Raw genomic sequence first — 71687 nt, forward strand, 5'->3', positions numbered from 1 at the left:
GCAAATTCAGAATAATTTAATCTAAGAAATGTAAATGATCATGATATAAAAATAATAGAACTATTGACATAATTTCTACTCATGAATTTATATGAAAAACATATACTTCTTATTAATAAATTCATTATTTTATAATAAAGATAGCTATACATTAATCTTTGTGCGATTTATGTATCCGTCAATACCTAAATTACATGCTTTATTGTAAATACCTAGCGAAACTGAGCTCGTCAGCCGTAGGAATTCTTTGAAATCAGTTTTGATAAATAAATATTTTTTGTGCAGACAACTATGAAAATTTTTATTAAATTATATTTTTGAAAGTATCTGCTATAAATTTATAAATACAGCCTTAATTTAAATAAAAGGGCATCTATTAAAATTTTATGTCATTATTTGGACATTCATATGCCTCTCTTTGTGAGTAGAGATGATTAAAGTCTGCGTTTCTTGTCTTTTCTCATCACTTTTATACTCTTTGATCTTCTATATTCTAAAGTGATTTTTTGAAGTTTTTTGAAGAACAAAAGATTGGATATACACCATAGCGAATGTTGATTGATCAAGCTTTCTTCGGTCCACTCCATGGTATTTGGCAACCACGCCAGACCATGTTAATATATAAGTGAAAACATTACATTCAAATCGCTACATCAGTAACTTTTCGTTAGTAAGAATATCATAATTTTTTAAGTTTTAAAATTTCACCTGTTTGAGATTATCAATTGAGGAGACCCGATTTTGATTATGAATATTTCTGTATTCTTTATGTCTAAAAATCGAAAATCTGGTCTATTGTATTTAATCTATAACTTTTATAATAAACGTGTTTACCCGTTTTGTTAGTATTTTTTTAATACTTCCTAAACAGATTGACTCTGGAGTTTCTTTGTCGGTTTCATATTGTATTCTTTGGGCAGTAACAGGCAAATGCACTTAAAGACTTCATTGTGTCTTCTAATGTAATCTGATCCTAATATTTTTTCGGATCTAGATGCCAGGCGTTCAACTGTTTTATGGGCTTCTCCACAATTTGGGCATTTCATTCCGTCTCCAAAGAACATGTTTCTATCTTGCAAATAACAGATGGAAGCTTCCCGTATTGCTAATGGTTTTGTGTAAAAGCCATATTTCCGAGTCTATATAGAACGGCTTCGTCTTGAACTTTTCATTACAACCTTTAATGTAAGGTTACTATTTTATCTTGTTGTACAGGCTTAGCTTTTGTGTTTTTTTTGAGCGTCTTCTTTAATATGTCCTCTTGTTTTAAATTATATTTGCACGTAAGGAAATATTTATAAACAAAATTTGTCACTTATCGTTTTTAGTACCTTCAAAATTGCTGCCTTTTTTCTGATTGTATTTTGCGTATTTTTAAAACTCTATATAAGGCTGTATAGCATTGCTTCGCTGCGGATTTTATTTTTTCCCATGAATCTTACCAGTTATTTCCTTGGCAGGTATTAGCATTGTTTATTTGCTGTTGTAGGTGGGTTATGTTTTGTTTTAATTGCTGCCTGGTTGTGTCATCTGATTCGCTTAGAATTTCTGATTCAAAATTAAATAACCCAATGTAGTAGTTTATAGTAAAAGTCCAAACTCTTTTATTCCTTTTTCGTGTTTTTCCGGATAGCTTTGTTCTTGCTAGCTTTACCACTCTGTTATTTTATTCCTGGTTAATTCTTTCATTCGTTTCTTTCGTGGGTTTACTATAGCTATTTTAGTTATACCAAAGTACTTGTAAGCACTTGTTTTGTCTAATTTTACCATATTAGTAGTAATTAATAATCATTTGTTGCTGATTTCTTGAGATTGATCTCTAGGTTGACTGTCCGCTATTTATAAATACACAAAAAATTTACAATGTTTTTTATACATATTGTGCTTACACGCTATAGCATTATCTTTTTAACTTTTCTAAACAGATTTAATCAACAATCATAACCAAATAATAAATATAACAATGCAGATTTGAAGATTTCGACGAAAGAATTCTTAGATGCTTTGAAAAATAATTTTTTATATTATAATAATCTGAATTTTACAAATAAAAATCAAAATAATATTTTGTACTTTCCAATTAAACATTGTCGATATATGGATACTTATGTAATGTTTTACTTTTGAACAATTGTGGGAAGTATAGTAAATAAAGACACCAAAACACACTAAAGCAGGCTAATATGCAGCAACATTGGAAAGAAATCAATCTACAATTCAAAAATCTAACAATTAAATATATCTTTCGTGAACAAAAGATATTTTAGAAAGAAAAAAAACTTGAGACATAGAATCCCTTATCAATAATTAAACAGGTCAAGTTTTAAACTGAATGATGTATTAATAAATTTGAACTATTTTTAATTTTTTTCTTTTTTAAAAAATCAAAATTCTTTTTTTTGAAAATTTAATTTCTTAATATATTATGAAAATAAAAACAGATCATTAGATTTCTAAACATGCAAATTATAACAAGTTTGTTTTATAAGAGATAGTTTATTACATTACTATCTGAAGATTGGTGAATATAGAAATTGAATAATATGCAAAAAAATCGTAAAGCAATTTATAATTGTTTGAATGATGCATCACATTAAAAACATATTAATTTATAAATAAAATTGTATTTATGCAAGTATAATGTCGTTATACAATGCATCATAATAGAGTTATGTGAAAAATATAGTAACTCAGAAATTGTTCTCTAGAAAATAGCCACCCAACGTGTTGTAGCTTTATTTCGCTCAAAAAAGTTTTTAGAATTTTTGAAATCGCCCATACATGATTTTTATTTTAGTATTTTTACATTGTACAGAATTTAATCATCATGAAAACATAGAAATAGATGCTGAAAAACATGAATCTGATAATTTTATGATTAATAATTATGAACCCGATCTCCAAGAATTATACAAATATAATGTGTTCTACAGTGAAAAAAAAAATAAAAAAATTGAGTCTTCTGATTTTGACGATGTTGAATCAATAGTTTTAAAAAATGATGTATTTTTAAGTCAAAAGATTACGTTCGACTTTACAAAACATGAAATCCCTAGATATGGTAGCAATGAAATAATAAAAAATGTTGATTTAGAATTTGAAAAGTTAGAGGAACTTTTTAATTTTGAGATAAATACAAATCAGAATCAAGAGAATGATATTTTAACAAATGTTGACACAATAACTGAAAGATCAGATTTGCTAACAATATGCAAAAACAAAATAAAAAATTTTATTGATCAAAAAAAATTAGATGTAGACGGCAAATCTAAGCTTTACATTGAGAACAAGTTGACTAAAGAAAATGAAAAAATATTTATAGAATGTCACACAAAAATTGTTTCTTTTAGTAAAAATTACATCTATAGAATAAATAATAGATATTTGCCTAAATTAAGTAAAGACATTATTGACTTAGAAGTATCTGAAAAAATTAAAAAAGTTCTTTTGGAGATCATAATTCTAGTTGAATCGTTTGTAACAGTATTTTACAAGAAAGAATCTATTAGAAATTACAGATTAATAACTATTAAAACAATGCTAAGGGTGCTTCGCTACAATATAGATATAATGTCTGTATTTGATCATATACCAATATTTAAAACTATTTATAAAATAGAAGTAGATATGATGCTAAAAGATTATAAAAATGACTCGACAAAAATGAAAGTACAAGCTTTTTTTACTTCTATCACAAGAAATTTGAGTAGTTTATATAAAAAATCAACCGAAATTATTGAGCATTATGAAGAGTGCATCAAAATAATTAATGCTTTATATTAATTCTTCAATAAAACATAGTTTGTTTATAATATAGATAGTCTTTAACAATTCATAAACAAGCTATTTATTCATTGTTTTTTTTTTTTGAAAAAATATAATAAACAATTTAAATTTATTTGAAAATATGTTGAATGATATTTGTAGATCTAAAACGATCTATGTTACTAGAACATCTTTCTATTAGCAAACTTGATCATAAGTAAAAAAACATTGTAACTTAACGAACTAAGTTTTGTCGCTAAATATTTTTAGATGATATTAATATTATCTAAATTGATTTATAACGAATTTACATCGCTATGCGTGCCCCCAGACAACCACTTATACACTCGTCTGTTTACACTGCCTTCCTGGGGGCGATTTATGTTGGAAATCTCCATTTAGTGCTTCTTATACTTTATGATAGTACAGCGATTTTTTCTAGATAAAATGCTGGTAAAAATAATTAACATAAACTTTTATCGTTAAAGTTTACGAAATATTTAGTGTTAGTAATAATTATCGAATAATGCAAAATTACTGAAATTTCTAATTCTATAATTCATATTGTATGTTTAAAACCTCGCCACTATATATAATGATTTCAACAGTAAATATTGTCCTTAAAAATTTCTTTATATATTTATGCTATAATTAAGTCTTATCCTCAAATTTCAATGTTCTTTCATCATAGTTTCAGCATGTAGTAAAGTCTAAATAAACAAAGATATAATTTAACAAATTAAAACATAGTTTTCATCGAAATTAAGACACTTGTACTTGAACAGACAAAAATAACATAAAATACATAGATGTAATGATATATTTGATCTTAAATATTCTTTAAAAAGTCTTTTTTTATTATGTAAGCCTAAACAGAATATTTTCTATATTTTTATAACAATCTCGGTGCCTATAAGCAAAGCGTCAAAAAACATTGGAACTTTTGTATATATAGCATAATCTGAACGTTTACAAAATTATTTTGATGTATAATTTGTTCTTTATTTGGTTATGTTATTTGCACCATACAAAAAAAAATTTAATCTTACTGTAAGGAGTTACACGAAAAACAACCTCAGAATTGAACAATAATCTCAAAAATTCGCTATATTTGCATCAAATGTCTCAGAACTATTGGAACACGTCGCTTCTTGAATACATGCTAAATAAAACAATTAATGGTATCAAACAATATTCTAGACAAAAAATAAGATTTTAGATGCAAGTATGGAGTTATACTTGCCCAGCATCTGCCAACAAGAAAATGGTTTTATTTTTCAGTCTCAGGATTAACTATGTTTTATAAGAATGCTCATTATTAATTAATAATTTAGAAACTAATTGGTCAGAATTCGACCTTAAAAATAAAACTTACATAAAAATAAACAAATAAAAAGCAAAATCTCCAAGAAATTTGCTTAAACCATAATCTATGTCTGCAACAAATGCACCTTTACATCGACCTAATTAAAAATGAATATCATATGATTAAAGAAACAGACTATTTATTTTGAACTTATAGATTTTTGAAATAAGACACAAAGTCTATTTAGGCGTTTAATAGTCTGATATTTATATTTACAAATATGTGATTCTTTAAAAAATTGGTTCGCCTTGTTACCAGGGCTTCAGATTTTAGTCTGTAAATTCTAAAATTTCGCATGTAAAGTATGCTATTTTTAATGTATTAGTTCAAATTTAATTCCAAAGATCTAATGAACAATATTACTTTTAAATTAAAGAGTCTTTTTCTGATCTTTATATTATTGTTTGAGCATTACTAATTTAAAAAGGTTAAAAATAAATTCAAAGAATCTGAACATACAGCATCATCATCAGATAAACTAATTTGAGCAATCCAAACATTAATAAGTATAGCGCATCTTAATAATTTATTTTAGGAAACACTGTTGTATTTCATAATATCCTCTATTTTTATTTATTTCTTTAAAAGTATTGCTAATATTCTTAATATATGAACATATTGCATTGTACTTTTTTTGTTAAAAAGAATTATAGTACGTTCTCAAATAATTTCACTTTAGTTGTATTTTTTGATAACTTGTTTAAATATTGATAATGCTTAGCTATTTCATTTTTGTTGTATATATTGCGAACACCATAAATTATCTGCTTATACTTTTGTCATTTTTAAAGAATTTTAGATACTTCTTCATTTGACAAGCGACTAATTATTTTAGCTATCGACATTTTTATACTAACCAATGTTATAAATTAAAGAAATGAATTGCCTTGTTATAAGCTTACTGTGCATTTCGTAAATTATTCTATGTGCTCCTTAGTTTAATGTAATATATCACTATTAATTTGATAGAGAAAATTGTTGCGTTCATTGGTCTTTTCTACTTGAGCCTATATGTTAAATTCTATATATGTTTCTTTTTTGAGATTCCACTATCTTTCATAGAAGTGAAATGATTGTGTTTTCAACTTTTTTTTTAAGGCTATATATTACATCGATGTTAAAATCTTTTGTACCTCAAAGGTTACTATAGCTAAAAACTAAATGTTTTCGGTAATACTTACCCAAAGATTTTTTTGTTTTTGTGTTTAGTTTCATTGTCATGATTATTAGATATATTATTTGAACATGTAAATAGAATAAAAAAATTAAAAACATAAGATAATATAATCGATTTATTTTCAATTGATTAAAAAAAAAGATTTTGTGAGAATGTTAATTGTTTTTATTAAGGTAATGTAAAATAGGACCCTACGACATTGAAATTATTAGTACTAGTGTAATTTTAGATTTTACGTATGTTATCACTCGCTTTGCTTGTAATTCTATGTCTAAAATTAGTAATTATATTTTATAATAAGGTATTTAAATTTTTTTTCATATGTAAAAATTCATACTTCCCAAACCTTTATGATGCTGGTTATGTAAGTCTTCGCTCACTGAGATTTTTTCCTTTCTATATGTGTTCTGTCTTCTTTAGTTTATAATTTTACGGCATATTACTATTATAATTCACAAAATTACAATTTCAAACTCATAACTTAACTCTAGTTGAATCCTTTGGTTCTTCTATGAAAGATTCTAACTCTTTAGATCATATTAGATTAGGTGATCTTGGAAAGTTGTGCATAATTAATGCATCCAGTACTTAAGGCACTATTTATAAATATTATGTGTATAAACTACATTTTATTCTTTCAGTCGCGGCTTGTATCCATGCTTATTCTGTGTGTATCGCATAAATTAAAAAATATCTAATTTGTGCATTAACAGTGCTGATATATCATATTTATACGAGTATTCCCTTGGTAAATAAAGTTTCTACTCTTACAAAAGACATAAAAGGTGACACTGTAAAGAAGCTAAAAAGGCGTGGTACTATAAAAAGTCCTTCTAAAATGTTATATGTGTATATTGGGCCTACTATATTCCCTCTTCAAATCGATGAGGTCATGTCGCTTTATTATTTAAAACATGATGACTTTCTAATATACTTATCAATACAAGCTTTTCACAGCTGAGCAGTTTTACTTGAATACTTATTATTAGTATGCCTTCTTATAATTTTAAACAAGTTTCAGATTTTAATTTACACATAAAAACTTATTATACGGCTGTGTGTTTATTATGTTTTGGAATTGTATCAGTAATCGTTGAATTTTTATTTAAATAGTAGTGTTTGTGTGTCTCCAATGGAATATCAATACTATCAGGCCTCACATTACTGTATTACATGTCCGATTAAATTTTTTTAAAGTTGTTAAATAACTGAATTTTTTATGGATCGTATAAAACAATCAAATATCATTCTTAAAAGAATATAGACAGTGGATAACCAGGCAATGTAAAAATCGTTTTAGTATTATTATTTGGTAAACCTTTTGGACACTAAAATAGCAAGTTGTCTTGGTCAGATATAATCTCTACATATATTCAAAATTACCTCAATTGCTTATAAACGCCAAATAACAGGTGTAAACGTTTTAATTTATTGTTTACGTATCACTTTTACACTAAAATTTGATTCATTTTATATAATTCTATTTATAAATGTACTTAAACTATTTTTTTTAATTAAAATTAGCACAAACTAAAAAAATACCATTCGATGCTACTATTTTATTATCGCTTAATTGAAACACTATGTATCATTTCGAATGCACATATCTCACTTGAAGATCTTCATTAGTGCATTTCATACATTCACACAATAAAATCCTTTTCTTAATTAAATAAATACTATGAAAAAGGAGAAAAATGTAATTTTTAACAAATCTGCTATGTTTTTTTATAATATTATTTTACAGTGATCTAAAATCAAACACAATGGCATTCATAACTCGTGAACGCTGAAGCGTAATTCAACAAATAATATTATAAAATTTTTTAAAACCCTCTAAAATGTTTTTTATTTTGGAATTTTTATGTTGTTCACAATTAAATTTCAGCGAATATACGAGAAATAATGAAAAAAAAAGAATATGATGAATTGATAACTGAAATTCCAGCAATTGAACGCCTATATAAATCTTTAATTTGTGAAGATCAAATTAAAAAATATTCTATCAAAAATATTGAGCCTTCTAGCTTCAATGATAATTGTGATAGTTCAATTTTTTTAACAAATGATATTGATATATTCATGGGACATACAAAAAAAGTTGTGTTTAAGAACAAGGATCTAAATACATGTGATTTTGGCGACTGGGGAAAAAGTTTTAATCTAGATTCGTTAAAAAAAGAAAAAAATGATCATTTTGATATGATGATAGATCAATCACAAGAGATTAATATTTTAACTAATAAGAATAGCATGATTGATAAGTGGAAATTATTAAGAATATGTAACAATAAATTAAAAACTTATATCGAACGAAGAAAATCAAAATTGAATACAGATTTTGAATACTTTAGCAAAAATACTTACGATAACGTCCAAGATAAGCTTATTAAGAATTATAATATGATACTTTTTTATTTTAGAGATGGGGTTTTTAATCGCTTGAATAAATTTGAATTGACCAGATTAAGTAATTTGATAATGAGCATGGATGTATCTACAAATTTGAAAAGGATAATTATAGAGATTATACATATATTGAAATATTTTATGATAATATACGATGAAAGAGAATCGAAAAGACATTTTAAAATTAGAAATGCTATAAACATAGTAAAAGTGATTCATTATAATATCGAAATAATGTATATATTTAATTATATGCCTATCATTGAAACTTTAAATATAATTGAGGCGGATTTGATGCTAGAAGAATTCGTAAACGACACAATTAGAAACAAAGTAAGAAAAAATTTTGAATCTATCATTACTGATATACAAAAAATTTTATTTGCATCAAACAAAATTATAAAAATTTATATTAAAAATATTGAGATATTTAAGAAAAAATAATATTATAAAAATAAAAAATTATTAAACTATTCTATTCTTTTCTATTTTTTATATCATCTTAATATTTGATATTTAATGTTTGATATCGTTATCAATCAAATTTTTTTTAAGACATATACGGAAATAAAATACTTTGGGAATGTTAATAACATTAAATATATAAGTTTCTGCTATTGAAATAAATCTTACCACATAAAATCATTTGTAAATTTTGATAAACAATATTGTATTTTATAAAATAAACAGCTCTATTAAAAAAATAAAGGTAACACCAAAATGCTTTCATATCCATTTTTTAGGCAAGATTAGTGCCGATTTATATCATTCAATTCTTTAAAAAAATAAATAAAATTGACTTCAATCAAATTACAGGAAAATTAATAATTTAGACACAAAAAAAGAAGTTGAAATTCTGGTTGAATTACATGAAAGGTTCAATGATAAGCAGAAATTTTTCAAATATGCAATATTTTTAATATTAAATACAAATAAAAACACAAAAATATATATATACCTGTAAAATATAAATATTAAGGTAGGATACCTATTTTTTTACATATTTTTACCCAAAATGTTTTTTATTATCTTTTATGCGTTATACTCAATTATATAGTAAATACAAGCAAGATACTAGTAATAGAATCAATATATTAGCAAGAATGATATTTTAACGAATAAATACTTCGATAACTTCACATGCAATTTGTGTCATTATGAAAATTCATCAAATAAAAGTACATGTTACAACAATTTCACCGATGACTTGTATAATTCAATTATCTTAAATAATGATGTATTTTTGGGCAAAAAAATGAATTTGATTCTACAATCAAAAATCAAATAAAAAATGATGACGATTTAGTTCGAAGTATTTATATAGGAACAAATAAATTAGAAGAGCTTTTCTGTTTTGAGATGGATGACGACAAACTGTTGATAAGTTTTATTACAACCAATGAAGGTAATGTTTCACACAGCATACTATTAAACGAGTTTAAAAAACAGATAAAAGCTTTTTTTAAACGGAGAAAACCAATATTTGACAACGACTCAGGTCTCTACGAATTAAATACGTTGCATTGGAAAACAGACAAAACTATAAAGATTGTAATTATTTGTTCTATCTTTTTAAAAATGATTTTATTCGTAATCTTAAGAAAAAACAATTATGTAAAATATATACTTAGATAGATAATATAAAAATATCTATTAATATTGAGGATTTAAAGTTAAGAAAAGTAGAAGCATTTAAACTATTAATTGTTATTTTGCAATATAAAAGATCACTAAATACAAGTTTTTTCTATCAAAGATGATATTAAATTATTCCAGGTTGATATAGTAGAAATGTCTGCAATTAAATATGTCCCAATAGTTGATAAACTTAATAAATTTAAACTAATTTGATGATAAAAAAATATAGATTTGAGTCAAAAAAGAATGTGTAATATTAGTACTGGAATTGATAGATGCCAATTTACATCAATTATATAAAAATCTAATGAGATTATAGATTCTTGTAGTAAATTTATCGATCTACTTACACATTATTAAATCAAGTGTAGAAAGATTCAATTTTAATTGACTATGTGAAAAATAATAAATTTAATCAAAATGTACCAAAGTCAAAACAATAAACTCTTCAAATAAAAATCTAATTTAAGCTTACACACACTATCCGACTTTTAAGTGACTTCGCAAAGTCGTAGTTCATAAACAATGAATTAGCATTGATAGATAAACTATGTAAAACAGAAAAAAAAAATTTTGACTTATGAACAGAAACGGGCAGAGTGGGAACAAATTTATAGAAAAAATTGGCCCAGATGTTTATACAAAATGATTATTTAAATGTATAATTTATAAAAAACAAAATTAAATTTGTTTGACTATAATAGTTAATGACTCTTTGACAATTAATAAATGAGAATGAAAAATATTTTACCTAGTTTATATGAAATTAATATTCAACACATCGAAAGAATTTTAATAAAAATTTGTATTTTCATTAATTTCTGGACTATTTATCTCTATTTAAAATATTTTAGTTTGAAATGCAGTCTCAAATTTTACCCAATATGTAAAATCACACAGTATGCCCTCTCAGAACTATGGTTTACATAATGACACTTACATGAGTTGCTTTCTAACTGATCTTTTCGGGTCGTCATTATACTTGTAATAAAAAATATGTAGCATAGAGCGTAATTTTTACAACACAAGCAAAATGGCTAGTCGTTTTTCATCATGTTTTTTTTTATAAATTAATTTACTAAACAGCCTAAATCTTTATCGTGTATATACTAAATTCTCCATTTTAAAATATTTCAGATATAATTTTCGGCCAAATTTATCCCGACTGACTTATATATGACATTTTAGGTTAATATTTCTTTGATGGCTACTCTTGTTTCGATTTCGTCCGCGTATCTTTTGTAAAGTCTTACATTAAAATCCATTTAGCACTATGATTTATAACACTGAAATTAGTACTATAATTTCCATGTTGTTATTTGGTTTGATTGAAATAAAAATGTCTTGTCATAGTTATAAGAAGTTATCTTAGATGCTAAAAAATCTTCAGAAGTTAAATTTTAATATTCATTATGCATGCTTCAGAAAATTTATCAATTAAAAATATTTTTTTTTTAGAATATTAAAAAGGGGCTATAAAATTTTTTTATTTCATTTTTTTTTAGTTACCCCATGGTAAAAGATGTAAATACAAAATCTTTACTAGAAATAGAAAAAGAACTCATAAAGAAAAAAGACTGGAAATATCTTGGCGAAGTTGATAAAAAGAAAAGACCTTTAAATTCTCTACTAACAAAAAATGATTTTTCTTACGATGTCACAGAACAAATCGAATCAATTTCCCAGAAACAAAATGTTGAAATTATGAAAATGGCTCTTTTAAGAGTCAGAGAAGGAACTTTTGACAATTATGATTTTACAGTTGTAGAAAAACAAGAAGAAGAAATTGAGTATAACGAGGAAGAGAATAAAGATGTAGTAGAATTGTATAATGAAATAGAAAGTGAGTTATTAAAAATTAGTGATTTTGGTAGTTTTGGGTTTATGCCGGATGTAGAAATTAAAAATTATGTTAAAAATGAGATTAAAGATAAAAGAAGAAAGAATGTCAAATCTCTTGGAAATATCAAAAATGTTACAGTTTTAAAATGAATAAATTTTATTTTTTTAAATTTTTATCAAGTTTTTTAAATAGTTCTGAGGCTGGCCTGTCTTTAAGTTCGTCGATGTCTTCTAAAGAGTCTGAGTCTGAGAATGTGTCTTCATCTTCTTCTGAGTCATTTTCGCTTATGTCTTCGTTTTCCAAATCTTTTTTAAGTTTTTCGAATTCTTCTGAGTCGTCGTCATAATGTACTTCTGAATTTTCATTCAAAACTTCTTTTTCTGTATTATCTTCTTCTGAGTCGTCGTCATAATGTACTTCTTCTGTATTATCTTCTTTTATGTCTTCATCATTGACATCTTCATTATAAATGTTTTCTTCATCATTTTTGACATCTTCTTTGTTGTTTGTTTGACTTTCTTTCAATTTTGTTTTTTTTAATATTTTCTCTTGATTTTCTTTTATTACTTTCTTACAGAGTTCTTCAATTTGATAATAGATTTGTTCATCTGTAAATCCTTCTATAAAAATTTCTCTACATTTATATTTCTGATTTAGTGTCTTATAAATTTCTTCTATTTTTTCTTTTTCCATTTAATTTTTTTTAAGCCCCTTTTTAATGGGTAAAGTTACTAGAAAAATCAGAGAAGAGACTAAGAAACTTAGAAATCCAAGGAAACTTAGTTCTCCTAAGTATCCTAATTTCCCAGAGACTACCCAGGGGACTGTGGTGGATTTAGTCCATGAGAGGGGAAGAGGCGTGCCTCTTGCCCATGTCAAGTTTAATGACGAGATTTATTCTCTTATTGCCACTGAAGGGCTTTACACTGGCCAGACTATTTTTATAGGAGATAATGCGCCCATTTCTATAGGAAATATTACTAAGCTTAAGAATGTGCCTGGAGGTATGGCAGTCCACTCTATTGAGTATGATTATGAAGATGGCGGCTGCGTGGGGATGACAGGAGGAGCTTATTCTACTGTAGTAACCCACAGGGAAGAGACCAATGAGACAGTCTTGGGCCTACCAAGCGGGCAGAAGAAGATCTTCAGTAGTGAAGTCAGGTGTATTGTGGGAGTCCCTTCTGCGGGTGGTATCAAAGAGAAGCCTTTTCTTAAGGCTTCTGTGGCTCATTACTTCAATAAAGCCCACTGTAAGAAATGGCCTAGAGTTCGGTGTGTGGCTATGAACCCAGTAGAACATAAATTTGGAGGAGGTAATCATCAACATGTAGGAAGACCGACTACTATTTCTAAGAGAAGACCACATGCTCAACTTATGGGATTAATAGGAGCAAGAAGAACTGGTAGAGTAAAAGGAAGTAAGAAATAAATTATTAACATTTTTATACAAAAATATCTAAAAAACAAATATTATATAATTTTAAAATATTATTTAAGATATACTATAAAATTATTTAAGATATACTATATTAATTAAGATAATTTTCTATAATTAAATCTGTAAATTCATAACAAGCAAATATATAATGTTATATTCAATTGTATAGATTATATTGTATAGATTATATTGTATAGATTCAATTGTATATATTATATTGTAAATGTTTTTAAGTTATTATTTTAATTTTTTATATAAAATAGAGTTTGTTGTATTTAACAAACAAACTCACTGAAAAAAGTATAAATAGGAATTTTTCTGCATAATTATCAATTTTTTATTTTATGAAAACACGAATAAAATCAAAAACAGAAAAAGTATCAGCAATGTCCCACCAATGTAATACAACCATGTCTTGAAGTACTGTGGTTTGATATTCTTAATCAGTTTTACATTAGACAATATTTGATATAGTTTGTTTTCAAATCCGGGTTGTAGATTTTGTAGATCTTTGTTTTGGGTTCTTAGTACATCTGAGATTTCTAGTGCTACGTGTTTTAGAGAATTTACACGTGATCTGAGGACTAAGCCTTCGTCCTCTGATTCTTGATCTTCATACATAAAAGGGGGTGTTAATAAAGGATTTCTTTATTTGAGAATGGATAGATAATGAGTGTAGATTTGTAATATCGAAGAAAACATGTAGCAGCCCGCCTGAGTCTTATTTATAGAAATTGACAATTTAGGCAATTTCTATCACAGAGCATAATATTTGCATGAATCGCAGTACATAAATTTCTTAAGCTATAACAAATGAAGATCGACTGTTTTATATGTCGCTGTTCTACATAAATCATCTCTAGATCTGTAAATTGAATAAGATAAATCTATAAGAAAATATCTTAATTTATCCCATATTATGGTATTCTGTATATTCTGTGGTAGATCTTACAAGACTAAGAAGGCGTACAAGTCCCACTCTGAAAGTCAGTCACATAAAGAAAAAGAGACAGATTTAAAAAGAGACATGAAGAAGTTCAGGAAATTATTCTTAACAAATCTGTGTTCTTTTATACACAGATATGATGATTATAAAGATCTAGAAGAGTGTTATAAGTCGTATATTAAGAATAATACAGTAAGTTTTAGAGACGTGGGATACAATAGTGTCATATCCATGGTCAAAGATCTTAGAGATTTAGTGGATATTAAAGAGACAGATAGTAAATATTTTGTAAAGGCCTATGATAGATTTGTACAGAAGAAAGAAGTAAAGAAAATCAATGATAGTGACAGTGAAGAGATGAGTGTAGAAGATATTAGTGAATATGAGACATATTCTGGAGATCAAGAAGGCTTATTAGACTGTATAAGAAACAAGACAAATTTGTAGATCTACATAACTTTATTTATTAGATTTACAAAAGATTACAACTCGACTTTATTTTAAATTTGAGTCAAATTTCAAATGTCAAATATTTTAGTGTTTTAAATTTGAAATAAGTATGCAACTCGACTTATCTAATTTTCTTGACCCCTGTATGAATGATGATGAATTACTTAAGAAGTTGAAAACCGAGTCTAAATCCCATATTTCTTTTTGGAGTGACTCCAATAAAGACACCTTCGAAGTAGAAATCCCCATTGCGGACAGCGAATTCTCATTCACCTCTGCCGAAATATCCGACCAATCAAATATGAAGACTTCTAATAATAATAAGATTTCTAATATAAAGTTCATTATTCGAGATATTATCAAGACACAAGATACTACTAAATTATACGGGGATGATGTGATTTGTAATATCAGAGGAGAATGGCGTACTATAAATTTCGAGATTAATACAAAGTTGACAGTCATGACTTGCTTATGCTGCGACAAAGATTTATCTAAAGAGTATAAAGACGGGTTTATTATAGTAGAGGTAGATGATGAGACTAATTATCTCTTTATTGAGGATGATCTGATGACTATCACTAATTTCGTCTCTAGTATTAGATGTATAAATAATCCTTATTTAAGTAGTAAAGTGGCAGATATAAATTTCAATTTCTCGGATAAATGTTTAGTAAATGGGATTATCCTCCATGAGATCATGGAAGAGTGTATTATAAATGATAATTATAAATTATCATTTATAATTAATAAGATGAATGAGAGTATAAAAGAGAATATAGTGAATATTTATATTTGTGACTCAGATGAGAAGACTGTAAGGAATGACTGTATGATGATCACTAAGAATATTATTTCATTTACAAGTACTAATGATTATAAATTTGAGGAATCTGAAAAACAAGTCTCTTCTTTACTAATGAATCTTAAAGGGAATTGTGACGCAGTAGGTCAGAATGTTGTACTAGAAATTAAGTCTGGTAAATATTTAGATGTCTCCCATAAGGCCCAAGTCTTGTTATACAGTCTACTTCTCAGAGAGAAGTATAAGAAGACATTCTTCCCTTGTCTCTTTTATATTTCTGGTAATAACTTCTTGAATTTGACTCTCAGACACAGTGAAATTAAGAGTCTCATGATTTTGAGGAATAAGTTGACTCTTATAAATGAGATAGAAGATTGTTCATGTAGTGAATTCGAGTCCTGTAGAATATTACAGAAGATTTCTAAGTTTAGAGACACACACTGGTTAAAAAAGATGTATCTCAGTATAAATCAAGAAGAGAAATACAGACAGAAAGAGACATGGCACTTAGTCAAGTTTAAGAAGCAAGAAGACATGACAGTAGTCTTTATAAATAATGATATCCCAGTAGAAGATGTATTTATAAATATTTACACAGTAGATCTAGTGAAGATATGTAAAGGGATAATTAGTAAAGTGGATTTATATTTGTATGTATCTCTAAGTGAGAATATAAATTTAGAGAAGGATAGGGATTATTATATAAGCTTCGGGAATAATGACATATTCTTCAAGTATATGAGATGGTCACTAATTAATATAGCATATTTCAAGTATATAAATAAATCAGAGACATCTCATGGATTCCAATTACCAGATGAAGATATTGAGAATGAAGGATTATTAGATTTTAGTATTGACGACATAGAGGTCACTGAAATAAAAGGCAACAACACAAAAATAAATTTAAAAGATGACATAAATATTAAAGACAGTCTAGATGATGCAATACATTCATCCTTAGATAGACAAATATCTCAGACAATAAAATCAAATACTACTAGTACTGGAAGTACAGAAAATATGCCATCCTCTGCTTTATCAGACACTTCTTCATTCGTGTACTTCACTCCTCTACCAGAAATACCCCGCTTTAAATATAAAATCCCTGAGATTTACTTGTCTCAATTCTTAAGTCTCAATAATGACCAGAAATCCGCCCTATACTCCGCTCTACACTGCGAGAATTATAAAATAGTCCATGGGATGCCCGGCACAGGGAAGAGTAGTGTGATAGTCTTACTGATCAAGATACTAGTGTATCTTAATAAGAAGGTCTTACTAGTCTGTTATACAAATCTGGCCCTTACTAATATCCTGGATAAACTTAAGACTATTAGAAGTTACAGAGCCAAGAAAGAGTCCTGTAATTTCTCTAGTGTCTCAGATCTCAAGAGATATTTCAAGAATATAGATCTAGTGGCGAGTACATGCTTCGGATTTAGAGACCCCATATTTCTAAATAGATCTTTTGATTTCTGCATTATAGACGAGGGGTCTCAGCAGCATCTCCTCCTGACTCTTATCCCCATTTCTCTATGTACTAGATTTATAATATTCGGGGATCATTTACAGCTCAAGCCCCTTAGTAAGTCCAATTCTCTCCTGAGTCTAAGTCTATTTGAGTACTTACTTGACAGTGATCACTCAGAGTTGACTATACAGTACAGAATGGGACCAAATATAATGAGATTAAGTAATGAATTATTCTATAATAATAAACTGAAACTTAGTACAGAGAAGATGAAGACTGAGGACACTGTATCATTTGTAGATTCAAATACTATAAATTATAATAAGTTTATTACTAGAGTAAAGGACTCTACAATCCTCTGCTATTTTAATTCACAAGTCAAAAAGACCAGGGACTTGACGAAGTGTCAAGTGGAGACAGTGGACAGATTCCAGGGATCAGAGGCGGATAATATAATAGTGGTATTTGACCCTATAGTCAAGTGTGGGGTACTTGAGTCAAGGGAGAGACTCAATGTGGCACTTACACGGGCGAGGAAGAATTTGATATTAGTGGGGGATATAAACAAAATGAAGGATATACAAATACTCCAAGATCTCCTAGCAATCATGAACATAGACTAGATTAGATATATTAGAGTCTATATAGATTAGATATATCAGCTTAGATATATTAGAATTTATATAGATTAGATATATTAGATTAGACATATTAGATTAGACATATTAGATTAGATATATTAGAATTTATATATAGATTATATAAATTATAAATGTGTTTTTTTTGTGGGTGAAACATTGTTTCATATTTTATTTATAAAAAAAGGCCTCAATAAAAAGACATGGCAAAGATCGAAGAAGAAAAGTCAAAGATTGAAGAAGAAGTAAAATTTAGTGATAACAGGGATTTTCCTGAAGAAATAAAGAAGAAGATAATCTCAGAATTAAAAGGGAAGACTCGGAATTTAGAGCCCACCAAAGTGGGCTCGTGTCTCAAGATGATGCTAGACAGGAATTTTGGGTCAGGGTGGTGTGTCATAATAGGGGGTCATTTCTCAGGGGCCTTTACATATGTGGGGTCACTGTACATAGAAATAACAGTCAGAGAGATAGTGATAGTAATATTCAAGACATATAAACCCGACAAGAACTGAAAAGTAAAGATCATATTTCATATATTTGTTTAGTACTATATTAATTTATATTTGTACTATATTAATTTATAATTAAATATAACATATTTTAAATTTATAAATAGTACTATATTAAAGTTTATACATTTTTTAGGTGCACATTTTTATTTGACTCGTCTTATTTCTAATTCATAGTTTATTATTGAATAAGTCTTATTATTCCCATACACTTCTGCAAGGGATCTCTTCTCATCTACCACTTTCTCATTAAAAAGTCTCAAATCATCTGTCAAAATATTCAAAGGGACATTCTTAATTTCTCTTATTTCTCCACCACTACACTCAAGAATAGAAAGAAGACACTCATTCTTATTCACAGGATTATACGAGACAAGTACATCATCCTCATATCTATCCTTAATATTCACAGTACTAAGAGAAGGGGACTTGTAAATAGACACTTTAATGTCATTTTTACATGAGTGACATTTCATCTCCCAGTTACATTTGTAGACATTGGGCTCTTTAATGGTACTCTCACTGGTTAAGATGACTACCTTGGGATGGACGAAGGAACAAGCAGTGCATGATAAAATGGCGGGGTAAGTTTGGTCACAAGAAAGGCCTTTGATATTGTCGAAATCAGCTTTGGCAATTAACTCGTATTTCATATTTAAGGGCTAAAGAAACAAGTACATAAATAAAAAAACATTAAAAATTAGAAATGAAACTTAATATTGAAAGAATGTAGTATTAGAAAAGCAAATAGTGCCTGAATAAAAGAGCATTATTATTCATATGTGAAGAAGACACACTCAATAAAAATAGGACTCAAGTAAAGAATACTTATAAATTAAACACAAACATAACATAATAAATATAATATAATATTATATATTATATAACATAACAAATATATAATATATAATGTAATATATTATATATTATGGTTTATTAGTTTAATTTGCCATTCTCATTAATATATATACTCAATATCTCTGAAGATGATATCTTCTTAATTTCTAGACTACTACTCTTAACACACTTCCGCATTTTCTTAAACCAAATATCAACTGACTCAAACGACATGCCCAACAAATACCCAAGATCCTTTTTATTCTTAACAGATGGGAAAAAAGATACTGTAAAAACAGAATATAAAACATTCTTCTGTAACAAAGACAACTTAGAATGTCTAGTGTACATGTGACGAGATGTGTGTCTGTGTATCTTGACGAGACCGATGATGGCATCGGCCTCGTCTTCGAGGCGGGAGAAATGAGGCATGAGATGAAATAAAATGATTATGCGGGAAAAAAAACGAGTATTTATAGTTTTAGAAATGAGTTTGTTTGTCAAATAAACAAAATCATAAAAAGAAATATGCATGAATAAAGAAAAATATAATTTTATAAAAATTTACATTTATTGAGTCATCACATTCATCTTATTAATTTGATCAGTCTTCATATCTTTTTATGTCTCTATTTCATTCATATTCATCTCTTTATGAGTAATATTTTGACTCTTTGTTTCTAATCATCACTTTCGAGATCTTCTTAAGATACTTTCAAGAGTCTTCTTGGATATACGCCTCGACGAATGTTGGTATAAAGAGCTTTTTTTGTGGATTTCATGGTATCGTACACTTTTTAAAATATAGTGTTAATTTTATTAAATTAAAAAAAAATGTTCATCTTTTTATGTCAGTATATTTGTATTAGTTTATTTTCTTAATTATTGCTATAAAATTTTTAAGAAACATTATAAGATCAGTATAGTTGTATAGTACTTTAGAGATCTATTAAATAATTTGATTTAGTAGAAATTATAATCTTTATACTATTGAAATATATAAATAAATATCATTATATGTGCGAAACATTATTTTATATAAAACACTTAATAACTTTTTTTGAATTTAATGTATTAAAAAAATATAAAACTAATTTGGTACATAAACAGTATAAATAACAAAAATCCATCATATTATTAAAGATTTAAGATTAAAATCGATTATCTTATTCTTCTCTAATGACAGAGTAAGAAAATAAAACTAAATTAGAAATATTATTCCATATTATAAAATAATATTTATTAAAGCAAATATAATTAAATTTACATATAGCATATTATGTAACCTTGGTTTTTTAAAAAATGAAAGCAAGAAGTTTGAACTTTTTAAATGTTGTTAAAAAATGCCTGAACCTGGAGTTGTAACTAAAAAATACATTCGACCGCGAATACTATGCGTTAAAACCTTTATTTTTATATGAAAATGATAATAAAAAATGCCAAAGCAAGAAAACCTACTAAATATACATGTGGACTGCATATTACAATGCGTTTTAGAACCTTTATTTTTTTTTATGTTGTTAAAAAATGCCAGAACCTGGAAATATATCTAAATATAATTCGACTGCAAATACTATGCGTTTTAAACCTTAATTTTTTTTATGTTGTTAAAAAATGCCAAAGCAAGAAAATCTTACTAAATTTACATATTTAAAAAATTGCCACGGCAAGAAGTTATACCTAAAATTTTTATGTGGACTATGAATACAATGCAATCTCGTGCGGCTTTATTATTTTTAAAACGTTGTTTAAAAATGCCAAAGCAAGAAAACCTACTAAATTTACATGTGGACTGCATATTACAATGCGTTTTAGAACCTTTATTTTTTTTAAAAAGTTGTTTAAAAATGCCAAAGCAAGAAAACCTATTAAATATACAAAGAACTATGAATACAATGCAATCTTGTAAATAAATATAATTTATTTGGGTATAATATTCGGCTTATTGATTACTTTTCACAAGATACGCTTACAGTCTCATCTGGCAGTTCCAGGACTTCCTTCTGAGATTCACTCATTGGGCTCTCGAAGACCCCTTCCTGATCTGTATCAAGCCCATGTCTGGCTGACATAGTTAGGCATTCTAAAGTCATTTTAAGGACTCTTGACTGTATATATGCTTCCGTTCTGGGTTCTAAGCTGAGCACTTTGATATGCGTACGGTGAAAATTAGTTACTATTCCATCCCACGTCATCACATAAGGAATAATTTTCGGCTTGTATTTGTAGAGAGAAGCCACATGATTTGCGAGCAAGTCGTATTTATGTTTCTTTTCTGTTTCTACTGCAGTGAGTTGTTAAAACTTGTGATTCCAACTTCTACAACGATCACTTCTTTCCTCAACTTGTCTACAATTAGTATATCAGGCTTGTTATACTTTATTTTAATACTTGAATGTATCCTACTGTCGACTCGTACAATGCAATCTTGTAAAGCTTTATTTTTTTTTTTGAAAAGTTGTTTAAAAGTGCCAAGGCAAGAAGTTTAAACTAAATGTACATTCGACTGCAAATACTATGCGTTTTATTACCTTTATTTTTATATAATTAAGCTTGAGTAAAAAAGAAATTGAACGTACTACAGAAATATACTTTTTAATAAACAGAAGTATATAGATGCTCTATTGTGTTTATATATGTTTTACAAAAAAACATTAATTATATATATTAAAAAATGTCATATTTTAAAAAAAAGAAATCTATTTTTTTTAGGACAAAACAAGCTGGAATATTTGATTTATATTGGTTTTCGTACTAAACATTTATAAAAAAAATTATAGTTCCATTTAAATTATTTTTTTTAAATCTTAGAAATAATTAAAAAAATATGAATAACTATAAATTTAGGAATATTGGTTTTCGTATTAATATGTTTTTTAAAAAATCTTACATTATAAGAAAATCTTTTATATCTTATAAATATAATACGGAAATCTCAAAAACTATTTGTAATATTATATTTTTAAAAAAATATTAATTATATTTATTGACTAATGCCATGTCTCAAAACAATAAGCTATTTTTATTTTAGATGAAACAAACAAATTTTAACCTAATTTATTGTCAAAAAATCGTTTTTTATATTAAAATATTAATCATCTATATTAAAAAATGCCATGCTATTCTAGACATAAATTTTATACTTAAATAAACATAACAAATAAATCTATTACTTCATATTTTTTAAAATTGTTCTTTTTGATATTAAAATACTAATTAATTTTATTAACTAGTGCCAGGTTAATATATAAAAAAAAATATTTTATAAATACTCATTATGGACTACACTTTCCAGGAATCTGAAGCAATATGTGACTTATTATTTTTTAAATACGCTAACAAAAAAAAAATAATAAAAAAAGACAAATTCCACAATATCAAATCTCAGGCACAGATAAATCTATTGAATTCTGTGTTTGATAAAGATCCGTATCCTAATAAGAATGTTAAGATATTGATATCTGACTTGTTCGAATATGAAAAATATGATCCAATACAGAACTGGTTTCAGAATAAAAGGCAGATGAGTAAAGTGAAAGGGAAAAGGTATATGAGACGAGGAATAAGTAATAAGAGATTGGTGGAGATATGTGTGGAATATTTAAGAGAAGTGAATAAAACAAGAAGGTATTAAGAATAAAAAAAATTTTAAAGAATTTAAAAATTTATAAAGAAATTTATATTTATAAAGAATTTTATATTCATAATTTAAAAATTTATAAAGAATTTTTTATTCAAAATTTATAAAGAATTTTATATTGTTAATTTAAAAATTTATAAAGAATTTTTTATTCAAAATTTATTAAGAATTTTATATTCATAATTTAAAAATTTCTTCTATTATATACAAATTTGATATATTAAAGAAAAATCATATATAGAAACTATTTTTTAAAAATAGTTTCCAAATTTCTAACAAATCAATACATATAAAATATTTTACATACCAATATAAAATATTTAGTAAATATTTAACAAATTAGATATCTGTTTTGACGTCTTTGATTTGTAGACCAATGAATATTCATATTGGTTCCTGAATTTCATTTGTCAATTAAATATATAAAAAAAACAATATACAACTTCTTAATGGACAAAAATTCAGATAATTTGCTCAAACTTGGTGCAAATGCCAAACGCATTCTTGAAAATTATAAAGGCATTCTCGCCGTAGACGAATCTCCAAATTCGATAGGCGAAAAATTCAAAAAATTTAATATTGAAAATACAGAAGAAAATAGAAAAAACTTCAGAGAACTTCTTTTCACTTCAGATCATCTTGAAAAATACATTGGTGGCGTCATTCTCAATGAAGAAACTTTTTCTCAAAAAACTAATAAAGACGAGTCATTGGTAGATATTTTATTAAATAAGAATATTGATGTCGGTATCAAATTAGATAAAGGATTACAAGATTTTGAAGATAATGAAAAGATTTCTGTTGGTTTAGAAGATTTAGAGAATAGGATACAGAATCCTTTATTTGAAAAAGCTACTTTTGCTAAATGGAGGTCGCTATTTTTAGCCAGTAAAGATTTACCAACTATTAGTTGTATAGATGAGAATTGTCAAACATTAGCCAAATACGCTAGTATTTGTCAGAAATATGGGAAAGTACCAATAGTAGAACCAGAATTATATTTTAATGGGAATTATCATATTGATGACGCCAAGAGACATACTAAGAGTATTTTAAGTCATTTATTGAGATATTTAAATGATGCAGATGTTTATATACCTGGAATTTTAATCAAGATGGGATATGTTACACAAGGAACAGATTCAGAAGTTAAAAATTCTTATAATGAAATAGGTATGGCTACGTTAGAAGGGATGATAAGTACGATTCCTTGTGGAGTGCCAGGGATAGTCTTTTTATCTGGAGGACATACAGAAGAAGATGCTATTGGATATTTGAGATCAGTAAACAGTCTGCGGGCGTTTAAGACGTGGGATATTAGTTTTAGTTATGGGCGTACTTTGACAGATAGGCCTATGGAGATATGGAATGGTAAAGAGACTAATAAGATGAAAGCGCAGAGTACATTTATTGAGATAGCAGAGAAGTGTTATTTGGCCAATCAAGGGAAATAAAATGAAACAAATCACAAATCTAATTGTATAATAACTTTTTTATTATTTTTTTAAAAAAATCAATAAGTCAAAATATTATACAAATCTAATCTGTATAATATTTATTGTATTTAAAAAACATAGTTAAACCAATATTTAAAAGACAATCATATACATAGAATATATTACAAATAAAATAATATTATATAGATTATATAAGTCAATAAAATATTAACATTTTATCTATATAAAGATAAAAATTTACTAAAATTTAATATTTTAACAAATAATTTTTGTAAGGTAAATAAAATATCAAGTTTACATTTTGTTTATAAATCTACAAAATTACAATACAAAATTATTTCATAAAATAATAAAATAAATGTATTATAATATTTATTTGTACTGTTTATAATATTAAATATCTCAGATATCTTCTTGCCCTTTTTCTATGAGTGACAATAAACAAAAAGACAAAGAAATAATTGATTTCTTGACTGCCTCGGGATATGATGAAGATATCATCAAGAAAGCTTTATCCTTGACAGAATCAAGAGATCTAGACGACATAGTTGATGTCATCATGGATATTGAGAATAATAAATCCACCTGTAAAGTAGAACAAGTCACAAAAGAGATGCCTAAAATACAGAACGAAGATTTTACAAAAGTACTAGAGCAGAACAAGAAGGCTATTCTGGTTGATAGAATGTACAGGGAAGAATTAATAAGAAGATATCAAGAAGAAAAAAAGAGACGAGAAGAAGAAGAACAAATTCCAGAAGAAAAAGTTGCGGAAATAAAAGGCGACTGCGTTTTTAATGTTCGATTTCCAGACTCAAAATCTATAAAACTGTGTTTTATGAAGGGCGACACACACAATGACTTGTTTAATAAAATCGCAGAAATTTACGGGAGCTCGAATTTTTCACTTTACAAAATGCGAGATAGCGAAGCTATTAAGAAATCTAGTGAGAAATTAGAAAATAATAAGAAAATATACCCCAAAGCAGCTTTATACATTGAATAAACTATTTCTATAAAATCAAATTTGTAAATTCCCAAAATATCTCTTGTTTTCTTCATGACTCATAAAACTGTTTCATTTGTGCAAAATATAAATTTGAATTTTTTTTTTTCTAAAATTTGCTAACTAAACAAATTTCTATATTTTGATTTCTTTGTTTTTCTTTACCCTTGAAATGACGCAGGTTTCAAAAGACAGAGAATTTTTAAGAAAATTTTCATACACAGAAAAAGAAATGAAAAAAAATTTAAATGATAAATTTTCATACATAGAAACTTTTATAAAACATAAACCAAAAATCCAAGAATCAAGATTAAAAAGGAAAATTAGAAATTTATCAACTATCAACATTTTATATTCAGTTTATTTATCTTTTAAAAAAATTGATAAAGATTTTATAAACAAAATTGAAAAAATTAAAACAGAATTAGAAAAAAGAGAAGATTTATTTCCTTCTGTCTTAGATTTCTTAGACAACAATGAAATAATTTATGACGATTTATATTTTTGGCATCCTGGTTTGAAATTTACAGACATTTTTGCTTTAATAATTCATTTATTGCCTAATATTGTAAATGATTATAAAAAATATTTAATAAGACAATTAATCTTGGGATTGGAACCTAAAACAGGAATCTTAAACATTTTTAAAAAAAGATTAAGTAAAAATATGGGAGATTTTGAAGTTATAAAAAAAGATTTATTAATTTTTAAAATTTATCAAGATTCCTCATTTTGCGCAGAATATGAAGAAATTAATTCTGTGGGAATTAAAAGAAAAGAAATTAGTAAAAATTCTAAAAAAAAAATTTTTAAAAAAGAAAAAATTTTTAAAATTGTAACTTCGGCTTATTGGAAAGATGAAGAAAAAGAAGAAGAAAATTGTGAAGAAATTATAAATATGATAGGAGGGGTAGAAATAAATAAGAATTATAGTAAAGATATAGAATTAGTATTGTGTCCGTCTTTGAGTTTTGTAGATGTGGAAATACAAGGGAAGAATATTGTGGTAGAAATGAATGTTTTGAATGATTTGATAACTAAAAATGAAAGGTCTAAGGAATATTGGATTAGTGAAGGGATAATAAATGAAAAATGGGAATTTATATAAAAAAAGAAAAAATAAAATCTCATAATTAATAAAAAAGCGCACAAAAATTAAGGTAAATATGTTTAAAGTTTTGCATAGAAAATGTAGCGAAATAAATGTAAACCATACTGAATTCCTATAGAACTTTTGTAAAATTTTAGGTCCATATAAAAAAAATTAAGCGAAGATTTGGCGCACCGAAATTCTGAATAGCCAAAGTAAAATTCAAGATCCAAATATATAAAAATATGCAAATTTAAATTCAAGGTTAAAAACATAAAATTATGAGCAATATAAGGTTCGGCGAAAAACATAACCAATAGAAAAAATATATTAAAATATCATTCTGCAGAGCATGTAAAACACGCATTCAAATTTTAACTATATAAAATATTAATCGACATTCTTTTTTGCCACATTTACGTAGTTTATTTTGACAATTCAACATATAAATATTTTATATAAAATTAGACATTTGATGATTTTTTTTATTTCAATATTTTTTCATCTCTCAAAATTTGACATTTAATTTAACTCAACGAATTTGTAGATTAAAAACGGTCATTTTATAGAAATACACAATTTTTTGTAAAAATCGTCATGATTTTAATATAATGAGAATCGTTGACATGTTTTTTTATTAAATTTTCATTCAAAAATTTTGACAAACAAACAAATTTATAACTAATTTTTTCTTTTCTCAAAACTTTTGACATTTTCATTGACAAAAATTTAATTTCAATTTTTTGAATATAAAAAATAAAAATTCTTAACCCCACTTATGAATAATAATAACGAAGAAAGATTCTATAAAGCAGTTACTTGCTTGTTACTTGGTATTGATTATTTACCTAATCTTAAAAATTTACGACATGTGCCGATAAAAAATCATAAGAGACATACGTACAGGGAAAGAGTTAATTTTATGGGAGATCGAGTTATAAGTCTGTATCATAAAGATTTAGAACCAAAAAGACCACATAAAATGTCATTGAAATATTCCAACGTGAATATGACATTCATGAATAATTTACGAAAAAATCAACAAAAATGAATAATAAAACGTTTTTTATTTATTTTTAATTTGTTATTATTTATTGCTGATTTCAATTTAATGCTCATTTTTAAATTAAAATATGTATATCGTCTCATAAACAAATACAATTATGCGAAGTCTTAATGATTATAAGACATTTTATCGTTTAGATTGAAGCAAGCGCGGAACTTGTTTATTTAGTATGTTGGCATATTAAAAAAAGAAATTTTTATTTTTTCATTATGAGGCGCAAAAGAGTTTGAAGATTCATTCACTGCTCGGAAAACCACATTTAAACTCTAAAAAGGATTGTTTCTTTTAGAGAAGCGAAAATTTTTGTTTTTGTATAATAAAAATAAATTTCGTATTCTTTTACAAATTATTTATTTAATAATACATTAGACAATATCTAAGAATCTACACGGTAAATTAGAACACTTATATCATTTAGTGTGACGTGTAGATTTTTTTTATAGACATTGCATAAAATCTTACTGTAAAAAATAAAATGATTTTCTGAGAACGATGACTCAGTAATAAAATGATATGTTGATAAATGACAGGCGTGCAAATAAAATATAACATAGAAGAACTCAAACTATAGAATATAAACAACAGTTAAATTTGTTTAAATGGCGGGGGTCGACATATAAAAGTTCTGCACAAGTTATGCTTACTTTGATCTTTTTATGAATCGAGTTTAATTTTTACTCAAAAAATTAGAATATGAGTCATTCATTTATTATCTAAAAAAGAAACGATCAATTTTGATCGTTAAACAATCAGGATATAGACAACGAATTTCTATATAAAACATGAAAAAAATTGGATCGAACAAGATATATATTATAACACATAAAACAATGCAGAAATAAATAGTAGTAATTTCCTATAAGCACAAAAATATGCTTTATTTTTACAACTCTATAATATCATGAAATCATTTAACATTTTTGCTCAATTGACCAGTATAAAATGAAAGTTATTAAATAGAAACTCTAATATGGCGTTGATTGGCAATGAAAGAATGTTGACGCATTAAAGCTTATTTTTGTTATATCAAAAAACAAATTATCTGCTTTTATGTATTAACCCCTAGTAAAATAAATAAGTATATAAAAAACTTGTAGTCTAAATTTTTTTGCCTTTTAGACATATACGCATCGATCATCAGGAAAACCAGTTTGCAAGTTATGCTACAAATTAAACCGAGCAGTACCATAAAAAAATTAGCATGTAGAAAAAAAATATTAAAATTTATCTGGAGATAATAATAATAATAAAAAAATTATGTGAACTCTAATTACAGAAACTAACAATTAAAACAACACTTAGAAATGTAAAAGAGAATCAAAAAAAAAATTTCTTATATAGTAAATGAAAAAATCTCAATTTTGTTGTTTTTTTTTTCATAATTTTATTGTTCATTTTATGTTTTTGCATTTAACTTAAAATTTCAGTTTTTAATTTTTAAAACTATTTGATTGCTTTTATTAACGGTTAGAAATTAATAACGGTATTAAAAAATTGAAACAATTTTTTTTTTACCCCTATGGAAGCAAAAACAAAAATCTTAAAATATCTAGAAATTATAAACCATTCTTCTATATCATTAGATTATATTTCCAAGCTTAATAAAATATCTGATGTTTACGATATAGAAACTATAAGTATATTTTATTATTCATATAGACAAATAACGGAAGATCTTAAAATTAATAATAAATCCAGTGTCAGTATAAATTATGTATTAGCAAGAAATTTCATTTTATTAGAAAAAATTAATAATAAATTTTTCGTGCAAATTTTATTGGATAATGAAGATATTATGGAATTGCCCGATAATTTAGAGTTAAGACTTGTCGAGTTAATTAATACTTCACATTTAGATGCACATTTGTTCAAATATATTAATTTGCATCGCAATAAATTGAAAATTTCAGAAAAGACTATAAAACATATTTTTAATAATCCGTCATTCTTTATGAAGTATTTAGATTCGGATGTTAAAGTTATCAGACAAATTCTATTAAAAAATCGAGATCAAAAGTACAAACAAGATCTTATAAAATATATTGAGACACAAGGGTGTATAAATAATATTATATTATATAACTGTATAGTATCAAAAGAATATAAAATTCAGTATATAAATAATATAAATGTAAATGAACTAAAAAATAATGTGTGTTATAATCATCTGATGGCATATTTAGAAAAATGTAAAATATTACAAAAATACCTAATAAGTAAAGAAGATTTAGATGTGATGCTAAAATATCCGGAATATTGTGATATAATGGATCTAATGAACATTATAAAACATGATGTTTATAAAGAAGAAATTTTATTAATTTATTTAATTAATAAAAAAAATATAAGTAGTTATGAATTAGAAAAGATTATAAACGAGTTAGGAGAAGACAACCATTATATTAAGGAATATTGTAAAGTAAACAAAAAGATAGAAAACAAAAGAAAAAAAATAAAAACTAATGACTACAACACAGGCAGTGAGACCAGTAAAAAACTAGAAGCATCGTATAGGGATCTAAATGACAAAATGACGGAGTGTATTGGAATGCAAGAAAACAAACAAACTTCCACTAACTTTTTTTGCAAAGAAACAAATTTTATAAATACAAAAAATATGACACATATAACTAATGATCAAAAAAGTAACAACATTGATCGAAATACACAAAATCTTGATCAAAATTACAAAGATCAAACTATCATCTATCCAAATAAGATTAATGATTTTAGTATTAACAAGGTAATCACTACAGATATGTCATTTAATGACATATTAGCAAATGATTCGTCTTTAAATCTTACTGAAGTCAATAGTTTTTTAGATTCTCTGTTTAATACATATGACTTTAAATATAATTACAACATAATTATCGGTATATTAAAAAAATACGAGAAACCAGTAACTAGTAAAATTCAAGAATATTTAATGAAAATCTTGGAAGAAGGATTTTTTGAGGAATGTTACTTTGATATGATAAGGAATTTATATAATAGATTACTGAAATATTGTACTAATACAAAAACACGAAAAAATAATGATATGATACTTATAGGACTTTCAAAATATTGTAAATATTTCAATAAGGAAGTGAGTTTAGGAAATGTAAAGAATAATAAAAAGAAATAAATGCATTTATAATATAGACGTCCTGTTTTGTGAAACTTTTACTAGTTGACGGGGAGCCGCGATATATTTTCCAGATAAAATATATGAAGAATTACAATAACGATCATAATTTTACCGTTGATAAATTTGTCTATATTAAATGTGTACTTTTGATTTAGTTAACATGTTTTTATGCGATACAATTGCTAGATGAGATATGATTTTACGCTTACAAATTTTTAATACACATTTAAAAATATAATAAAGTTTAATTATTATGATTTTTATAATGACTATCTGCTACATGTTTTACTAAAGTACTCTTATTTTTATATCTTCTACTACACCCACAAAAATTACAAGCATAAGGCTTATTAACATCAAGATTATCAGGCGTGTGTCCCTTCTCAACATGATACTTAAGAGAATATTTACTCATATACTTCTTAAAACATCCAGGATAATCGCAATAATAAACATTATACATCCTTCCATCCCTGTTATAATAACTCTGCCCATTGATTGTTATAACATTCTGTATTCTTTCCCTTTTAACTTTATCTACTTCATACTTCATCAAATATTTCTCATTAAATCCAAAAGGAGCTGTTTGATACAAGCCAAAGTTAAATACTGCTGGTTTATAAGAAAATCCTGGAGATTGATGAATATCATAATTCTTTTGATATTTCTTATTTAGATATTGTTCATACTCTTCTCTCATTTTTTTATAGTTCATATGGTGTCTAATAAATAGTTATTTACATTTAAACTTGATACCATCATAATTTTAATAAATTATGATATTTAGTATTAGAAAGTATAACCGACAAATAAACTCAATCCTATATCTATAATTGTGATATTTAGCATTTTAAAGTGTAACTGTCAAAAATGAATCTTGTAATTTTAATATTGATGAAAAGGTCTAATCTTGTATTTTTAATTTAAACTTAGATCTGTAAAATATAAAAAAAATTAGAACTCTCGAGATATAAAAATTAAAAGGGGGAATTGATATTTTTGACACCAAAAAAATATTGTAGAAATATTTTTTAGATTTGGGAATTTCATTAATCAATTAATATTTTCTAATTAAAATGTGTTAATTAATACATATATAAAATATTGTAAACACAAAATATTTGATATATGTCAAAATACTTGAGATTTTTGAATTAAATACATTTTCTATGTCCAGTGTAAACATTAACAAATATATTTATTCTCGTCATAAAAAAGAAAGAAAGATTGAAAGAATAAAATACAAACTTAAACCTGTAAATTAAAACCGACAGTATACTCATGACTACTGTATACATAAGACATGTAAACATTAGTCATGAAGCGAATTTTTTCGTCACAGAAAAAAGAGTTCAAACTAGATACAAAATTCAAATGATTTTGTTTTGGAAGAAAAAATAATTCACAAATACAAGTTTAAAAAAACAATTGTCAGTATATTGGCATTTTACAGAGGTCATTATATTCATTAAGGGAGGTTTTTTAGCCATCCAAGAAACATTATTACAAACAACACGCTCTAGCATAAAAATCATCTATCAATTAAAATAATTGTTTTATGACATATGACTTCAATAAACAAAAGACATTGTTGATAATACACAAAATCAAAATCAAAAAAAATAATTCTCTCTTTATATTTCGTGTTGCAAGAAGCACTAAAAACCAAATTTCTTGAAAAAAAGACAACTAAAAAGTAAACGTTATGCTACTTATTAAAACTTATTTGTTTAAATAAGAAATCCAAAAAAAAATAATACGAATTAAATTTTTTGAAATCGAACATTGTAAAAAAATTTTTTAAAATACAAAAAATAAACCAGAAACAGGCAAAGACCAGGAGACATAAAGATTTTTTTTCATGACAAAGAACTTTGTGGAATACATAATTAAACCTATCAATTGAGGGTACAATAGTAAAGAACATATGTTTAGTGATTCGTTTGAAGATTGCTTAGTTTTTATTTTTTATTAAAACTATGATCGATTATGGTTAAAAAAACTCTAATTTATAAAATAAAAATTTGTTCGAGAAATCAAGCGTGCTACGATATTACAAAAACAAAAAGAAACCTTGAACAGAAGTCATCAAACTTGCTATGCTTTTTATTTACTTATATATTTGTACTCATCTTTTATAGAATGTTTTTTTTTCTTTGCAAGTAAGAGGTAGGGAGAACCCTTACATAATTACCCAAGGGATTTGGGTGTGATCCTCATCCAACTGGTACTGTGAGATTCTATCCATCCAAAACTCCCTCCATACACTTGCCGGTGCAGCAAGCTCCTCCGTATCCATTGGACTTTAGCACCGGGAGAACACTTTTTATTTATGCCTCAATTGCGTCCAGAGTGACCTCACAGCGGATATACTTAACGGGCATGGTTATCTATAACCCGAGGAGAGACATCATCGTACTGACTCAAAGGTCCCTACAATCATCTGTATTGCACACACGGCTCCTTACACGACCACATCACCAACCGGTCATTTTTATTGGGCTGCGTTGACCACCATTTACCCACTATGTTCGGCCACCGTGTTAAAGAATTTTGTAAGATAGGGTCCACGAGATCTTCTATTGCCCTACCTCGTCTAGTCTCTTAGTTAGCTCCTAAATCCCACTCTATAGTGCACCAGCCATGGGCTTTAACTAGGTCGTACCTATTAGATACTTTTATGTATCATTAAATCACCACAAAGGGAATACTTTTTTGGCTTTGAGGTGCGTTTCTGCACTAGATGCCAATTCCCTTATGGCTGGACACACAAATTCCATTGAATCAACTTAATGATTATCGTGGACATTTTCATCATCTGAGTTGTTCCAACTGCATCATAGAAAGTAGAAACAATTTTGGTGCTCTTGGGAATCGAACCCAGTCAATGCTCAATGGAAGAATTGCCTTCTACCACTGGGCCAAGGGCACCTTTTATAGAATATTCCTGTCGTTCTAAACGCTACATGAACGCTTTAGCTCGATGTTTCTGTCTTCGTCAGCACTCTTAAAGCGGCATTTTAAGAAAAGATCCAAAATTTATGTCTTGGTCGTAATGTCTCTAAGAACATTTTTCTATGCCAATCGACCTATTGATAAATTTTTTATATAAAACCACTAAAACTATTAAGGTGCCGTTATACAAGCATGTATCATGTTTTTAAGATCTACTTATAATTAAAGAGAAAATTAATTTTTTTTTTGTTAGTTTGATCTTATTTATTTTAATTTTTTAGATTTTGCAAATAATATTATCTACTGTATCGACTTGAAAAACTACTTTTGCTATAATTACAATATAAAAGTGCTTAACGAGTTTTTTGTACTCCGTTATCCAGACTTATTTGTTTCGCCCAATTTCAACTAACAGAGATAAAAAATTTAAATTATTTTTTTATCAAATTGGCTTCACCGAAAAATAGTTATTCTAATCGTCAAAATAAAGTAAAAAAATACATCCTTGATATTGTAATTTCTGTTTCACAAAATCTATATTTTACTTATTGCTTTAGAAAATATAACAATCAAAAAAAGGTTGTAATTTGCAAATTTTTTCTAAAAAACAAAGTTAATCTCGCAATGTTTGAACTATTTCGTTGTCTAGAGCAGCTAGATCATTTTTTTATGAAAATATTTAGAATATGATGAACAAAGGATACCGATATCATTTGAAATTTAATACAAAAAATTTCATTTGGTTTCTATATTTTGAATAAAATATGTTTTTTCCACATCAATCTGCAAAATTTTAGAAATTTCATATAAGTAATTTTTTAAAAATAGTAGTCAATAATATAAATTAAATGCAATATTATTAAAATTTATCGTTTTTATAATTTACTTATCAACCGATCTGATATGCTAAGAGAAGCTTATATTTAAAATCAAAAAATTTTCTATTGGTATTTAATTCGAAGTTGTTTTTGCAATTGGTTTAGTAGTAAGTAATTCAAATAATCGAAAACATTCATAAAACCCAGCTTTCAGTTTATATATGTTAAATTATAGAGTTTGCAAACAAATTAAACGGAATCGCATAGCATGTTATGGGTTTTTGATTGAGAATTTGGCATCAAAAATATTCTTTCTTTTATATTATTTTGTTTCATATAAATAGACAATCTTTTTTCTCATTTTCACTATTAGAATAGTTACTTAATGTTGTGTGTGTCAAACGTGAACGTAAAGTGCTACACACGTCAAATATATCATGTCAGATTTTGATATCTTTGACATATTTTATTTAAAATTCAAATAACAAACACAGTCGTGTTTTTTCATCAAAGATTTTCTATATTTTTTGGTTTATCCAAATCAGTACAATATTCTAACTTACGATAAATGTTCCACATGACTTTAGAGACAAAATTTTGCCTAAGTTTTGTGAGCGTAATAGAGAATGCTGTATTTTTCTATTATAAAGTCTATAAAGCTATATATGTGTAGCCTTGTATAAAAATTGACATAATACAACGATTTTGGCTGTTTTGAACATGATCAAAAAATTACAGTTTTTAATTTATTTTTACTTGTCATTAAAACGATAGAAGAATTTCAATAAAATAATATTTATTCTCTTGTGAATAAAACACTTAATCCTATAAGACTCAATACAGTGAATTTTACAGCAGGTATGGTATTTATCCAAATGGTCATCATACCGAAATAGGGAATATAAGCAGCAACACAAGATTTCACATCTTGTGGGGCCAAGTAATATTGATTAGGCCTATATAAGCCGACATCATCAAGTCTATTATTGTCACCCTTAGTAAGAGTTCGTGTACCAAATTTCTTAATACAACGATGAACTATAGGAATCGTATTTTTGTATAATTGAAATACGGTCATGTCTCCTACACCATAAGATTTTGGCCTTAGCCATAAAATATCTCCTCTCTCAAACCCAGGACTCATGCTCTCACTAAGCACTACGACTATAGGACTGTCATTATTTAGAATGAGAGAAAACAATTTCCACATCATATAAGTTCCAATGATTGAATAACTAGCATTTACAAATTGTTTAAGCATTTGTCTAGGTCCCATTCTAGTAAACGCTGCGACATCCTTTGTACTGAAGAGTAAATCCATGAAGGGGTAAAAAAGGAACAAAATAAAAAACGAGAGACAGATAAAATTATGTATGTGTTTCAAACAATAAAAAACATCATCTATACAAATTAAAATCAAAGATGTTTTCTTTATCAATATCACATATTATAAAATTATCCTCAGATAATTTTATATTTTGACAATTAAGCCCAAATTTATAACTTGTTTGTATAATGAATTTAGTTATTTAATTTTTTTTTGTTTAATCGTAGCAAAAAGGTCGGTCAAAAAACATTTAAGTAGTTTAAAATAATATTCAGATAAAGTCATATTTTACATCTAAATAATGTATTCAGTACAGTTGATTAAGATAAAACTCTTTTTTTAGCATTTGTCAAACCAAAATCGTCATGTTACATTTTGCTAGATTTTTATTTAAAAATAAATTTTTAAATGTACAGTTTACGTCTTTAAATATAATATAATTTGTCTAATGTTTAGTATTAAAAACTCAATATGGTCCTCTTTAATAAGTAAAGCGTCTCTAATACTTGTTTAAAAGAAAAGGTTTTTTTGAAGCACTATTTGTCATATTGTATGCTGATAACATTAATGTTACCAGAAGGAGAGCTGGTTATTGAAGAAGGCTTTTTATTAGAAGAAGAACTGGCTAAAGTGCGCTATAGGAATATTTTTTGAACTAGGGTTTTTTTGTTTTTTTTTGCCCCTTTTTTTGAAAAAATGGAGGAAGGAAGATGGAGAGGAAGAAAGAAAATTAACAAGTAGAATAAAAGTTTTAATAAAGCAGCAAAGACTGAAGTAGAAGAATTTCTTTGAAGCATATACCTAAACAGATATAGTTTTGCACTATTGGCTGATCTGTTTCTATTAGGTATAGAATTTTTTAGAGAACGCCAATTACCTTCTATGGTATTGTTATGGACTCCCGTGATTGGGTCTCTAAAGTGTAATGTATGGTTAACCATATGGTGTTGGCTAAATAAAGTACCTAAAGAATTATAGGCTCTCGCATATCACTATGTATGATACTTTTTGTGCTTACATATTTTAATAAAAGTGCTGTTAGAGTTTCTTTATCCCTTTTTTATGTGTACTAGTATTATTTTACGTTCCAATGTACGTTCGGTCATTCCAAAACACCAAAATCCTTTCACTAGCTTGCCTCGGTGGTTTTTATTTTTTCCTATCTTCGTCTCATCAATTTCTACTATTATGTCCTCTCCTCCAATAATGGTCATTGATGACAAATACTTATCGTAAATGTTCATTTCTTTTAGTTTTTTTAATACTGTAGATATAGTTTTTTTCGAACAATGTAAAATTTGACAAATATACTTACTGGGATACCCAAGAATCCACAGATTAAGTATTTGTAATGTTAGTAAATGACAAAGTTTAGAATTACTAAAGAAAGTGTCATTCCAAATAGAAATTGTCTTTCGACATCCCTTCCAAGTACAAGTTAATAAATACTCCTTCTTACTTACTTTACGTATTTTACCTCCACATTGATCACAAATATTTATTGTTTTTTCTCTTATCAGTTCATTATATATAAATTCTAATTCTTCCTCTCCATCTTCCTTCCTCCATTTTTTCAAAAAAAGGGGCAAAAAAAAACAAAAAACCCTAGTTCAAAAAATATTCCTATAGTGCACTTTAGCCCTGCCACGTAATATGATATTTTATAAAAAAACAAATCGCAATCAAGCAATCAAAATGTATTTCTTTAATGGATAAATTGCAGTTATTTAGGGCTGAAATGAAAAGTTATTGAATTCTTAATTCAAAGTAAATCTAGATGTAATTTATGATAAAATCAATAATATAATTTAAAATGATAAATATTAAAAAAATTTAGTCAGTTAGATTTTGTTTAATATAGGAAAATGAATTTGACGAGAGAATCCAAACATACAAGTATAATCTCCATCGCCATTATAAGTTTGTAAATCGCTTTTTATTTCGAGGACAAGCAAAAAACCTCTATTGTTTTATTACTGGTATCGATTGGATATAAGCAAAGTAACAATATACATATTATATAATGGGAACATAATGCATTTATGTTCAGTAAAAAATAAGAATTTAGAAATATGATGAAAATTTATGCCTGAGACGCTACAAGAATCGCTACACGACGCATAACAATATTCGAAAAATTCATTTTTTGTATAAATAGAAATAACATAATATTACGATAATCTACTTATTTTAGATAGGTCGATCAGGATTTATATCTATTCAAATTAAACTTGATGTAAAATTTAATTCTAATAAAAATATAAAATTATTTGGAAAAATGAAACGTACATTTTCATTATACTTAAATTGATTTTTATTCTTTTCGATTTTAGTCACATCTTGGTCTAGTACAAATTTTACTAATTCTTTCATTAATGTCCTTTTTAGTAGATTCAGTCGTTAAGGTCAAATTATAATCATTGCCATGCTCATTATTCAAAGGATTAATTGTTAGTGTTGGATTGGATGCATAAAATGATTTCTTATTATTATATATTTCATTATACAAGTTTTCTTTAAATACTTGTGTAATTTTTTCTTCACATTCAATATTTACCTTTAACTCAATATTATTTCTTAAACTATATTCAAGTATGGCCATATCTACCTTTTTTTCAAGTATGTATGACGAACTTAAATGATATATCAATTTATAACTGTTAAATGCTAAAGCCTGTATAAATTTATTGATTTCTCTTAATCTTAATTTAGGTTTTGTCTTGATTAAGAACAAAATAACGTTTAGTTGAAATTTTCGTTTCAAATTTTTCATTTGTTTAATATTTATCGTTTTTTCTACGTAAAAAAATGAATTCCTGATTTCATCAACTAAAGAGTCGTACATTAATATTTTGAATACTATATTAGATACTACAGATAGCTTATTAATGTCAATGTCGTCGTATTGTATAGTTTCTGTATTTTTTATTAATATTTTAAACATTTTGTTTTGTTTGGATTTTCATCATAAAATTTCGTCAAGTTTTTAGCAGTTGCATATATTTCATGTGAATTAAAATCATCTTCCAATTTATCTGAAGTGTAAATCTGATAAAACATTACAAAAAACATAGTAACTAGGGTATCTAAAAATTTATTTATAAAACCGAAAAAAAGATTTTTAGTTCTTATTATTTTTTTTAATAACTGGCTAGGCAAATGTACAACCAAAGAAATAATCATGAAAAATCGATATTTTTTTTGAAATTATCAGAAGAGTTTTTTACTAACTATGAATACAAATAAGCAACAAAGCATTTATTATGATAATTACATTTATCAACAATCATGACTCAATACGGCGTGTAACATAACAAAATAAAATTAATTTTTTAGTATTATATTTTGATAATAATAGAGATAATACATTGATGCTCAAAATTTTATTATCGACAGCACTACAAAGAATTCTTTTAGATAGGAACGTTATATTTAATAATATAAACTTTATAAATAAAATTTAATCTATATTGCAATAAATCGGCAGAAATCCCGATGTATTTTTTGCATAATAAGAGTTGTTTAATTGTATAAGTTCAAATATAAGTAATCAACGAAATAACAACACAAATAAGTTTAATGTAAAAGTAGAGTTATTTAGAATATATTAATTGTATTAACAAGCTGATATGCATAGCAAAACATTACTAACACATAAATATAAATTGTAATGAGCAAAATTTCCTTGAAATAGGTGTCAGTATCAATAATCACAATATAATTTTGAAATATCATATTTTTGATATATTATAAGCAGACGCTAGAATTTATCTTATAAATCATGAACCCGTCCCAAAATAGCATGGTATTAAAATGAAAATATAATTTTTTTTTCAAAAACAAATTACAGCATTAAAATTATACGCCTTAAACTAAGTGAACGTAAAAACAAAACTATAGTAACAAATGAAAATCATGCTTTAATTATATGAGCAATTTCAAATTAAAATTAGCATAGAAAAGTGATAAATTAAATTACAATATTTTTTAAATTTATGTGTTGTAATACTAGTTAGTGTTTTTTATATAAGGTAAAGTATTTATTTTTAAGACCTATATTCAAAACAAGCAATCACAAAGTACCATTTTGTGAATATATTTACACTTATTCTTTAAATTTCTATAAAAAATAATTATTCGGTTCAGAAAACAAAAAGATTATGATACAATAAAATTCTTTGTATGACTTTATGTTGCTGCATTTTTAGATGTAAGGGTTTTATATCTGTAGATTGTTTTCTATAAATAATAAATTTGCAGAAATTTAAACAACCCTTTCAATGTTGGCTACCGCATAAGAATTAATTTTTTAAGAAAAATAAAGTGACGTTTATATCAATATCTTTCATTAATATAGGTATTTAACCAAAAAACAACAAATTCCATGTTTTTAAATATCAAGTTTGTTTATACGTAAGTATAAATTTAATAACGACGATTTATACGTCATATACATTAAGATCAAATATTAAAAAAATACAAATTATATCCTTCAAAAAAGAAATTTCATATTCTAATCCAATATTTCCCCCAAATTTATATGTACCGGCCGTATTTTTTTTAAAATTGTAATATTAAATGAAGATCCATTTAACTACTAGTATAGATGAAGTATTAAAACCGTTACATATTATAGAATTAGATATATTCTCGCAATAATCTTTTTTTCGACGAAGAAAGAACTTCTTTGTATAAAATAGTGTGTAAGTCTGAGTTGTACTGTGTCGGGCATGATTATAGCCCCGATTATAATTTTGACAGCCTTGATCTGTAAATAAGAGATATTCGAGTTGACACAACAATTGTCAATTATAATAGGCTACAATTTCGATTCCCAAGTTCATGTATTAGTCTCATCAAATTTAAATTTTTAAACATTTGTAGGCATAAAAATCTAATGTCGGCATTTTATATTTTTGTATCCGTGAAAGCATATGCTAGGCCTATTAGTATACCTCGTTTAAAAAAACAATACCTGAAATATATATATATATATATATATATATATATCGAAGAATGAAGTAGAGTATATAAGCACTCCGCTGCGGATATTTAACAAAATTTTGCCCCGGCCATCGGACTTTTATTGCATATACCATACTAATAGTGGCAAAACGACGTTTTAGTAGCATCTTCTCACATTAATAGCGCTTGTACATATAATAATATTCAAATAAATAATCCATAATTATAAAAAACGAATTTTTTGAGGATTCTGGTATAGATAATGAAAAAATTGTTATAACTAGGATAGGGAATTTATTAATAAAATGGAAATTAATTAAGTTGGTTTTGAATTCGATAGGCACTTTAAATATTACCATGACGCAATATGATCATTGTTGTATAATAGATGTATCTTAAGTACTGCTATTTCCTTAATAATAACCAAAAATTAACACTAAGATTATTTTTCAAAGCATTAAACCTTAAAATTAAAAGTTACTTGTGGCAATTTTAGAGTCACAGTGTGAATTTTGAAGGACCCTGTTACTAAGTGATCAAAAGCAATATGTTGATTCGTAAATGAGTGTTTAGATTTACACAATATAATATTTTTTTCTGATTACTGTGATTGATATCTTGACAAATGAAATCATGCACGGGAAATTTTTCAGTTGATTCATGAATCTTATGTGATGTACAGACATTAGAGGATTTATTTTAGCTGATAAACTTAACGGGTCGGAAATAATGCTAATGCTACTTAAATGTACGTATAGTACTATAATAGAAAAAACAATGATTAAACTTGAATGAGAATCTAAAGGCTTATTATGGACCTTCCAAACGAAGCAGGACGGCTCTATACTTAATTATAAATAATGATGTAATTTTTTTTTATTGTTATATGGGAGCCAAGTGGTCAAAGCAACCTATGCAATCCTGGGAGATTATTGAAGCAATATGAAGAGAAATGTGTGAGATGCAGACGAAAGTCGGGGCTTTCGTGTTTGTATGACGACGTCCCTCTTTGTGTTATTCGAACTGTGCTCTTTAGTCATATTCGCTATAAATCATTAACGCGATATGACCATAGAAGGTTGAGATTCTACTGGAGCCAATGTCCAATTTATACAAAGTTGATTACCACATAATGGGTTATATTGTGGCGTTTTTGGAGATAATAATCTTACAGCAATAGTGGAATATAAGTACTGTCATATGTCCATCTTGTCCTTTATGAGTGATTCTTTAATTTCTTACTTATGAAAAAAATGTATCGACAAACCCTTTTGAGGGTTTTTTTACGAAGGACGATAGTTCAGAACTTTTGGTACAAACATTTTGAAATTTATTCTAAAACCAGATGTTTTGTTTGGTGCGCAATTATGATTATTTTTTACGACTACCCATTAATTTTAATGTACTTGTTTGGCTATCATTTTGTTTTTTGACATTTTTTTGTTTAAGTATAAATGGGAAAACAATCTTTTAATTTTGATATTGTCAAAACAGTTATTACAGATCATAATTTTATTAAAACAATTTTTTTTTATTTTTTTAACATAAAAACTCTGTAGCATCAACAGAAGTCATTATTTATAGTTTAAGCTTGTTTATTCGAAATCTCGAATAATTAGAGAGCAAATTAGAGGTTGACCGTAAAAACTACTAAGATAAACTTAATTTCGTCGATTTGAAAATCGCTTTAAGGCATACTTTGCAGCTTATTTAATATGATATCCATGGTATTTTAAGTATTTAAATTTGAATTTTCAAATTAAAGATCAATATATAAAAAGCTAAAGCAATGTCTGTTCAACTTTATAAAGTACAAAACAAAAAATATAAAATTTTAAAATTATTCTTAACAGTTTTTTATGTTAAAAGTCAAATTTGGTGGAGCTATTTTTGATTTTGTTATGTAAAAATTTTTTTTCGCAACCTACAATTCATTTTGTTTATATGAAGGTCAAGCAAACTTTTATTTTTCATATATATAACCGCTATGTCTGCTTAAGGTTAATAAATGTTAATTTAATTGGTATTTTTTTATTTTATTCTCTCGTAAATAAAACACTTAAGCCTATAATACTTGACATAATATATTTTAAAGCGGGTATTGTACTAGCCCATATGGACATCATACCAAAATACGGAACAAAAGCAACAACACAGGATTTCACGTCTTCTGGGGCCAAGTAATACTGATTAGGCCTATACAGCCCCACATCATCAACTAAATTATTATCTCCTTTTGTAAGAGTTCGTGTCCCAATTTTTTTTATACAACGATGAACTATAGGTATTGCGTTTTTGTACAACTGAAATACAGTTATGTCTCCTACACCATGGGTTTTTTTTCTTAGCCATATAATATCCCCTCTTTCAAACCCCGGACTCATACTTTCACTAATTACAACGGCAATATGATAATCATTATTTAGTATAAGAGACAACAATTTGAAAATCATATAATATCCAATGACTGAATAGCTAGCATTTACAAATTGTTTAAGCATTTGTCTTGGTCCCATTCTAGTGAATGCTCTGATATCTTTTGTACTGAAAGGTAAATCCATTAAGGGGTATTGAGTGTACTAATTAATATATAGGAGGAAAAAATAAAAACTATCCACAAAAGATATTAAATTAACCTTTAAATATGGAAAATTAAAACGATTTGAAGCATTAAATATGTATTTTTTTACATGTATTAAAATTGCTGTCAAATAATTTCTAATTTCCAACCCACTGTCAAATATATCAGAGACTTGACACCGAACAAAAATTGTGGATGGTGTATTTATCTTCTTTATTCTAAATTTTAAAAGAAAACGCCTTCTTTTACAAAAAGCATAACACTAAAAGAACCAACTACAATATCAAACGATCCTTCTTAAGACTAGCGCGTAACACATAATATATTAAAAAATACTTTACTGGGGTATAATATAATAACTTACTTACTAATTACTTTTCACAAGCTATATTTACAATTTCTTCTGACAGTTTCCGGAGTTCCTCCTGAAATCCACATATTGGGTCCTCGAATACACCTTCATGTTCAGTATCAAGCCCATGTCTGATTGACATATTTAGGCTTTCTAAAGTCATTTTAAGGACTCTTGTCTGTATATATAAAATATACAATGCACTTATTTATATTAAATTCTGTCGTTTCTTCTTAGTTTTATCTTAAGATTAACTGTCTTTATTTTATTGTGCACTATTTAAATTTATTCTATTGATGACAATCACCTCGTTTAGTGTCTGTTTTTTAAATCAAGTTTCTCTGAGAAACTTGCCTATGATATTTTATTAGTGTTTTTTATGGGTTTAATTTTTAAATTTTATATTGGGCATTTTAAGCCTAATTGTCGATATATGTTGTAGAGCGAGAAGCGGGTTTGCATCAGAATTGTCTTAAATCTTTTTTATATAGATTCCACAGCTTTTTTGACATTTTAGCATAAATTGCAACTTTTTCCGATCCAGAATATTTATAGTAAACTTATCATTGTTTGTTGAATGCGAGGAGCAAGGTTGTTTACAAAACATCATATTCTTCATTGTTATTCAGTAACCAGCACAATTTTTTTTTATTTTGTATAGGAATAATGGTTATAGTAATTTTTAGCCAATTATTTTCGATATAGGGTTTTTGTATTTTACCTCCCGATTTTAAAAAACGGAGGAAAAAGTCTGGACAAGAGAAGAATTAGAAATACTTACAAATAATTGTTTACTAAAACGTAATATATGTGTACAATATTTGTTTTTAAAATTGATAATTACACGTTCTATTGAGGTTTATGATCATATAAACAGAATTTACAAACACCTGAAATTTTGACTGGTTTATCACTTTTAATAGTTGTGAAATAAACAGAATTCTAATATTACAGCGATTTATGTTAATTTTCTTTTCTAATCGAATAAGATATTTTACTAACGTTATAAATAGTTGAACTAAGAACTACCTTTGTCGTAGTAAAAGATAAAAGAAAATTTATATAGTATATGGTGTTTTTTATATTTTTTTTACCTTTTGTTGTATTAATACATTTTTATTTATTTTTGTTTTTTCCTCAACATTTTCTTTACTCCGTTTTTAAAAACGTGCAAAAATCTACAAAAAACCCTATATCGAAAATTATTAGCTATTGGTTGCTTTGGCAAAAAAAATGTTATTCATTTTTGAATTAAGAAAAGGACGGATCGTAGCAAACAACTCCAATTAGAAGGTCTATACTTTGTTTTAAACAAAATAAAGTAAATGCAAAAAAGAACAAGAAGGAGACAAAAATATCGATCGTTTCTAATATAAAATTACAAAATTAATAAAAATATATTCAAAAGTAAATTTAAATTCTTTTATATTATAATAATAATTATATTGCATTTTAAAATTTTTTGATAAGAGTTTATACATATGCTTTAATTTTTAGAGGTGCCCTTGGCCGAGTGGTCGAAGGGATGTTCTCATTGACCAATGGGCTGGGTTCGAGTCCCAGGGGCACCAAATTGTTTCTACTTTCTATGATGCAGTTGGAACAACTCAGATGATGAAAATGTCCACGGTAATCATTAAGTTGATTCAATGAAACTTGTGTGTGTCCAGCCACAAGGGGATTAGCATCTAGTGTAGAAACGCACCTCAAGGCCAAAAAGCAGTATCGCCCTTTGGTGACTTAATGATACATAAAAGTATCTAATGGGTACGGCCTAGTTGGAGCCCATGGCTGGTGCACTCTAGAGTGGGATCCTAGAGCTAACTAAGAGACTAGACGAAGTAGGGCAATAGAAGGTCTCGTGGACCCTATCCTACATGATTCTGTAACACGGTGGCCGAAACTAGTGGGAGACTGGTGGTCAACGCAGTCCAATAAAAATGCCGGGCTGGGGACGTGGTCGTGTAAGGAGCCGTGTGTGCAATACAGACGATTGTAGGGACCTTTGAGTAAGTACGATGATGTCTCTCCTCGGGTTATAGATAACCATGCCCGTTAAGTATATCCGCTGTGAGGTCACTCTGGACGCGATTTGAGGTATAAATGGAAAGTGTTCTCCTGGAGCCAAAGTCCAATGGATACGGCGGAGCTTGCTGCACCGGCAAGTTATACGGAGGGAGTTTTAGTGAGTAAGAATCTCACAGTACCAGTTGGAAAAGGATCACACCCAAATCCCTCTGGTCCCTATGTAAGGTTTCTCCCTACCTCTTACTTGCAAAGAAAAAAAAAAAAAAAAAAAAAAAATTTAATTTTTATATAGAAGAATTATTTCAAAAATCTTCTTCCATAATGACTTGTCTGTTAAAAATATAAATCTGGCCAGATAGAAAGTAATAAGCATATACTCTACATTCTAAAATCGAATGTATAATAAAATGAGATTTGACATACAAATCAGGTCGATTTGGATAAAGATATATTTGAATGTAAAAAAATAGTTTATAATTTAATTCTCTATAAATATTCTATTTGGTATGATTAATATTAAAAGATGTAGGTAATTTGACTCCTCTTGCTCATCCCTTTTAGCACTTCATTTGTGAAGTTATAAAAATAGAATAAATGTCCTTTGAGTTATAATGTTTAAGCATCTTCGATCGATCAATTAAGTACTTCTTAAAGGATGTACTTTTTTACTTAATAAATTATAAATAATTGATATCTTAAAATATACTTTTATAATCCTAAAAATAAATAACGTTAAATACAAAAATTAGATTTGATTACTAAATATGTCCACAAAGAATATTATATACGTTGCAAATGTTGAACGTTTAATGATAAGTACATGATTTACTTTAGAGAAATTTGATATTTATATTTTGTTATATTGCATTTAGACAATTTTAGGCATCCTTAAATACAGCAATCTTGGTTTGAAAGTTTACTCTTGTAAATTTGACTTGAGATTGGATTTAATTGACACATATCGAGAAACCTAATATTTATATTTTTTAGAAAACATACAATAAGATTACATAAACACTAAATATAAAATTTCTATAAATAAAACACCTGTTTGCATTTTTTTAGTTGATTTTTTTTGACATGCAAAAAAAAAAATATATCCATAACTTTATTTTGAATTGAATCATAATTCACCAAAAAATTTTTAGTGTATGTTTTTATTAAGTTTTTTTGTGATTTGTTTATATTATTTTTCATCTTTAAAAAAACATTTTGTTTAGGTCATATGTATTTCGCTAAAATCTTGTCTCTTATTTTAGTTATTCGGGGATGTAAACACGTATATGATAAGCTTAATGAGGTGATAATAAACAAGATAGAGAATAAAGACTATGGAATAATAAAACGTAGGAATTTTTTTTTTGAAGTTTTATTAGGATTTGATGAAAATGATAATATTTTAAGCATAAAGCTATCAATACAATTGAGCAACATAGACATTCGGCCAAAGTTCAAAAATATAAAAGTTAACTGTAATTATAAATCCATTGATGATATAGTGAAAGAAATCGAACATATTTTATTTGAAGCCTACAAAGAAAAAGTAGTTGATTCCATAATTTTAATTTATAATCTAAAATTTAATGAATCTAATTATATTTTGAAAAAAATAATTAATAATATAAAAAAAGAAAATATAGTTAGGAAAAAACGACCCTTTCATTCAGATATCTGTTATGTAAACATCATTGAAAATAATGCTTTGATAGCTATTACTAGTTCAAAAACAAAGAGATATTTTTATTATATAGAAAATAAAATTTATGATCAATGTATACAACGGGAAAATATTAAAAACAGCAATATTAATTCTATATGGATTTGTATATATATAGACCAAATATATTATTTTTTTGAGTTAGACATTAAAGAATTGGGGTTAGAAAATCTTTATTTTTCAAATATAACAAAAAAGGTATATGATAATGAAAATGATGACAAAGTATTTCAGTATCTTTACGAATTGTATTTATATGCTAATATTGAAAACTTTGATACCTGTATCGGCACTTTCCTACCACTTTGTACTATAAATGATGTATTAATCATAGGTAATAATTTTACAATTGAATTAAAAAATCAAGAAATAGTTTTTTTACTTGATTCAGGCGATTATTATTATTCTTTTAAAGAAAAAACTGCAAAAAATATAAAAATATTGTTTGAATTTCAAGAATTATTGGTAAAAATCTCCATGATATTGAAAGCTGAAGAGAAATTTAAGTGTGTTGAATTATTTTTTCGAATAACAGAAAACAACATATATTTGAAGCTGCTTGTAGATAGAATTTTATTTTATTCGAGAACGTCTTTGAGGATCATCTTTACACACCTTTTGTTAATTGAGAAAATTTTAGATGAAACTGAGTTAAAAAAAATAATTGCCAATGAAGCATTATCTGAAAAAAGAAAAATTCAAATTCTAAAAGATACATTGAGGATTTTATTAAAGTATGAATGTTTATCTAGCACGTACACAATGAAAATCTGTTTATTTCTAGAGGCCGAAATTTCTATGAACGAAGATGATGTTATTAGTAATTCTTTGTTTGGAACTTTAAAAAAAATTGCAAAAATCATAGCAGATAAAAAAACGCAGAAAAACAATTTTAATGAGCTGATTGAAACATCTGACAAAGTCCAAGTTGATTTATTGACAATATACGAAGAAATTTATATTTTACATATAGATAATATTAAAAACATGAAGGAGATAGTTTCTGAGTATGTATTCCAAGTAATATTATTGTTTACAGAATCTGTCCATAATATAGGTGTAAATTTATCTAACAAAACAGACAAAGTGTTTACACGTTCATGGATTAATGAAAATGAAATAGAAAAAAATAATGACATAATAAGAAAAAAATTAATAGATAAATCACATGAAGATAAAAACATTGAGAAAATAAAAAAGATACTTGAAATAGAATCTGAAAAAAAATTAAGGAAAGCTTTAAATACAATTCAATATCATGCATTGAATAAATTTGTAAAAAACTTATATGATGATAAAATATATATGAATTTTGAAAATAACTATAAAACACAAGGGTATAATTTGATTGACAATGTACTTATTTACGATGATAAAACGAGAAAATTACTCAATTATTCAAAAATTAATGTAGAGAATCTGATTAATAGTTTTAAGAATTGTGAGAAAGAAAAGTTTTACAAAAGATTAAAATATTATATGAAAGAAAATTTGAGAAGAAATGTTAAACCCCATTTTTTTTACGCAATGATGGAATTTTTTGAAAGTGAAATTAACAATGAAATATGTAATAATGCCAGACATAAAATCAACATAGAAAATATAAAATCTAAATTTAGTGAATATGATGTTTTGGAGCTACTTAACATGGATTTTGGGATAAAAATACATGAAGTTTTGATAAAAAGCTTAGAGAATAAAAATCAATAACTTTTAAGCTGTTTATATTGCCAAATTATATTTTTTTTAGAAATATAAAATGCAAATCTAGGCCAGAATTCGTTAGCGAATTTTATAATACTTAATATTTAATTACAAAAAAAATATTTGCATTTTAATAATAAATTTATCGAATAACGCCAATAAAAGTAAAAAGCTGCTGATATATGTATTTGTTATATTACTATCTCTTAAAAATCATAATTTGTAAAATATATACTAATTCCCGTTCCTATATATCAATTTTTTTGATTATACATATTACAATGAGATGTACTTCGCTGAACTTGACATCATACCTTCTTTTCATTACTGTAGCATTATAATTTATTTTTTTTGTGCAGTAGTTAATAGGAAACACTATTATATATAATAATTGCAAAATGCAAGAAAATACAATCTCACATTCTTATATCTTGTTTATGCAAATAACTTGATGTAAAATTAATTTAATGATTCGTTCAATGCTCTTATATAGATATAATTATATACATGAATTTGTTTTAATTGTGAAATTCTTTTAGACGATATTTATTGTGATATTTAAATGCAAATAATTAGAAAATTTGCCAATGTAATATTTACAACATCAATTAATAATTAATCTTATATTTAAAATATTTTTAATATGTTTTTGAGATAATCATTTAGTTTGTTTTTGTGTTGTACTTTAAACATAAATACATTGAATTTTAAATGCTTTACAAAAAAGCTTTTTTTGACATTAATATATGAGATTTTTTAATAAAATATAAAAAAATATAATGGTAAAGATTTATAAACATAACATTACCTGAATTAAAATAAAACTAGTAGAACTTTTATTGTTATTTAGAAAAGCCACCAAGCATATAAAACTTCAACAGCCAATAACTTATGATACACAGCAGCATTCCATAAAGGCCTTGCTTGTAGGCTAAAAATTATCGCTTAGGATTAGAACCACAGAGAAGAATGCCTGTGATCTGTGTTTAGCAGGATTTTAAGAGAATAGCACGTCTGACGTACTCGTCAGTTAAGAACCTAACTCTTCCAACTTAAATAATACGGCATCAGCTGCTTGCCATATTTATCTCAGGTAAAAATTTACAACATTACTTGTATTTTTTTATTGACTTTAGATTGATATTATTAAATGTAGTTCAACTAGTACAATTTCCATACAATTTTAGAAATATTCTCGTAAAAAAAAGTAAAATTCAATAATAATACATACAAAGAGGTAAAGTTATGACCTCTAAAAATATGGTAATTAAATATTTATTCAAGAAACAAAAATAACCTATGTTAAAATACTCTAATAAAAGCAAATTGTATTTTCTTTAAAAATAAAAAATGTTAATTCTATACATATACAATTTTATAAATAAGTATATTTAATTAATATTAAAATACCCATAAGACCTTTATTACGCGATATCAAATTCTTTCTCGGGCCATTCGAGCGCAATTAAGAGATTTTTTCGTAAAACTTCCTCAGAAGAAAAGTTTGAAAGATATAGTCTATTCATGCATGTTCTTGCCCATGGCAGTTTATCAATTTTTTCTTTACCATCAGGCAAAATGTTAAACAATTCTTTTCTATTTCCAATGCAAAGATTTTTAAATCCTCCTACTGGTGGTTTACGAGATCCAGTTACATAATATAAAACTTTACTTCTCTCTTCTTGTGTTAAACTTTCCATAACATTCCAAAACCAAATAATTTCTTGAGAATCTTCTGTAAATTTTTCGCCCCCACTTACATAACTTTCATCCGTATACTTAGTATTTGCTTTCCAATCTTCAATATCGATGAAACTTTCTCCACAAATTAATTTCTGGAAGGAAGATTGAGATAATTTCCCTAACAACATATCTTTAGGTATTACTTTATGCAAACCTTCTTTTATTAAATCACATTCTTCACTTATATTCTTACTGTATTTATGTTTTAATAAGGTATCAATATATTCATCAACGTTTGTTTCGTCTACGACAATGTTTTTTCCATCTGTTTTCAATTCAATTCCATCTTCATCTACAAAAGTAAGTTCTGAATCTTCAAGCAAGTCTTTATTTTCTTTTAAACTCATTAAATTTCTGTAGTAATTTTTATCAATATTTTCAAAATCTTCCGTTGTGATATCAATTTCTAAAATTTTTTTCCACACGATTGGATCAAATCTAACATCAGCTATAATTGATTTTCGCAACATTAAAGCCATGATTATACCTAAAGTTTTATAGGCCAAATTTCTTATTTGTGGATTAGTTCCAGAGCAATATTTCATAGGAATAATCCCAGAAGTATCTCCACTTGGTGAATAGAACAATTTTCTTTCGGGTTTGAAAATTTCTTGAATGAACAAAGTGAAATATTCTTTACTGAGACCACCTCCATCTTGTCCTATTTCATCGATGAATTTCACACTATAATTATACTTTAATAACTCGACTTTTTCCAAGACGAAAAGATATGCAATCGCTGAATAAAAAATTGTCTCACGCCTACAATAAATTATGACAGTATCATTTGATTTTGTTAGTTTATTAAAATAAATTTTCAATTCTTCTTTAAATCGGGCTATTTCATCTTCATAGGCAGCCTCAGTCAATTGAACAATATCTTCATTACTACTTTCCACGTCCATATTATTATCAGCATGAGCCATTTCAATATCCATATCTACGTTATCCTCTAATGAACAGAAATAACACGATAAATATATTAAAACAATATAATTATTTTTTCCCCAGAAAATCATAATGGGTAAAATAAATCTTGTATTTATAGTTTTTTTTTTGTGCAGAAAATATAAATTAAAAAGAATTTGCTTTGTTTAATATTGAAGAACAACGAAATTATTGTCTCTAGATAGAATTTATAAAATTTTGACAGGCGTTTTGATAAGAAACAATAAAAAACTGACAGATGACAGGTGCAAAATCAAAATACTAATTTTTATTGTACAAAAACGTGATATAATGCTAAATAATATTTTTTTAAGCATTTAATTTTTAAAAATTTATGCTCGTGTCAATCAAATCAAATCAAATATTTTAAAATTATTTTTTGGATGTTATAGTTGATCCTTTTCTAAAATCATTGGATAAAAAATCCTAGATTAATAATAAGTTGGTCTTGCTATTTTTTTTAAAATATTTTATATTTGACATTGCGAATCTTCATTTAGTATATATATGTATAAGTTTTAAATCATGCAAAGAATCAAATACTAATGAAATATAACAAAAACTATATTCAATGATAGTACTTGAAGCTGCATTGTAACATTTGATTACGCCATATATTACTTGAAAACAAACACGTTACTTGAATGAATGATTTTAAAATAAAGCCGTCTTTAGCCTTTTTTATTTTTTAGTAATTTTTATCAATTAAAACATAAAGAAAGACACTTAAAAGGCATTTTGTTAAAAAAATGTTATATATGATTGAATGAAAATTAAAGGATCTAACTGAAGCCTTTGATAGTTAATAAGCAACAATGTTTTGTCTGATGTACTAATAGTGAAGAATTAAATCCATAAATTTGATTCGAAGTTGATAAATCAATAAAAATAATCATATTTTATGAGCTAAATCGATGTTTTAAAAAAGTACAATAAAAATTTTCTTAAAAATAGAAACATGTAAAATTGGTTTATTTATATTAGTTACACCTTAAATATAATTTTGGGGCCATCTTTGTCTTCGTATGATTTTCTATCTTAAATTTATTATACCAATATTGGGAGCAGGGATACTTACAGCCCTTGCATTAGAGGGTTTTACTTTATTTTTTCGAAACCAAAAAATGAAGTGGAAAAAAAAAGAGAAGTAAACATTAGCACTCATATACTTACAACTGTAATATTAAAAATACTTTTTAAAAATGTTATTTTAATATTAAATTTAATCTAAAAAACGAATGTCTCTATTGAACTATATATTTTAAATTAGGGCAACGCATTTATAATACAAGTTTTGATTAAAAAAATCTTTCTAGATTTTAGAATATGTATTAAAATTTTCTATATCTAAATCATATTTTTTAATTGTTGGTTTATAACTAAAGAAGATTTTCATAAAAATTCTCGTTTTATACAAACCAAGAATTTTAAAATATTTAAAAATCGGAAGTGTAAAAAATGCACCTCAATAAACAATACAATGAGTTACTTGTAAATCAATTTTTGTATCATAGTATATACTTATTTAGTTTTTATAATATCGTAATTGCTTAATAATTTTTGTCTCTTCTCTGCTCCTTTTATTTTGCACTTCGTTTTGGGGGTCAAAAGAAAATTTGTACACCCTCAAATGCGGGGGTCATTAGTTCTCTTTGGCCCCAATATTGATATTTATATTTTTAGTGTATATAAATTCTTGTGTCATCTTTAATTGATGTTTTTTTTCATAAACATGCATCATAAATTGGTTTAAGGATCTATTAGTCTTTCATATCTTTTTTATATTTACAACTTGATAAGTTTTTGAACGATTATCATATTCAAACACCCTCAATTTTTTTTGCCATTGAGATGTTTTTTTTTGACAGGTTTATTTTTTCAAATTTAAGAATATATCCAGAACTGGCAATAATATTTTCTAATTTATATTAAAACTAATATTTAATTATTATTTAGAAGTTACCCTTCTAATAAAATAATCATACTAGGATAAAGATAGACTATATGGTTCAATCAAGCAATCCGATTTGATTTCTCATAAATACTACTTATTCTGATCATATTCTACTATAATAAGAGAATTTGTACATATAATTTGTGTATATTTAATAAGGATTTATTTTAAACACTGCTTTTCATTTTAGTAAACTCTTTAATGTCTAAAGTTTTTTTTTTAAGTTTGTCATTTATTATTGTCGGGGTCATTGGGTTAAAGGGCCCACTTTGGTCAAAAAAATGGTATAAATATTTTTTTTTAAAAAAAGACCCTTTTTTGGAAAGTCAAAACGGCAAAAAAGGAAGAAAAAATAAATTTAATAATATTCGTAAATAAATCACCTTCAAAGTTCCTTCTTAACATATATCTTATCAACGATTTAGTAATCAATGTTCTGGTTCTGTGTCTTGCCGAAGTCTCATTTTTTAATCCACTCCAATTTCCTTCAATTGTGTTAGTATGACATCTATTGGAATTATTTACAAACTCCAATGAATGATTAACAGTTTTGTGTTCAGCAAAATAGTTTTTTTTCTTAAAATAAAACTTGAAGCAGTAACTGTGCATAATTGATTCAAAGTGAACATAATTTTTAATTATTTCTTCTAGTGTTTTGGCTTTCCTATCGTTGACTGGAATCATAACTATCTTTCTTTGAACGGTTCTTTCAACCATCCCCAAAACCCATACACCTTCAACCCGATGTCCTCTGTGGTATTTTACTTTACCAAATTTGCTTTCATCTTTTTCTATTATTCCTGGTCCACCGATTTTACCAGTTCGTTCGTATACTTTATTTTCAATTGTAGAAATTGTTTTTTATGATATGTCGAATACATCTTTTACCAATATCAAGAAATTCTCCTATAGCAGTCTGGTTAACCTTACAAGACCATAATTTTATTATTAACAAAACATCTAAAATATTTGTTATTTTGTAATAAAATGGAGAGTCTTTTAATAATGACACTTTCCTCCGACATGCTTTCCAAACACATTTAGTCATTAATTTATTTTTATTACTTACTTTACAGTAAGCATCGCATTTTGGACACTTTACAGTCTTATTTTGAATTGCTGATGTAAAGATGTTCAAGAGTTCTTCCATTCGACTTTTCATTTTTGGGGTAAAAAAAACAAATTCGCTTAAATACCATTTTTTTGACCAAAGTGGCCCCCTGCTCCGGGTCATTGTAATTTTGAGTGTAAGTGCGAGATACGTATTGTAATTTATATTACTTTTTGCTAGAACAAATATACTTGTGGTATTTGCAAAAAAGTCGACGCTTCTTTGAATTATTATCTACTTTTGCATTTCTAAACACTTAACTAAGAAACTTGTAATAAATGATTCTCCCGATTTTTTACCTGTATGTACATGCACTCGATACTATAAACTTTAGTTTTAGAAAATTATGCATTTTTTTGTATTTAACATAATTATTTGTTGTTTTTTATTCAAAACGATAGTAATTATTGTGTAAATTTAAATTATTTTTTTGATTTCATTAACGGTGATAAATTTTTATCAAAATTTCTATATTTTAATTATATTTTTTTTACTTTTGGCCCGTTTTCTTTTACTCCAATTTTGTAACATGCATTTAGAAAGCTTTATTTCGCTTATAAATTGCTATAATGAGAATTTATTTATTCCAACTTCAATGCGTCTAAGATACAAAAATCTACATATTAAATTGAGCGTATAGTATTTTTCTAACGGGGTGTATTTGTTATAATTATTCATTGTTATTTATAACTTATAAATATTTTACTATGTGATTCAGGATATAAAACATAAAATTGAGTCAAAAAGTTGTCATTTGTCTATTAATCAATTTGTATATGTAAATTGCATTATTAGAAATTTTACAAAGGTGGATGAAATTTATTTTTTCCATTTTAAATCTATTTTAAGATATTTCACTTTAGTTTTAGTTATGCAAAGTATGATATTATAAGACTTTTTTGAGTTAATAGAAACTTGTTTTAAATGAAGTTACAAATAAATCTAAAAATTTATATTTTTTCCTAAATTCTTTCATACATCGAGTTTTGATTTTTCGTTTTTATAATCTTTCACCACACAGTCCATACGAAAAAACATTATAAAGTTATTTTTCTAGAAAAATTGCCAAGGCTTTAGCCCAATAATCCTTTTATTATTAGTGAATTTTTTCCTCGCATATTAAGCACTTTTAAATTGTTTTATCTTTAGCTATATTGAAGTCTTGCATAGATAAAGTGTAAAAAATAAAGTATTATAACAGAATTAAATATCTCTCCATGCCTATATATATATTTTTTCTTTAAGTGTTAGTGAACGGAGAGCAATTGGATCATTTGCACTTAACAATTTTTCTTGAGATGGTATATGTCAAGGGACAGATCTCCAGTGGTCCTAAGATTGCCCTGGAGACCAGAGAATACCATACTATAGGTATTCTTCTTCTTCTCTCCAATTATGTTTTGGAGGGAAATACTTTATTTTCCCTCCCACAAACATAAAAGAAAATCATACCCAGAAGGGTATGAAGAAGTTAAATAAAACATTAAGTAAAACTAACTCTTCTCGGACTGCTGGGCAACCAGTAGTCCACAATGGTGGTAACGGTGAAGAGGATATGAAAGATGAAATCGATGAAATCTGTTCCTATGTGAAAAAACTGAGTCTACAAAACAGATGGACAGAATTTACCGGCGAAGATCTAAGTAAAGCCGAAGACTTTCTCTCCCAGTTTAGAGAAGTAGAAGATATCTATGAGCAAGCCAAGACGCTGGATATCGTAAAGTCCAAACTAAAAGGAAAAGCGTTGCGATGGTATAAGGCCTTCGAAGGTGAGGAGATAACAGATTTCGATACATTCAAATCCCAATTTCATAAGAAATACATAAAAGAAAAACTACTTGAAGATGTAACTGATAAGTTTATGCACTTGTACGTACAAGGTCCAAAGGAAAGCGATATCATGAGTTACGCTTACGACCTCAAGAGTTGTGCAAAGAAAAGCACTGAATACTTTAACCGATCAAAGATTGCGATAGGAAGAAACTCCCCAGATACGTTGAAGGAATCTATATTAGACACCAAGGACTGGATAGAGTTATTAGATCTGGTAGAAGAAAAGGAAACTTTTATGAATAATTATCTAAAAAAGAAAACCAAGTGGCCCAAAATTCCACGTAACGAAGCACCCTTGCAGGAAAAGAAAGTGATTAAAACTTTCACAAAGAAGGCAGAAGAAGGAAATACTGCATTACTCCTGAAGGTAGGAAGAGTGGATAAATCGAAAACTAAAGACATGCGACCAAGAATTAAACTATATTCCGAAAAAGAAATTATTTCCGCACTAATCGACACAGGTGCCCAAATTAACCTGATTAGTAAAAACACTATCCAACGCCTGGGCCTAGAAACAACAAATGTCAGTCTAAACATTGAAGGAGTAGGAGGAAGTGTAAGATCAGAAAAAAAGGTGGAATTCATGATTAAAAAACCTAAAAACAAGAAGAGCAACAGAGTGGAGGCTTATGTAGTTGAGAACTTGCCAGAAGACCTCATTATAGGTATTGGAGATGCCGTTTCACTAAACTTGTTAAAGATGCTTAATAAAATGGAAAGCGCTGTTATAACGAAATCAGTATGTACAACAACGTCAGTTAATAATGAAACACTTATAACTGATGTCGGAGATGAAACATTACTACAAGTTGAAAAAGAAAAGTTCAATAAACTTATTACGGAGTATTCAGAAATTTTTTTAAATGGAGATCAACAATCAAGTCTAGACATTGAACATGCTATAGAAATAACAAATGACGTCTCTGAAATAAAAAATATTCAATATAGAAGGTCTCCGGACCAAAATATGATCATAGAAGAAAAAGTTCAGGAGTTTTTGAAGAAAGGAGTTATCGAAAGCAGCGATTCAGATTATACATCCCCAGTTGTATTAGTCAAGAAACCGGACGGCGATCTAAGATTTTGCATTGATTATAGGAGACTGAACAAAATCACTAAGAAAATGATTTACCCCATACCTCTTATAGAAGAAACTATTGAAGAGCTACAAGGAGCGTCTATATTTACTGTATTAGATTTAGAATCGGGATATCATCAAATAAGAATCCGACAAAAAGATAGATATCTTACATCTTTTAGAAGCAGATCAGGGACTTTTCAGTGGGTTAGGATGCCATTCGGGCTTGTAAATGCGCCCTTTACTTTCCAAAAGATAATGAATTCAATACTATCTCCTCATTTACATAAATTTGTACAAGTATACTTAGATGATATAATGATATATTCAAGATCGGTTAAAGAACATCTAGAACACACGGAAGCAGTGTTTAAAATATTAGACAAATTAAAACTGAAAGTCAATCAAAAAAAATGCAAGATTGCTAAAAATTCAGTAAAATTCTTAGGTTATATGATAAACAAAGATGGAATAAGCATACCATTAGAACAACAAACCAAATGTTTACGACTTAAAGTTCCGAAAACTCTCAAAGAAACTAGGGCCTTTATCGGATTTATTAATTACTTTAGGAAATTTATAAAAAACTACACAGATATAATGGCCCCGATTTATGAATGCTTGAAAAAAGGAAAATTTGAGTTTTCTGAAAGCGCTAAACAAAGTGTAACCAAAATAAAAGAGATTATCACGAGCTCTCCAGTCCTTAAACTACCAGATTTTAACAGAAAGTTTATTTTATATACAGATGCATCTAATTTATACATAGGAGCAACACTAATGCAGGAATACGAGGGAATAGAAATGCCAGTATATTTTATATCAAGGAAATTAAATACGGCAGAAATCAACTATACAGTAACCGAAAAAGAGTGTCTTGCTATAATATGGAGCATAACACAATTCAGAATATATCTTACAAATACATTTATAATCCGTACAGACCACCAAGCGCTTAAATGGCTACTGAGTTTTAAAGAGAGTACAGGGAGATTAATGAGATGGATTCTAACTTTAGAAAATTACTCTTACGAAATTGAGTATATTAAAGGAAAAGATAATGTAATTGCAGATGGATTAACCAGATTTGTCCATACAGTAAATAAGGACCAGGCTGATGAACTATCCGTTTCAGAAAAAAAAGAACTTATTCTAAAGTGTCACGAAGAATGTGGGCATGGGAGTATATTTCCAACATACACGCTAATCCTCCAGAAAGCGCAATGGAAAGGTATTTACGCAGATATAAGAAAAGAAATAGAAAATTGCCAAGTATGTCTGAAATTTAATCCTAAAAGAATACCCAAAGAGTATCATAGGATTCAACTGAAAGAACCATTTTCTCTAGTTGGTATCGACATAGTAGGCCCATTGCCTAAGTCAGAAAATGGAAAGATTTATATAATTGTAGCTACCGATTACATTACTAGATGGTGTGAAGCTAAGGCCGTGAAGAATAAAACAGCCAAAACAGTAGCCAAATTTATTTTTGAAGAGATCATATGCAGACATGGTCCACCGAACGAACTACTTTCAGATAGGGGACTCGAATTTTTGAACTCTACAGTAAAAGAATTATGTAGAATTTTTGGATCTAGTTTGTTATACGCCCTATCCGGGCGTATAACAAACTAGGTTTTTAAAAATTTACCCTCATGAGAACGGGTGTGTCGCAGTTTGAAAGTTACGTACAAATCCGTAGAATGCCACCTAGAGAGATGATTTCTGTTCTGCGAGAACAAAACCTTCTTTTGACCAGTATGTCCTGTTCTGAGTGTTCATCTGGCATGGTTGAGAGATCAAAGAAAGGCCCGGACCTCATATGCTGGACTTGTGATAATAAAGTGTGCAGGCTCTACAGAAGCACAAAGAGCATTAGAACTGGATCGTTTTTTGAGGGATTTAAATTGCCATTGTCCGAGATCTACGCTATGATTATGCTTTGGAGCAAGGGAAAACAGATTAAAGAGATCATTTCTGAGCATGGATTTAGAAGAAACAGCATCGTGGCAATTATAAACAAGTTGAGAACTATTCTTAAAGGATACTTCGAGGCTGATTCTATGAGATTGGGAGGTCCAGGTATTGTTTGCCAGATCGACGAAAGCCAGTTCGTCCACAAGATCAAACATCATCATGGCAGAGCACCATCAAGTGATGTGTGGGTTTTTGGGATCGCAGACACCTCTTTCTCTCCTGCGAAGTGCTATATGGAGATTGTTCCCAATCGAACAGCTGCTGTTTTACTTCCGATCATTGCTAGGATATGTAGACCTGGCACAATCATTCACTCTCATGGCTGGGGATCATATGTGAATATCGAAAGAGAGCTCGGGTTCCGTCATCTGGTTGTAAACCACAAGACAAATTTCGTTGATCCGATAACTGGAGCCCATACCCAGAACATAGAGTCATTCTGGAATAAGATGAAGATTGTGATTAAGAAAATGTATGGTGTTCAAAAAGCACAACTTCCTGGTCTTCTAGCTGAACTGATGTTCAGAGATGAGTTTAAGCAGGCTGTGTTCATCAGAATTCTATCTTTACTAGCCATAAGCAATAAAATTAATTAATTCTAAAACAAGCCTGTTTTTTTACAATGCTGCTTTTTTATTATCATGCTAGAAAAGTTATTCTCTCTTAAAAATGTGTAATTTTTTATTCCGGGCGTATAACAAACTAGGTTTCCCTCCGGGCGCGTAGCAAACTAGATCCGAATTTTTCATGTGCGAAAATCTTTTACTTCGTCTTACCATCCTCAATGTAATGGTACAGTTGAAAGAACCAATCAATCGCTGGTAGCTAAACTGGCCAAAATAACTAATGAAAGATGGAAAGAATGGGACGAATATTTAGAACTAGCACTATATGCTTATCGTATTTCTCCAAGGAAGAAAACGGGATTTTCACCATTTGAATTATTGTATGGACGTAAGCCACAAGAATGGGATCAGACTAACCAAGAGATAGTACCCATGGAACCTAATCTATTGATATTTGAAAGATTAAACCAAACTCGAGAAATAATGCTTCAAGCAGAGAGAGAAGCACGGGAAAGAGAAATGGGAAATGTGAAAGAACAGGCTTTTAAAGTAGGGGATATAGTACTGAGGAGAAAACCTCCAATCAATATAAAAAATAAACTGGACAGTAAATTTGAAGGACTTTACACTATAACTAAGATAGGAAAAAGGGGTGCGTATGAAATAACTAGTCCAAATAATGTTGTTTTCTCGGTGAATCAGAAAGATTTAAAAAAAATGGATTTTGAAAAGGAAACTTGGGAGCCGATAAGGAAGGGGGGAGTGTCAAGGGACAGATCTCCAGTGGTCCTAAGATTGCCCTGGAGACCAGAGAATACCATACTATAGGTATTCTTCTTCTTCTCTCCAATTATGTTTTGGAGGGAAATACTTTATTTTCCCTCCCACAAACATAAAAGAAAATCATACCCAGAAGGGTATGAAGAAGTTAAATAAAACATTAAGTAAAACTAACTCTTCTCGGACTGCTGGGCAACCAGTAGTCCACAGTATATATACGGTCTCTTTTGCTGGCGTGCTTATTTCTATTGCATAATTTATTAAGCCTATTAAGACAGAAGTACACAATCTTGATTCGTATTGTTTTTTAATAAATCTGTGAAATATTATGAAATGATTTCATTTCTTATTTTGAAATTAATATTATGGTCAAATTAATAGAAAGCATTTTTTACGGATATTAATATATTATACAATTTGTAGTAATGACTTTCTATACTTTAGTGCTTAAGCACAATTAAAACTCAATTATATTATACTCTATTTCAATAAAAATATCATCTATGCAATAGTAAAAAGTCAAATTTATCTAGACCATAAGATTATTTTTCAAAATCTCTAAATTAAGTCAGCCATATCATGTACTTCTTTTTCGAAAACATTAAAGCAACTTTTATATATGAACATTTTGCATTTTTATTTACAAGTCTAACATTCCTCGATGTAAAAAAACAAAGAGTAACATCTTATTAGAAGTACAAAGGCCTTATAGTTCTGGAGTTATACATACGGCTATTTTAAGTTGACTACAAGATTTATTGATACTTTAAAGAACTATTTGTTTAAATCATATTCAAAAAAATTAGATTAATTTTGTTCACAGATGAGTTCATCAATCTTAAACAATGACAAATAACTGTTTATTTTAATGCAACGGGATTTTTGTTTCTCAAATGATAACTAACTCAATTATTTACCTATGCTAAGCGCACGGGGGGGGGGTTTGTAATATTTAAGAGCCTCTGAAGAAACTCGTGTTTTCTCTAGTATAAAAAATCTATTTTTTTTCATTAGTGTTCTTTATCTTTATTTTGAATGAGTTATTATTTTTTAGTCTTGTAAAAACTAAATGACCAAAAGGGGAAAATATTTTTTTTACTTTTTTTATAGATATATACGAAAAATATCTCCCTTTTACATTATTTCATCTACTGGTATTTTGTATTAAAAATAATTGGTACAGCATTTTATTACTTTTTTATGTATGTCTGGGAGCTATGAAGAATAAAGCTTGGTAATTTTTTTAGTACAGATCTATTGTTTTTTCATTTAAAATATAATTTTCATTCACAATTTTCTTATTTTAATTCTATTTATTGTAAAAATGACTTTAAAATAAGCATCGCGTGTGAATTTGCTAATCCAATCAAAAAATCTCATAATACGTAGTATCTCCCCTCTCGAAGATCTTTCTTACACAATTAGCCTATAATTATTATTAAAAAATTAATTCACCAGATGCATGACTTTTACATACCACATACCCTCCAAATCATAATTTCATATGTTTGCGTAATGCACCAAATATCTACTATAATAAACATATTAGAATATTTTGCGTTTGCATTTAAGATTCTGCCCTTCTATTTGAATTCGTTATTTCCTTTGTTAACACGTTTATTAATCGTTTTAAGCAGTTCTTTACCATTTCCTGTACATTATACATGCGGTTTTCTTTATTTGAGTATATTTTTTTCAGTAAGATAATTGTATTATTAATTTTATTGTTATATAAACTATAAAAATATAAACAATCTCTTCCATGAATTCTGTTTCTTGAAATAACAAACAAACTCTTTATCTATTATTGTTTGATCATCTATTTACTTGTTTATGTCATATTCTAAATTTACTGCATAACGATCAGACTTCTTATAAAAGTCTCTTTTTTCCTGTTAATGTTTTATTAAATTCAAAAGACTGTCAATTCAAACTTTTTCGTGCTTTGTTTAAATTTATAGTTTTTGTATTGTTACTAAATATAACATTTTTTGTAATAAAAATAGCTTCTTTGCAATCACGTTTGCAAAATTGTTGAGCTTTAACATGAGTTCTTTATTTGCGACATTATAACAGAAATGTCAAAAACATCAAAGTTCATTTTGTTTTTATGTTGCGTTTCAAACTTACAAAAATTCACATTATAAAAATTTATAAAAAATAAAGCATATTTTCTATGATTTTGTCGACTCAAATAACATACCTAATTGATTGTTTTTTTGCACTTGTTTGAAAGTTGAAAAGGCAAAATTTGAAGGAGCAAAAACAAAAAAATGTATAAAATTGCAATAAAATATATAAAATTCTTTTTTATTGTATTAATTTATTAAATGTCTTCATTTGTTTGATCAAGATTTATCTAAGTAAACAATTAATCTATTATGTACAGGATGATAATCTAGTTAACTGAGATTATCCTGTATAACTTTTGTAAATACTTACCATAAAGTCTTAATCAAAATATTTACAATAAATAATAAATAAAAATTTTCTATAAAGAAAAAGGCAAAATTTTTTAACAAATGACGACAACGCAGATGACGAGGAACTAACAGAGAAGCATATTTCCAGGAAGACAGATGAGATACTCGAGAACAACTAGCTCTTCTTGAAGTTTTATTAAAGGCACATGCAACTTCTGAAGATTTGATGGAGAAATGCAAAAGCTAAATAGTTCTTACTCCAATGCAAAACATCTAGAGAGTTGTGGACTGAAGAGGGATATTTTAGTTTTATAAAAACTAATCTCACAGTAACAGCCCAACGCTGGTTTACGCTCAAGAAATAATATGCTTGATAGTGTCGTTTTTTTTTACAAAAAAATTCTAGAAGTACTTCAGCTCCGAAGAAGTTTTTAGTAATCATAAAAAATCATTATATTATTATATGTGGGATTTAAAACCCTCAATAAATAAATGGTTTACATGGCGAACACAAGCGAAAACGGGGTAACAAGTGAGACCCGCGTTCAAGAGAACAGAAAAATTTTCAAAGAAGCTAATAGAGTAGAAGCGATTATCAGAATTTAGGAAGAAGTAAATGAAATGACACTGAAGCAGGCGATAAAACAATTAATTATTAAACTTTATGATTTTATTATTGATATAAATATAATCAGTATGACAAATTGGACGATATTATTGAAGAAATTGGAAAATTAGTTGTTGAAGAGGAAGAGAATGAGAACAAGGAAAAGATAAGGAGGAGAGAACTAGAAGATATGGTAGAGGTCATGAAAGAAAAATTTTGAAGAGAGATTAAAGGAGAATTGCCCAGGAAAGTAGCAGTGCATGGAAGACATTCTTATTATAAAAGATGAGAAGAAAAATATTGTTTTGTATGTGGTAAAATGGGACACATAGCTAAGAAGTTTTCATAACGTAAAGGAAATGAAAAAGATCAAGTTAATAAAGAAAATAAAAATTTGGACTTTTTGCATGCTAAAAGTGAAAATCAATGTAAAAGAAGTAAAAGTAATTTGACTATAGAAGAATTAGAAAATAGATTGTGGTGCGAGCTGCCTTCCTGGCCGCTCGGCTTGTTTAAATAATTTGCTTTTGTATAATATTTGTTAACTTTAGTTCTTTTAATCACTCGGTGAAGGGCTAGAAATTCATCCTTTTATTTTTATTTTTAATAAATGTCAAGCATATCATTAATTGGGGGGAAAGCCGGTCTCTTGTACAGCTTTCCATATTCTGGCCATATTCACTAGAATAGACATTTTCTTATTCGTCATTTGTTTGTTGACGAAGACGTATTTGTTTACGTGTATGACTCGGCCGTAATTGAGATATGACAGTCGAGGGATTCAAATATTAGAGTCTCACTGGGCCTGTAATAGGTACAGGAAGGATGTCGTGTGACATAGATATCCCGAGGTATTTAAAATAAGACCAGATGAAAAGATAAAATACTTAACAGGAGAAAATGTCTAATCTAGACAAAATTAAGGGGAGAAAATAGTGAGAAAAGGGCAAGTTGTTCCCAGAGCCTTAAATCAAAGTTTGTTATGTATTGGAAGATTTGAGAAAAAGAAGGATTATTAGGAAGTCGAAATATATGCGGCGAAACCCTATTAGGGCTGTTGATATTTTTATATTTTTATATTTTTATTACCCCAATTTTTAAGATGAGTAAGGAAGTGGAGGAGAAGAATCTCATAAATAAAATGGTGGAGAATATGAAAACAAAGCCAGTTGAAACTACCATCAAAAAGGAAAATTTGATGAGTGAATGTAGAAGGTTAGAAAATATGACCTTCTTCAGAGAAATGTGCGATGAGAGGAAAATCGAATATTTGATTGGAAGAGCTGACTACTTTATAGTAGATTGGCACCATGAGTTGATGGACACTAAAAGGAGGTGTTCGTTGGATTACGAAAAATGGAAAGAGTTGGCTAGAACCGAATTTGAAAAGAAAAGGCTTACTATAGGGGAGTTATATCGCATGGTACAACAAGATGAAGAAACTATACCAACGTTTATAGAAAGAGTTAGAGATTCAGCCAGAGAGTACAAACTTGCAAAAAAGGAAATCATTGATATAATTACAGCTGGACTTAAAACAGGAATGGGCGATGTAAAAAGATTTTTATTGGCAAATAGTGATATTACAGATGAAAATCTAGAGACAATCAAGAAATTGGAAAGTGAGTGTACAGCTGAATTACACCGAATTAATGATTTAAAATTGATGATTGAAAAAATTGATACTCTTAAATTTCAGGGGAAGAAAACAGTTAAATGTTACAACTGTAATAGCTTAGGCCATTATGCTAGAGATTGTCGAAAGCCAAAGAGAAGTGAAAATCTTAGGAGAAACATTAATGAAATTACTGAAGAACTTAGAGATTTATTAAATAAAGAAAATTCAGTTTACATTTGTGGAGAGAAGGTTCCAGTATTGTTTGATACAGGTGCAAATTATAATTTTATAAGTAGTGCTAGTGTAGCAAGATTCAACCTTTTAACACATAATAACACAAGGAAATTAAGATTTTGGACATGTTTGGAAGAATCATTTGTGATAAAAAGACATGTTATATTAAATTATACATATAAAGGACATTTATATAGATCAAAGTTTTATATATTGCCAAAAGTACGAACTGAAAAAATCCTATTTGGTAGAGAAACATTAATTAGACTTAATAATATTGAGAAACTGAGTTATACATGTGAAATCAAAACACCTGAAGGCTCAAAAGTGATCGAAAAGATATATAATTTACCAAAGAAATTGGAAGCAGAAATTGAAATTGCTATTAATAAATTATTAGAAAAGGGATATATACAAAACTCAAAATCAACGTGGGTTAGTAATTTGAGACCCGTGATAAAGCCAGATGGCACTGTAAGGGTTACAACCAATTTAATAGCACTTAATAGGTTGGTAGAACAGGATAATTATTCTTTACCAAGAATAGATGAAATCCTTTGTAATTTAAGAGACATGACAGTATTTTCTAAATTGGATTTGAAGGATGGATTTTTTCAAATTCCTTTGGCACCGAAAGATAGATATAAAACGGCATTCAGATATAAACATAAATTATATGAGTGGAAAGTAATGCCACAGGGGTTTAAGAATGCTCCAGCAATATTTCAACGAAAAATGGATAAAGTTTTGAGAGATGAAATTGGTAAAAGTTGTTTCTGCTACGTAGATGATATTCTAATATTTGGAAAAACTGCAAAAGAGCACGACGAATCATATAATAGAATTCGAAAACTTTTACTAGAAAATAATCTCAAAATCAATGAGGAAAAGTGTGTATTTAGACAATCCGAAGTTCTATTCCTGGGATACAAAATTAAACACAACATCATTATTCCGCTCATAGATAAGATGCAAGCTATTGAGGATTTAAAACCACCTAAGGACAAAAAACAGATTCAAGAATTTTTAGGTGCCATAAACTATTATAGAAAATTCATTAAAAACTGTTCAATTGTATGTGGTCCTTTGTATGAATTATTGAAAAATAAGAAAGAATTCAAATGGACGAATATAGAAGAGAACGCTTTTAAAGAAGTTAAAAGAATTTTTATTAATACGGTAGGACTATTTCAGCCAGATTGGTCAAAAGAATTTAAACTAGAGACCGACGCTTCAAATGAAGGTATAGCTGCAATACTCTCGCAAAATTTTGATGGAGATGAAAAACCAATTGCATTTGCATCGAGAAGGTTATTAGAACATGAGATTAAATATAGTATCAGCGAAAAGGAATGTCTGGCCATGTTATGGGCAATGGAACACTTTCGATATTTTTTATACGGTACACATTTTGAAATTATCACAGATCATAAAGCGTTAGAAGCATTAAATAAGGGTCAAATTAAGTCTCTGAGAATACAAAGATGGCTAGATAGAATGTCATTGTTTAATTTTAGAATTAGATATAGACGAGGTAAAGAAATTCCTCACGTGGATTGCCTAAGTCGAAATTCTGGATTGGCAACAAACGACAAGAGATTAAATTTACACGAAGGATCGATAAATCAATGTGAAGAAATGGACGAAAAGAAAATGCTTCAGATGATTCGCGAAATTCATAATGAGTTACTTCACCGTGGGATACAATCAGTAAAATATGAGATGTATAAAAGAGGTATTAATATAAAAAATTCACAAAAATTGATTAGAAAAATTATAGATTCGTGTGAAACATGCAACGAGTACAATTCTAAAAAATCTAAACAATACATATTTGTTACCTCGTATGCAAAGGGAGAAAAAATTGCTATAGATATAATAGGTCCAATAAACACACAATACATTATAACTGGGATTGATTATTTTACGAGAAAAGGATTTGCTAAAGTGATAAATAAGAGAAAAGATGAAAATGTAGTTAACTTTCTAAAAGAAATAAGTTCATCTATGTCTTTGAAGACATTGATCCTGGATCAATCGAAAGAAAATCTCAGTAGTAAGGTAAAAATGTTTTGCCAAGCAAATAAAATAGAATTACATTATACCACACCTTTCCATCACCAGTCAAATGGGCGTGTAGAAAGGTTTAATCGTACTTTACAAGATTTAATTTATAAAAATAAAAAGGAAAAATTACTTACTGAAAAGGTTAACAGAGGAATAGAGATATACAATAATAGCTATCATTCGGCTACGAGGATGACGCCAAATGAAGCTTTCTCGTTAGAAAATACGGATGAATTAAAAAATGCACAAATTAAGAATATTGTTGCATATAATACAGCCCAAATGAGGAAACCAAAAGAAATTAAATTAAATATGGGCGATATAGTAATTATCAAAGAAGAAGGAATAATAAAGAAGGGACAACCTAGATTTAAATTAAGGGGTAAAATTCATAAATGTTTAGAGGGTAATACGTACATGATAGACACCGGTAAAAGAATGTTTAAAAGGCATATATCTCAACTCAAACTTGTCATTGATGACCCCATCCTTTAAGCGGAGGGATGTTGATATTTTTATATTTTTATATTTTTATTACCCCAATTTTTAAGATGAGTAAGGAAGTGGAGGAGAAGAATCTCATAAATAAAAAGGGCTATTAAAAAACCTAATGGAGCTGTTTGAATTGTCAGTAATTTTAAAGGATTGAATGATTTGGTCGAAAGAACCCATATGAGTTGCCAAGAATCAGAGATATTATAATTGCGAAACGGGCTCTAGAGTTTTTACAGTGCTTGATATTAAAGAAGCATTTTATCATATTGAAATTGAAGAAGCGCAAAGATTTAAAATTACGTTTGAATTTGAAGGAAATGTATATGAGTGGAATAGCATGGTCATGGGATATAAAAATGCACCTCGGATTATGCAGAGGACAATGAATAACATTTTAAACAACTTGAGAAGAAAAGGAGTAGAAGTTTATATGGATGACATTGTTGTTTATTCGAAGACGTATAAAAAACATGATGAGATATTAAATGAAGTGTTGCGGAAATTATAACATCATGGCCGAAAAGTAAATGTAAGTAAGGTACGTGTGATGTACATGACTACATCACATGGACAGCTGTCAAACCCATCAGCTGTCAAACATCTTAAACGGCATGTCATGGCGAGTCACACAAACAAATAAACAAACGAAAGTTGGATGGTCGTTACTACATTCGTAAGTACGCCAATGTTTGTGTTTAGTGTTGACAACAATTAACAAATTAAAAATAAACTATACAAGAAAGTCTGTCGGTGAAGGGTATGGAATATCAGAGGAATAGAAACACCATCAATAAAGTTATTAATATTAACAATATTTTAGAAAGCTATATAAATATAGCAAAGTCCCGTCTATACAGGACAGTACGATATAGGCTGGATAAAGTTAAATTATTAGGAGTTGGTGTGAATGGTGATTGTAGAAAACCATCTGAAATTAAGCGCAATGAAGCATTAAAATTTAAAAGTTCGACGAATGTTAGTGAGTTTCGTAGAATTTTTAATATTGACAGGATGGTTCAGAAAATTTATAGGGAATTATGCTATTATGACAATAGCACTTGCAGACGCGTTAAAGAAAGATAAGGAATGGGATTGGATCGATGAAATGGAATGTGAATTTAACGCATTGAAAGATGAATTGAGGAATACAATTGAGTTAAAAATTCCAGTTTATACAAAATTATTTTTTTTAAAAAATGATGCTTCAGACACGGAATTGAGAATATTGTTACAAACAAATAAGGAAGGTAAGTGTGGTTCTATTCAGTAGGCTTCTAAAAAGCTGAAACCAGCAGAAAGAAAATATGGTATTTCAGAAAAAGAAATGTTAGCAGTGTTTTGGGGTATAAAAAAGTATGAATATGATTTAAGAGGTAAAAAATTTTAATTACAGACAGACCTTAAAGCTTTAGAGGCAATGAGATCTAAAGAATGCTATTATAATAATAGAATAAATCGGTGGATCGAGAAAATTTTTAGTGTTCGACTTTACAGTTAAATATAATAGAGGTGAAACAATGACAGATGTAGATGCTTTAAGCAGACCTTTCAGGATGACGCAAATAAAGAAAAGAAAACAGAGATTATAAAAAACAAATTTTAAGAAAAGAAGTGAAACATGTTTAAGAAGTAAATGGAGAAAAGATATGGAAGTAAAATCAGGATAAACAGCGATAGTTCCAGATACGGAAATTAGAGATAAGTTTATTAAGGAAAAACATTTGGAGCTTAATCACAGAGGAATAAAAGGTACTTATTATGAGTTGAAAAAGAAATGGTATTGGTTAGGTATGATGAAAACATAAGTAACATATTGAGAGAATGCTAAACGTGCAGAAGTATTAACAGAAAGAACAGAGAGGGTGGATTTATTGCCCCCATGAAAACAGGAGAGAAGTTAGGTCTTGATATCATGAAAATAGGAAATCCAAAATGCAATGTTCTGCAGGAATTGACTTTATCCGAGATATGCGTATAGTGCAGTATTGGATAGAAGAACTAGTAGTAATGTTATAAAGACAATGGAAAACTGGTTTAAAGAAGAGTGTGTACCAGAAGAGATAATTAGTGACAATGCAAAAGAGTTTGTTGGCGAAGAATTTTGACGATGGTGTTGTGATAATGAGATATTACATCATAAGGTAAGTGTTGAAAGTTATGGTAGTAGTGAAAGGATATTAAGATTAATAAGAACTTTATGAGAAGCTGTACTTAATCAAAGTGGAGGCAATTTAAAAGAAAAAGTGAAGAACGCAATCGATGTATATAACAGAAGGTATTACAGTTGAATAAAATGTAGCCCAATCGAAGCAAAAGGTGAAATGTCTAGTTGCGGAAAGTTAAGAACGCTAAATGAGAAAGATGGTGAGTATTCAAAGAAGTGTGAGAAGAGATGAAGAGAACAATTTAAACTGGGAGATAAGGTTTTTTTAGCTAAGAGAGAAATTTTAGCAAGTCGAATGAAAGATGATAAAGGAAGATACGTAAATGAGTAGTAATAATCGAAATTGTAGAATGATTCGTACTTAATAAAATACAATGATGGTATGATAAGAAAGCAGAGACATTTTGATTTCAAAGTCTGTGCTAAGGTGAAAAAGGTTCGTTAGGTTGATGTTAATGAGACAAATCGTCTTGAGAAGGGAATGTGGGATTTTTAACCCCCTAATAAATAAATGGTATACATAAAAATTTTGAAATTTCTTTTAAATTTTTTGAAACTTTACACGCTAAAAAAAATTGCGTGAAACCAATGGCAACATAAGTATGGCTGCTTATGAGTTGCAGATATCTAATAAAATTAAGGGTCATTATATTAGAGGGTTTCTTTTTATATTAATTTTTTACCATTTGGCTATGGGGTGGATCTCTTCTACTAGTATAAGAGATTCCATTTAAAAAGTCGTAAAATTCTTCTTTGGGGTAAATCTTATAACCCGGAACCCCCGGCACAAAAAAATTTCATATTTTTAAAATATCAGAGTCAAGAGTTAGTTCGAACAGAAAACAAAGCCTTTTATGTATAGACTATAATAGAAATATTAAAATTAATAGCTTATGCATTTTAACGAATTTGAATGTAAAATATCAGACTAATAACGCAAGAGGTTTCA

At 27.6% G+C, this 71687-nt stretch overlaps 23 protein-coding genes across 23 annotated transcripts; 14 read left to right on the top strand and 9 right to left on the bottom strand.

Moving 5' to 3' along the window:
- Positions 1-2781: 2781 nt before the first annotated feature.
- Positions 2782-3783, top strand: VNE69_06222 (uncharacterized protein; the record flags this gene model as incomplete). Its single annotated transcript, XM_065473982.1, has 1 exon — positions 2782-3783. The coding sequence occupies one exon, from the start codon at positions 2782-2784 to the stop codon at positions 3781-3783; it is 1002 nt and encodes a 333-aa protein (XP_065330054.1).
- A 4430-nt stretch (positions 3784-8213) lies between these two features.
- VNE69_06223 (uncharacterized protein) lies at positions 8214-9161 on the top strand (the record flags this gene model as incomplete). Its single annotated transcript, XM_065473983.1, has 1 exon — positions 8214-9161. One exon carries the CDS (start codon positions 8214-8216, stop codon positions 9159-9161), a length of 948 nt encoding a protein of 315 aa, XP_065330055.1.
- Positions 9162-11867: 2706 nt separating this feature from the next.
- VNE69_06224 (U3 small nucleolar RNA-associated protein (MPP10)) lies at positions 11868-12347 on the top strand (the record flags this gene model as incomplete). Its single annotated transcript, XM_065473984.1, has 1 exon — positions 11868-12347. The coding sequence occupies one exon, from the start codon at positions 11868-11870 to the stop codon at positions 12345-12347; it is 480 nt and encodes a 159-aa protein (XP_065330056.1).
- A 7-nt stretch (positions 12348-12354) lies between these two features.
- On the bottom strand, positions 12355-12891 carry VNE69_06225 (uncharacterized protein; the record flags this gene model as incomplete). Its single annotated transcript, XM_065473985.1, has 1 exon — positions 12355-12891. The coding sequence occupies one exon, from the start codon at positions 12889-12891 to the stop codon at positions 12355-12357; it is 537 nt and encodes a 178-aa protein (XP_065330057.1).
- Positions 12892-12916: 25 nt separating this feature from the next.
- Positions 12917-13630, top strand: VNE69_06226 (ribosomal protein uL2; the record flags this gene model as incomplete). Its single annotated transcript, XM_065473986.1, has 1 exon — positions 12917-13630. One exon carries the CDS (start codon positions 12917-12919, stop codon positions 13628-13630), a length of 714 nt encoding a protein of 237 aa, XP_065330058.1.
- Positions 13631-13981: 351 nt separating this feature from the next.
- VNE69_06227 (uncharacterized protein) lies at positions 13982-14260 on the bottom strand (the record flags this gene model as incomplete). The annotated part of the gene is made up of 1 exon (XM_065473987.1): positions 13982-14260. The coding sequence occupies one exon, from the start codon at positions 14258-14260 to the stop codon at positions 13982-13984; it is 279 nt and encodes a 92-aa protein (XP_065330059.1).
- Positions 14261-14558: 298 nt separating this feature from the next.
- On the top strand, positions 14559-15032 carry VNE69_06228 (zinc finger C2H2 domain-containing protein; the record flags this gene model as incomplete). The annotated part of the gene is made up of 1 exon (XM_065473988.1): positions 14559-15032. One exon carries the CDS (start codon positions 14559-14561, stop codon positions 15030-15032), a length of 474 nt encoding a protein of 157 aa, XP_065330060.1.
- A 148-nt stretch (positions 15033-15180) lies between these two features.
- Positions 15181-17937, top strand: VNE69_06229 (DNA replication ATP-dependent helicase/nuclease DNA2; the record flags this gene model as incomplete). Its single annotated transcript, XM_065473989.1, has 1 exon — positions 15181-17937. The coding sequence occupies one exon, from the start codon at positions 15181-15183 to the stop codon at positions 17935-17937; it is 2757 nt and encodes a 918-aa protein (XP_065330061.1).
- Positions 17938-18155: 218 nt separating this feature from the next.
- On the top strand, positions 18156-18467 carry VNE69_06230 (dynein light chain; the record flags this gene model as incomplete). The annotated part of the gene is made up of 1 exon (XM_065473990.1): positions 18156-18467. The coding sequence occupies one exon, from the start codon at positions 18156-18158 to the stop codon at positions 18465-18467; it is 312 nt and encodes a 103-aa protein (XP_065330062.1).
- A 143-nt stretch (positions 18468-18610) lies between these two features.
- VNE69_06231 (ribosomal protein MDF1) lies at positions 18611-19117 on the bottom strand (the record flags this gene model as incomplete). The annotated part of the gene is made up of 1 exon (XM_065473991.1): positions 18611-19117. The coding sequence occupies one exon, from the start codon at positions 19115-19117 to the stop codon at positions 18611-18613; it is 507 nt and encodes a 168-aa protein (XP_065330063.1).
- A 283-nt stretch (positions 19118-19400) lies between these two features.
- Positions 19401-19733, bottom strand: VNE69_06232 (homeobox domain-containing protein 15; the record flags this gene model as incomplete). Its single annotated transcript, XM_065473992.1, has 1 exon — positions 19401-19733. One exon carries the CDS (start codon positions 19731-19733, stop codon positions 19401-19403), a length of 333 nt encoding a protein of 110 aa, XP_065330064.1.
- Positions 19734-22578: 2845 nt separating this feature from the next.
- Positions 22579-22935, top strand: VNE69_06233 (homeobox domain-containing protein 16; the record flags this gene model as incomplete). The annotated part of the gene is made up of 1 exon (XM_065473993.1): positions 22579-22935. The coding sequence occupies one exon, from the start codon at positions 22579-22581 to the stop codon at positions 22933-22935; it is 357 nt and encodes a 118-aa protein (XP_065330065.1).
- A 455-nt stretch (positions 22936-23390) lies between these two features.
- VNE69_06234 (fructose-bisphosphate aldolase A (ALDOA)) lies at positions 23391-24395 on the top strand (the record flags this gene model as incomplete). Its single annotated transcript, XM_065473994.1, has 1 exon — positions 23391-24395. The coding sequence occupies one exon, from the start codon at positions 23391-23393 to the stop codon at positions 24393-24395; it is 1005 nt and encodes a 334-aa protein (XP_065330066.1).
- Positions 24396-24825: 430 nt separating this feature from the next.
- On the top strand, positions 24826-25404 carry VNE69_06235 (UBX domain-containing protein; the record flags this gene model as incomplete). The annotated part of the gene is made up of 1 exon (XM_065473995.1): positions 24826-25404. The coding sequence occupies one exon, from the start codon at positions 24826-24828 to the stop codon at positions 25402-25404; it is 579 nt and encodes a 192-aa protein (XP_065330067.1).
- Positions 25405-25576: 172 nt separating this feature from the next.
- On the top strand, positions 25577-26512 carry VNE69_06236 (uncharacterized protein; the record flags this gene model as incomplete). The annotated part of the gene is made up of 1 exon (XM_065473996.1): positions 25577-26512. The coding sequence occupies one exon, from the start codon at positions 25577-25579 to the stop codon at positions 26510-26512; it is 936 nt and encodes a 311-aa protein (XP_065330068.1).
- A 760-nt stretch (positions 26513-27272) lies between these two features.
- VNE69_06237 (uncharacterized protein) lies at positions 27273-27545 on the top strand (the record flags this gene model as incomplete). The annotated part of the gene is made up of 1 exon (XM_065473997.1): positions 27273-27545. One exon carries the CDS (start codon positions 27273-27275, stop codon positions 27543-27545), a length of 273 nt encoding a protein of 90 aa, XP_065330069.1.
- A 1534-nt stretch (positions 27546-29079) lies between these two features.
- On the top strand, positions 29080-30690 carry VNE69_06238 (uncharacterized protein; the record flags this gene model as incomplete). The annotated part of the gene is made up of 1 exon (XM_065473998.1): positions 29080-30690. One exon carries the CDS (start codon positions 29080-29082, stop codon positions 30688-30690), a length of 1611 nt encoding a protein of 536 aa, XP_065330070.1.
- A 247-nt stretch (positions 30691-30937) lies between these two features.
- VNE69_06239 (zinc finger C2H2 domain-containing protein) lies at positions 30938-31408 on the bottom strand (the record flags this gene model as incomplete). Its single annotated transcript, XM_065473999.1, has 1 exon — positions 30938-31408. The coding sequence occupies one exon, from the start codon at positions 31406-31408 to the stop codon at positions 30938-30940; it is 471 nt and encodes a 156-aa protein (XP_065330071.1).
- Positions 31409-35262: 3854 nt separating this feature from the next.
- VNE69_06240 (signal peptidase complex catalytic subunit SEC11) lies at positions 35263-35787 on the bottom strand (the record flags this gene model as incomplete). The annotated part of the gene is made up of 1 exon (XM_065474000.1): positions 35263-35787. One exon carries the CDS (start codon positions 35785-35787, stop codon positions 35263-35265), a length of 525 nt encoding a protein of 174 aa, XP_065330072.1.
- A 2335-nt stretch (positions 35788-38122) lies between these two features.
- Positions 38123-38737, bottom strand: VNE69_06241 (uncharacterized protein; the record flags this gene model as incomplete). The annotated part of the gene is made up of 1 exon (XM_065474001.1): positions 38123-38737. The coding sequence occupies one exon, from the start codon at positions 38735-38737 to the stop codon at positions 38123-38125; it is 615 nt and encodes a 204-aa protein (XP_065330073.1).
- A 4057-nt stretch (positions 38738-42794) lies between these two features.
- On the bottom strand, positions 42795-43319 carry VNE69_06242 (signal peptidase complex catalytic subunit SEC11; the record flags this gene model as incomplete). The annotated part of the gene is made up of 1 exon (XM_065474002.1): positions 42795-43319. The coding sequence occupies one exon, from the start codon at positions 43317-43319 to the stop codon at positions 42795-42797; it is 525 nt and encodes a 174-aa protein (XP_065330074.1).
- A 3625-nt stretch (positions 43320-46944) lies between these two features.
- On the top strand, positions 46945-49146 carry VNE69_06243 (uncharacterized protein; the record flags this gene model as incomplete). The annotated part of the gene is made up of 1 exon (XM_065474003.1): positions 46945-49146. One exon carries the CDS (start codon positions 46945-46947, stop codon positions 49144-49146), a length of 2202 nt encoding a protein of 733 aa, XP_065330075.1.
- Positions 49147-50564: 1418 nt separating this feature from the next.
- VNE69_06244 (E3 ubiquitin-protein ligase) lies at positions 50565-51902 on the bottom strand (the record flags this gene model as incomplete). The annotated part of the gene is made up of 1 exon (XM_065474004.1): positions 50565-51902. The coding sequence occupies one exon, from the start codon at positions 51900-51902 to the stop codon at positions 50565-50567; it is 1338 nt and encodes a 445-aa protein (XP_065330076.1).
- Positions 51903-71687: the final 19785 nt, after the last annotated feature.

This window comes from Vairimorpha necatrix, chromosome 6 (genome assembly GCF_036630325.1).
Source record: "Vairimorpha necatrix chromosome 6, complete sequence".
Taxonomy (NCBI): Eukaryota; Fungi; Microsporidia; family Nosematidae; genus Vairimorpha; species Vairimorpha necatrix.